General features: G+C 36.9%; 2 protein-coding genes, 1 long non-coding RNA gene and 1 pseudogene across 3 annotated transcripts; 3 read left to right on the top strand and 1 right to left on the bottom strand.

The window, feature by feature from the left end:
* The first annotated feature begins 7,945 nt into the window (after window positions 1-7,945).
* LOC114259423 (xanthohumol 4-O-methyltransferase pseudogene) lies at window positions 7,946-12,781 on the top strand (annotated as a pseudogene).
* Window positions 12,782-14,633: 1,852 nt separating this feature from the next.
* On the top strand, window positions 14,634-29,626 carry LOC114259422 (xanthohumol 4-O-methyltransferase). Its single transcript, XM_028199439.2, has 2 exons — window positions 14,634-15,460; window positions 29,164-29,626. The coding sequence occupies exons 1-2, from the start codon at window positions 14,693-14,695 to the stop codon at window positions 29,458-29,460; spliced, it is 1,065 nt and encodes a 354-aa protein (XP_028055240.2). The 5' UTR covers window positions 14,634-14,692; the 3' UTR covers window positions 29,461-29,626.
* Window positions 29,627-32,254: 2,628 nt separating this feature from the next.
* Window positions 32,255-36,152, top strand: LOC114259480 (uncharacterized). Its single transcript, XM_082879076.1, has 4 exons — window positions 32,255-35,409; window positions 35,491-35,571; window positions 35,663-35,731; window positions 35,830-36,152. The coding sequence occupies exons 1-4, from the start codon at window positions 35,077-35,079 to the stop codon at window positions 36,013-36,015; spliced, it is 669 nt and encodes a 222-aa protein (XP_082735202.1). The 5' UTR covers window positions 32,255-35,076; the 3' UTR covers window positions 36,016-36,152.
* A 569-nt stretch (window positions 36,153-36,721) lies between these two features.
* Window positions 36,722-40,632, bottom strand: LOC114259421 (uncharacterized). Its single transcript, XR_014335860.1, has 2 exons — window positions 39,954-40,632; window positions 36,722-37,085 (listed from the first exon to the last, which is right to left on the bottom strand). It is a non-coding gene; the product is annotated as an uncharacterized LOC114259421 (long non-coding RNA).
* Between the last annotated feature and the right edge of the window lie 31,457 nt (window positions 40,633-72,089).

The following is a 72,089-nucleotide window of genomic DNA, read 5'->3' as shown; positions in this document are numbered from 1 at the left end:
GGTCGAAGCCTCTGATGCCAAGCTGGGCCCAATTTGTGCTTCTTCGTTGAGCCAATCCATGCACTCGTCAGACAAAGTGCAACTGAAAGTAAGAGCGGGGGCCAGGAGTTCTCTCATCCTCCATGCGGTGGCCTGCCAAACAAGCTGTGCACCTCGGGCTGGGAATGCAGCAGGATACTCTATCCCCTCTGGCGGGCAGGTCTGATCATGGCCAAATTGCCGTCGAATCCGAAATGGGAAGTAGAATACACAGTGAGTGAGACCAACCAATTGAATCCCAGTCTGCCGGGGCATATTGTAACTCATTGCTGGAAGGCTCAACCAAGGGCACCGCCAAGCAATACGGTCTGCGGACAAGCAGCACATCCAAGCGAACCACCATCCCTTATCCAAGGCATTGACTAGACGGTGCCGGAAGAAGTAGCCGCGAGCCGAATATGCGGGACAAGAGTCCACAACCTGTAATTTATCCATCAACCATACCTGGGGAGGAATGAAAAACGAGAGATTAAAGAATAGAGAGATGTACGAGGAGAGAAAAGTGAGAATAGGGTTTTTGTGAGAAAAGACCGAGCTTGAGGGCCGAGTGATGTGAGCAATACATAAATGCGAGATTGGGTGGGAAACATTACCTGTAGTAGTAGTGGACTCCCTGCTAATCTGGTCGTCTCATGGCGATAAAAGGCGTCTAAGCCCATTAACGTCTCGGCCAGAGTCATCGCAATACAGCTCTTGCCCTCCCTCAAGCCTTGGGCAACCTCAATCAGCCGGACATTAGCCCCTCCAGAGCCTGAGACGAATAGAAAATAGGATAGCATGCACAAGCAGAGGGCATGTCGCCGGAAGCCTTGCCAGTGATGGTTATTGCGATCACCAACATCAGAAAATCGATTGGCCAAACTCGGAATGTCCAACATCCCGTCACAAATTAGGGACCGAGCGTCACGCGTGCTGAGTCCACACATGCGCCCTAAGGATTGGGCATGGCCAAAATTAAGTTGGGGCAGGAGCTCCTCGTCACGCTCGGACCCCATTAAGGCTCGGAAATCTTCAAAAGTAGGACATATCTCTTGCCCGGCGAAGCTAAAGACATGTGTCACCAGATTTCAAAACCTTGCCGCGGCATGAAGAAACGGGAGATGCAATGGGGTGCGACCCAGAGTGAATAGTGCATTTATGCCAAAACCCCGGAAATTCACTTTTTCCGAGCCATCCAAGCTAGCAATCCAAGCTGTGAGATTTTGAGCAAGAAACTCTTCCATTGGAGCAAATCAGTGTGAAAATGAGAAAAACTACGAAGCTGGGGTCTTTTGTAGGAGATAAGGTTGAGTGGGGGACAGGTGTCAACATTCTGGTGATCCCCTCATTAAGTGCCGGCCGGCCAAACTCTTTGCCGACCGACCATAATAGTTTGCCGACCAAGCAATTTCATGGCCGGTAGCCATTCCTTGCAGCCGGTGGTCTCTACCCCAAGCCGGTGGGCTTCCTTCTGGTTTCCTGAGCTGTTTATGCTAGGCATTGGGGAACTTCACCACCTCCAACCCCCTTCTCGGCGATCGATTCTTGCGGGGGCACGCCTGTCCGATTGACAAGTTATTGTACATTTGCTTATCGAGTTGTATTTCACTCTTTTTGAGCTCTTGATTTGTTTATCGAGTTGTACTCACGCTTGTTTGGTTATATCATGTCTTTGTTTTACCTATCAAGTTGTAAGTCGGTTCACTACCTGATTATTACGATGCAAATTTCCAAAGTAAAATTCGTTCACATTGTGGTGTGATACCTTGCGATGCGATGCACAGAAAGTCCACAAATGCAACATCTTTTGAACAAAATGGATTATTTCATTCCCATCACGTGTTTTGCAAAATGTGTATTTTTTTAGAAAAAAATAAAACCTGCCCGAGACAGTGCAATGTGCTTAAACTACCAGTAAAAAGGAAAGTAAAGCATAGAGTGACAAGGAAGCAAAGTATCAGAATTGATACCAGTGAAACTCCCCTTGCGGTCAACACACCTTCCATGCCTGTGTTCGGGTCAACGACGTGTTTTCGCACCTTCGTTACTTTAAACCATACGAGGACGCGCACTTTTGAAACGTGAACCTTCGAGTTAACCTCAAGCCACAATTTCTGCGAGCAATGCTCGATGCGTGTGAAGAATGTCCCACCCTGTATCCTTTTCATGCCTTGTGAAATTCCACAAATTGTTTCATATCATGCTGTGTAACAGTACATTCCATTACTTGCGTAGACCGCATATTAATTACATTACCTGCGTAGACCGCATGTTTGTAATCAATTTTATTACTTGCGTAGACCGCATATTAATTACATTACCTGCGTAGACCGCATGTTTTGATTGCATAGACCGCATATTAATTTCATTACCTGCGTAGACCGCATGTTTTGATTGCGTAGACCGCATATTAATTTCATTACCTGCGTAGACCGCATGTTTTGATTGCGTAGACCGCATATTAATTTCATTACCTGCATAGACCGCATATTAATTTCATCACCTGCGTAGACCGCATGTTTTGATTGCGTAGACCGCATATTAATTTCATCACCTACGTAGACCGCATGTTTTGATTGCGTAGACCGCATATTAATTTCATCACCTGCGTAGACCGCATGTTTTGATTGCGTAGACCGCATATTAATTTCATCACCTGCGTAGACCGCATGTTTTGATTGCGTAGACCGCATATTAATTTCATCACCTGCGTAGACCGTATGTTTTGATTGCGTAGACCGCATATTAATTTCATTACCTGCGTAGACCGCATGTTTTGATTGCGTAGACCGCATATTAATTTCATCATCTGCGTAGACCGCATGTTTTGATTGCGTAGACCGCATATTAATTTCATCACCTGCGTAGACCGCATGTTTTGATTGTGTAGACCGCATATTAATTTCATCACCTGCGTAGACCGCATGTTTTGATTGCGTAGACCGCACATTACTTTCATCACCTGCGTAGACCGCATGTTTTGATTGCGTAGACCGCACATTAATTTCATTACCTGCGTAGACCGCATGTTTTGATTGCGTAGACCGCATATTAATTTCATTACCTGCGTAGACCGCATGTTTTGATTGCGTAGACCGCATTATTGTTCAAATTCATTACCTGCGTAGACCGCATGTTTTGATTGCGTAGACCGCATGTTTTGATTGCGTAGACCGCATATTAATTTCATCACCTGCGTAGACCGCATGTTTTGATTGCGTAGACCGCATATTAATTTCATCACCTGCGTAGACCGCATGTTTTGATTGTGTAGACCGCATATTAATTTCATCACCTGCGTAGACCGCATGTTTTGATTGCGTAGACCGCACATTACTTTCATCACCTGCGTAGACCGCATGTTTTGATTGCGTAGACCGCACATTAATTTCATTACCTGCGTAGACCGCATGTTTTGATTGCGTAGACCGCATATTAATTTCATTACCTGCGTAGACCGCATGTTTTGATTGCGTAGACCGCATTATTGTTCAAATTCATTACCTGCGTAGACCGCATGTTTTGATTGCGTAGACCGCATGTTTTGATTGCGTAGACCGCATTATTGTTCAAATTCATTACCTGCGTAGACCGCATGCTTATGATCAATTTCGTTGCCTGCGTAGACCGCATGCTCCACTTACATGTCTGTATTTTCGCAGCATTGTTGTGCTCCCCACTTGCTTTGTGCTGTCACGCATTTTGAGTACACTACTATGCATCTTGCTAACGATATTGTACCTGTTAAGTTTGTTTTCTTTGCAGGCACGATATTGTATGTACGGTTCATTTGAGGCTGGTGCAACCAGACGAGCCGGACAGGTATGGTATCCTCCAAGTGAGACGTGTCGAGAATTACATAATTCTCTTACATCCTTTCCGCATTGTAGTATAGTTCGGTGTTTGTTAGCTTAAAGTTGTCGCATGTGCGCTTCATTACAGCTTTCTTTGCATGATCATAAGTTATGCTCGGCTTCGTGCATTGTCTTGCATTTTGCCCCTGCCTTCGGGCGCGTATCTTGTTTGTCTTGCATATTTGTCTAAGTCTTCGGCTTTGTCAAAAATGGGTCGTCTCTGGGCTTTGACATTCACTCCCGTCATTGTTATGACTTTCGAGTTCTGTCAAAGAGGGGCAACTGTAGACACCCCATTTTTGACCGTCCTCAAGACTTGGACGTCACTGCTCGGAACACTCGGTGATTATCCATGTTTGTGTTCGTTTGGAGTTCCCGGAGGTCTCGGCTTGCGCGTTTTGCCTCAGGATCTCCGAACTCGATTGTTTAGAGTCTGGTTTTGTACCAAACACTTGTGTTTTGCCTTGGAAGAGCAGGGAATGCCTTGTGAGGCATCCCCACGCACCACCGGTAGTAGCTAAAGGTCACCGGCTGGTTTTTGATGCCATCGGCACTGTTTGTTGCCGGTCGGCACTGTTTGTTGCCGGTCGGCACTAAATTTTGTCGAAATAACATTTTTTGGAAGCCGACCACTGTTCATCTACTTTATGGAGATATTTTGTGCCAGCTGTGATAGCTGGCACCAACTCTGCCTCCCTTCATACACGTGTGTGGAGGGATCTCCCTCTAAGCAAGCTTGTTGTATAAGCTTTGCAAGAGGGAGCCCTATAAGAGGAAGGCTCTCCTCTTTGATCTAGGTTAGAGACTTGGAAGCAAAAACCAGAGCTTAGAGATATAGATACACCCTATCTCTATACCTCCCTCTCTCTCCTCCTTTGTGTGTGTTTTTTGGCCTAAAAGTGTGTTTTTACCTTACTTTTGCACTATTACACACAATATTACACCTAGCTCCGAGATTGAGGGACTTGGGGGGTTGATTCTTGAGTTTTTGGACTGATTTTGATCAAAATAAGAGGGTTGAACCATTTGTTCTTCAAAGGTTCTTCAAGGGTGAGCATCTTGCTTTATATTCCCCAAACTTGCAATAGTTTTTTTACCTATCTTGCTTGCTGATTTAGCTTTTGTGTATAACATAAAAAAGGCTTATATTTTCATGCTTTAGAACTTTCATTAAGGTCGTTTTGTGGTTTGAGTGCAAACTCACCCTATTAGGCCTTGTTTGGCCCCTTTTGATGCCTCTTTGGTAAGGCTTTGTTTACTTCAGTGTTTTGATCTCCTCACCACTGAAAACCAGTGTATTTTCAGTGGTAAGGAAGGTGGTTTGAAGTCTTGCATAGGGGAGGGACACCCCTCTCCCTTCATTGTTTTGTTTCCTTGCTTTTTGGCTTAAAAGGGTAGCATGTGTGCTTGATCATTTTTGGCCTAATTTCAGAAATTTTTTTGGGTGTTTTAGGTCATGTGTGACCTCTGTTTTTGGCCGGATTTATGACTCTTTGCATGCTTAAAGTACTTGCTTTGCATTGCTCCATTTGGCCTAGAAATGCCCCTTGTGCTTAGGCCATGATTCTTGCATATATTGGCATGGTTCCTTGAAGGTTTTGGTATTATTTCATCATGTTTGAGGTCTGTTGGTCATCTATTTCAACCATGTTTGCCTTGTTTGATGTTATCTCTTTGTGTTTTGGCTTATAAGCTTTGAGTATGTTGACCTCTAGCATGCATAGTTTGGACCATCCTCATGTTTTGGCATCATGTAGGACCATATTTCAGTCCATAAATCATGCTCATATGTGTGCATTTGTGACCTCTTTTGTGCCTTGAAAGTGTGCCCTCTTGTGCCTACACATGAACTTTAGTGCATACGCCTCTTTGGAGCCATCTTAGCTGCCATATTAGGAAGGTTTGGAGCCCTATTTTGCCTGTAAAAATTCTGTTTCTTACTTGTCTAAATCATGCTATGATTGGTCATGTTATGGGAGTGAGGTACCTCCTTTCTTGTGCCTTAGTTTTGAGACCATTGGCTTGCATGTTGGCATGAGAATTTGTCCACCATTTTAGGCACTTTTGGCCACTGTTTTAAGATGGTTTGATGTCTACCCCTTTGTGGTTTATGGTCACCCTTGCATGCTTATCTCATGTTTGTTGCATAATTGCTTCATTAAGTGTTGTAACATGTCTATCCCATTGCCTAAATGGCCCATGTTTGCACTACATTTGCATCTCGCATGCCTAACATTGCATGCTTGCCATACTAGTTGCACCACACTTGGCATGCCTTGCATCTTGGTATCATGTCGCATTTTAAGCCATGTTTGCATAACATGCATTGCATTATTTGGTTTGAGGTGTCAAGCCAAATGTGGGGATCAAGGGACATTCATACTTCAAGTGATGCAATGTGCCTTGATTCTCGGTCACCGAGACCTTTGACTCCAATTTGATAAGGCTTTGGTTCTCATTTTGTTTGTTGCATGCATCTTTACATCAAGTGGCAAATTTGATCCCTTGGGCTATCATGCACCATTGATGGTTCGAGGATCGAGGGCCATACTTCCTTGAGTTTAAAGCATGATAGGAAGCATGACCATGCTTACATATGCCTGAAATCCCATACCATACTGTCTGTCCTCTGTTTGCTGTCAAAGCTGTCTTCTGCAGGAAGTTTCTGACTACCGGCAGAATTTAGTGCCGACCGGCAATCTGTTTACAGCCGATAGATCCAAAAGCGGCCGGTGGGAATTGTGCACTGCCGGTGGTAATTTCCCTTGGCCGGTGGTACTCTGCAGCATGCAAGGAACTTGTTCTGGGACTTTGGGAATTTTCAGAGAAGCAGGGCAGTATAAACAGAGGTGGCAGTAATGTGGTACGGGTTTTCCAGGCGAGCCGGGTTTCGAGCATGCATCATTCGCGCATCCCGAGGCAGAGGCTGCGGCCACCCCTTTCCTTTCTCTTTGCATTCTTTTTTATTAATTAATAAAAAATTCTGTAATAATTTTATTTGCTTATCATTCGGACTGTAATATTTATTCGGTCCCTCCGAGTGAGGGCAATGATGTAATAAGTATGCGTGAGTGTGTGTATGTCTTCCAACCTCACGTCTTTCTTCCCTTTTATTTACCTGCTTATGATGGTAGACTAGGACATTTTTTTTTTATTAGCATACCTTATGCTGTGCATGCGTGCATTCATGCATTTGTATTGCATGTATTAGGCTCGGTACACCACGCTAACTGCATTTGTACTTCAAATTCAAAACTGAATACGTGGTAGTTGATCGCATTTCACATGCCATGTTTAGGTTAGCCGAGCCTATCTAGATTGCATTATTGCATGTGTTGCATTAGCCATTTTTAACATGAACTAGGACACGCATTTTTGCTAACTAGTTTGTTGTTTTGGCATGGAGTACGATGTAAGTATTTATGCTTTAGCATACCACATGCGTGTGAATGCTGCCATGATAGTATGCTTACCATGTGGCTAAGTGCTTATGTGAGATAAACTGTTTGAATGCCTGTGGGTGAAGGTTGGATTGCCCGAGTTGGAAAAACTCGTTGAAATCCGTGTTTTAGCCTACTTACGAGTAGCAAATTTCAAAACATTTTTCGAAACAAAACGGATATGCAATGCTTGTTTCCAAATTAGGCAATCTAGTCTATACTTGTGTGCTGTGCGCATAACATAGTAATTCTAGACTAATAACTGGAATAAGAACACATAACATTTTCAAAATTGGATATCACGGTTAGTAGAGGCCGGTCTTCAGACCGGGCGAGAGGGGGTGCCCATAGCTGACCTTCCCCGATCGTACCCTAGCTCCCGAGCCGAGACAACTCCGGTGATGACGGACATGTGGCCTTCGACACCGAGTCAGGGTTTCCTAAATTTCCTCATTTTAAAATATTTAGGTGGCGACTCTGTATCTGGCAAAGTAGTCCATATTTGGCACTACTTTTTCAAAATCTGTTTCTCAAAACGATTTGCCAGATTTGGACTCTTTGGTTCAGATTTAGAACCGTGACAACTAATCGAGTCCGAACTGTAGTGAGGCGCACGGGCGCGTCTACATCCTACACTCTCACGGCTCCCCAATCACCTTGTCCCAAAATCGCTACTGGGTTCATCGACTCTCCTTCATCTTGCAGACTCTATTGTTCCATGAACCCAGAATTCAACAAGATCTTCAATGATGGAATGGGATATACGGCCAAGATCACGATGAAGGCGATCATGACAGGATACAAAGATGGGTTTTGTAGCATCGGATCGATGGTTGATGGGGGAGGTGGGACTGGGGTAGCCATGGGTGAGATCGTAAAGGTGTATCCTCATATTAAGGGGATCAACTTTGATCTGCCACATGTCATTGCTACGACGCTGGAGTACGGTGGAGTTTCTCATGTTGGGGGTGACATGTTTAAGGCAATTCCTAGTGCTGATGCTGCCTTCATGAAGGTAAGATTTATAATGGAAAATGTTTGAGGGTTACAATTTTTGTGGCCACAATGGCTCAAAACTATTAAAACGACGTCGTTTTGGTATGTTTTGCACTCAAAACGACGTCGTTTTGGCAGTTTTGAGCCATTGTGGCCACAAAAATTGTGGCCCTCTAGCATTGTTGATTTATAATGAAGATATGTGAAGGGACTTTCTATTAATCCACTATAATAATTAGGGTAAATTACACTCACCTCCCTTAGGTTTTTTATAATTACAAAAATCTATCTTGTAGTTTCAATAATTATGGAAACCTTCCTTACTTTTTTTGACATTATCAAGATTCTCCCCTTTAATTTAAACCAAACAGTGTTAATTTGGTTATACAAATACTCATAATATCATTTACACTTAGGAGTCGTTTGGGATGACCTAAATAAGTGTACTTTTTGTCTTTTTGCGAAAAGATGTGCAGAAAAATAGAGAGATGATGTGATGGAAAAAAGATAAAAAGATAAAAAGTGTGTACTTATTTAGGATAGCCAAACTTGGCCTTAATACCCTTTAATTGTAATTTACCTATTTATTATAGAGAGATTTGGTGATATACCCCGCACTGTCTAATTTGTCTTTCAAAAGGACAAGAATTATATAGATCCTTTTAAAACCCCCTAATATTTTAAAATTTGTTTCTTTTACTATACTACTCTCATATATATATATATATATATATATATATCAACTCTCTTGTAAAGTCATACTGACAGTATATTTCAGAGTAAAATTTTACTTTGAATCATAATAAATTTTACGCTGGTTCAGAGTCTAAATCAGAGTAAAATTTATTATGATTCAAAGTAAAATTTTATATCGTGAAGCACATATATTGCCTTAAAGGTAAAATTTTACTCTCATTTTATCAAATAAAAACAAAGCACATACCAGAGTAAAATTTTACTCTCATTCTGTCAAACAAAAACAGAGGACATGCCAAAGAAAAAAATAGAGAAATAGAGAGAGCACATATATTGCCTTATGTAACGCCCCAAAAAATGCACAATAAATATAATCCAAAAGCATATATAAATAATATCACGCATCGGAACATATTATCCTTTCATTACATAGAGTTAAGGATACAAAAGAGTACAGCAATAGTAGATGCCTTGTAGGCTTACATTTTTTCACGTCATGGCTTGGTTACACAAAAATGAACTTCGCTCAATACATTTTAAACCCTTGGCTTTACAAAAGAAATAATCAAAATAAAAAAGCTCTTACTTCCACAGTCCCTCCAAGCTATTGCCTCAGCGGAGGCAACTCACCAACACCTGAAAATGTTATTTCCAAATAGGGTGAGCTACAGCCCAGTAGGAATTATCTAACATAGTATATGAAATTTAGCAAAGGTATAAATACAATGTGCGTATAGAATGCCTATGATAAAACATCCACACTATATGTGCTCCTAAGACATAAATTCTCAATTCATAGTCCGGTTCCTCCAATTCATTTCCAATTCAATTATTTATCTCAATTCATAAGTTACTTTCATTATTTTTCAACAACCAAACTGAGACTACAACACCATGTTTATCCCAATCATACAAATCATACATAAATACTTCAACTGCCATTTTATGGATATTTCGTCCGCGGGATCGACACTAATGTATAAGTTTTGATTTGCCATTTTATGGATATTTCATTCGTGGGATCGGCACTCGTGTATAAATTTCAGGACTTTCACCTAGGACACTTCGGCCAACTTAATTATAATTGAGTCTATCCCCTTTCTCCTCCTAAACATTCATACATATGCAATGCATTTAAACACATAATCACACATGGAGTACACTCCTTTTCTCCTTCCAAATAATCATACATATACAATGTATTTACAACATGATCATATACAATGATAGCCAACCATGGATTAGTTTTAATTCACATAATCCTTATGCAATTTCTACAACAATCATAGTTATCCTCCCCCGATAGTCTAATATAGATATTTCTAAACAGATATTAAGTCTCAAGACAGATAATTTATTTAAGATTTCCAAAGAATGAGATAATACATAACCAATCCCACCGTTCATATCAATACCCTTTCAATCTCACATTTTCATTGTCAATTTCAATGATTTATACAAAATAATAATTTGATCCAATTAGGGCAAATTTCCCATTTTTTTCCAAAACATTGACTAAGTACCTAAATCATGAAATTAGACACAATACAACATCATTCTCAAACCCCACAATCATTTATTTCACCTTCACCCAAAATCGTTCTTTTCATCTCACATCTAAACCTTAGGTTTGCTTAAAACATCCCCAAATTACACCATTGTTACACAAATAACAATATCCAAGCTAAATAACATATGAAGGTGTAGAGAAATCCATACCTCAAAGAAAAAAGACGAGCCAAGCAAAGAGTGAAACTCCAAGAACACCGAAACCCACTTCTATTCAGATCAAAATGAAGATCTTGAGACACTCTAGCTTTTTCTCAAAATGTAGAGAGAGTGAGTATTTTAGAGGGAGAATGTGAAGATTTATGTTTTTGGAGAGCTCTAGTGAAAGAGAGAAATGAAAAAGTAAACAAAAATATCATCCTCACGGACTGTTATACACGTAGTCTGCTTGAGCATGGAAAGTGATGCTTGAGCGCCAGACACAAATGTCCACTTAAGCGTGAAAAGTTATGCTCGAGCATGAAATACACACTTCCAGAAGTTTTGCAGATGAAGGTCTCGTTCAAGTGCAAGAAGTGACGCTTGAGCGTCTACCCACTCGAGCGTAGGAAACGCCGCTTAAGTGTCAAATGCACTCTCCCAGTATTTTCAGGTCTGCAGAAAAAAATACTAAGAGTTGGTAAATCCCGCTCAAGCGCAAGAATGGCTCCTCGAGTTGAGGCGCAAAATTTGTGAATCTCACTCAAGCGCAAGAATGCCCGCTTGAGCGGAGAAGCCAAAATCTGGGCATGACAGGTTTGGAAAAACAAGCAACCAACCTGTTTCAAAGGCACAATTACAACCCGATAACCAAAATAGAAAGGAGACAAGTGAAATAAGATATAAATAACCATTCTAAACCATACCAACCCGAGTTCGAAATACAATAGGTGATGGGTCAAAATCTGAATCGCTATAACTTAGATTTGGTTCAAACCAGAGTAAAATTTTACTATTTGAAAAACAGAACATGATGAGGAGACAAAGAGAAAAAGAGGGAGAGAATATAGATCTGAGATGATAAATCTCAAATCTGAGGCCATCAATCTTAGATCTGAAGTCTTGGATGCTAAGGATGACGATGGTGGCATCGAATGGCACTGGTGGTTGAGATGCTAGTGGTGAAACGGTGGTGGCGGTGGTGATGACAAACAGCATTGATGGTTGAGACGGTGTTGGCGGAGACCACGGAGGTGGTAGAAATGATGGTAGTCATAGTAGTTGTGGTAGTAGAGATAGTGATGGTGGTGGTGGAGAGATCTCTTAGAAAGATATAGAGAAAGAAAGAGCTGGAAGAGAGATGGGAAACTGATGGAGAGAAAGAGGAAAAAGATAGAGAGTGTGTGCGAAGAGGTAAATTTGTCACACAAAACAAAATTGCGGACCCCACACCCATGTGAGACATTTGGTCATTTGTTTGGTAGAAAATTTGGTGTCCCTATGCTAGAGGTCCCAAATTTTCTACCAAATAAATGACCAAATGTCTCACATGGGTGTGGGGTCCACAAAATTGCGGACCCCACACCCATGTGAGACATTTGGTCATTTGTTTGGTAGAAAATTTGGTGTCCCTAGCATTACCCTTTCAGTTATGATTGAAAATATCTTTTACTATTCCTCAAGTAGTATTTGGTTATGACTCCTAGTTATGATTTAATTATAATTCATTGTGATGCTAGTTATAACTTATTTTAATTATTATTTTTTTATGACCAAAAATGTCATTGGTCATGTCTTATGACCTATTATTTTTTTTAGTTATAACTAAAAATGATTTAATTATAAGATTTGTAGTATCAATTTCACAAATGTCATAATATTTGAAAACAGAAAGAGAAAATAAGGAAGAAAAACGTTACTAAACAAAATCGGTGATGCCTAACAATTATTTGTGAATGCAGTGGATAATGCATGATTGGAACGACGAAGATTGTGTTAAAATCCTGAAAGATTGTCGGAAAGCAATACCTAAGAAAACTGGAAAGATGATTATCACTGATGTAGCTTCTAAATCTGGAAGGTGATGGCATGTTTGACGATACATGATTGTTGTTCGATCTGCTAATGATTGCTCACCGTTCGAGTGGAAAAGAGAGGATTGAGCTTGAATGGAAGAAAGTATTGGAGGAAGGAGGTTTTCCGCGCTACAATATTATCAAAATTGCAGCTTTTCCCTCTATAATTGAGGAAAAATGCTTCGGACCCCCATTGGAGGTCGACCCCCAGTGAGGTGGCGCGCCGTAATTGGACAAAAAAAAAACTGTTTTATTTTATTTTATTTTTTTTTGAGTTTCAGCCAGTGAGGGCTCGCTACCTCACTGGGGTGCGACCCCCACTGGGGGTCTGCAGCGTGATTGATAATTGAGGCTTTTCTGGAGTGAATTTTTCATCTTCACTTCAGCTAGCAAATGCCATGTGACAAAAACCAGTTGAACATGAGACGGATTATCCTTCTATTTGAAGTTATTTGTAAGTGTTGAATCGTGTCTCGAAATTTTATATTTTGACATTATTATGTTAGCTATTTCGTGTTTTTTCTTTCTTTTTTTTTATATTTTTTATATTTAGTGAATTTTTGAAAGATTTTTTTATGTAAATAATATATTTTTTTAAGTGTATTTATGTTTAGTGTATCTAAAAATTAAAAAACTTACTTCAAATATTAAAAAATTTAGTAAAAAAAAAGTACGAAAAACAAAAAGCTCAATTTTTTGAAAAGTGAATTTAGAAAATTAAAACTAAATAAAATCATTAAATTTTTAGAAATAATAGATAAGAAAATTTAAGAATAAAAAAAACTTTGACGGTTCGAAAACAGCCTAAATCCATTTTAAATAGGCTTAGCACCTTGAAGTCTGTTGAACTATGCTCAACTGTCCTTATAGCTTAGAAGGCAAAACAGATGGGGAAAAAATGTAAAATAAAGGCCAAACTTGTGTGCTGTCACATAAATCACATCCCATTATCTCACTTGGACTAGCCCAAAGTGCCTTATCATTAATAGTGTAATTGCACAATAATTGAAGGGTCTACAGTTTACATGTTACTATTTATTATTTATTTTTTATCAGTTAAAATTTTTTTTTATTGGTGACGAAACATGTACAAAACAAATGTTATAAACCAATAGAGGGAGTGAGTACAATGAGTATCTACACACTCTTTTTTTAGTATGTATCATATGCACCATTTATGATAACTATGGTGTTTGGTTATAATTTATTATATTATTGGTTATAATTTAATTATAACTCATTGTGGTGCTAGTTATAGAGAATGGCTTGTCTCAAGTTGAAATTTCAATTGGATTAGATAGCTGAAGTATCTGATCGGTAGTCATTAAACAAAAAACTTTTACTGGCCAGAATTTTTGAAAAAATTTAACCAAATCATATTTTCGTAAACTCTTACCGGTAAGAGTCTTTCATTTAATGACTCTTACAGATCAAAGACCTCAACTGTCTGGTCCAATTTAACTTTCAACTTGAGACAAACCAAATCGTAATTATAACTCATTGTGATATTTGTTATAATTTATTGTGATTATTATTTTGATTATAATCGAAAAGTCTTTGATTATATCTTATAAGGTATTCGGTTACGACTTATTTTTTTTAATTACTACTAAAAATGATTTACTTATGAAATGTCATAACTTACCTATTAATCACTTAACCCCTTTTTGGCCGGTAATTTTTGGCCAGTTTTGGAATATTTTTTAGTTAAAGTTCAAAAAAGAAAATAAAAATAAAAAAAAAAATATTAAAATAGTTAATAAAATATATTAAATCTATAATTATTTTACTTTTTCTCTCACAAATATCACATCAACTATAAAAAAAATAGAATCATCTTTTCAAATACAAAAATTTCAACCTACTAAAATAATTAAAAATTAATATAACCTATTAAAATAATAACTTCTCAACCACCCACAATATGTGGCTAGATCTCCCAATATGTATATTCCATTAATTTTTAATTTGTGATCAACCAATTAATTTCTTCCTGTTTGCAAATGCAATAATCTACCGACGAAATATGTTTCACTTCCTATATAACCACACACCTCTTATCCTCACACCGTCACTTCTTCTTTACATATACGTACATACAGAGAGAGAGAGAGAGAGAGAGAGAATGGCAGAGAAGGAAGCTTTTGATGGAGAGGGAATGCTACAAGCCCAAGCAGAGATATGGAAATACATGTACCAATTTGCAGACTCTATGGCACTTAAATCTGCTGTAGAGCTCCGCATAGCAGATATCATACACTCTCATGGCTCCCCAATCACCTTGTCCCAAATCGCCGCCGGGATCATCGACTCTCCTTCCCCAGATATCACCTGCCTGGCGCGTATCATGAGGTTGCTGGTCCGCAGAAAGATCTTCACCGTTACTCCTCAATCAGACGGCGGAGAGGCTCTCTACGGGCCAACCCACATGTCCAGATGGCTTTTACACGGCGCAGAACTCAGCCTAGCTCCAATGATTATGATGGAGAACGATCACAGGGCATTAGCCCCCTGGCATTACCTCAGCAACTGTGTGAGAGAAGGTGGTATTGGATTCCAAAAGGCTCATGGCCGTGAGATATGGGACTATTGTTCCATGAACCCAGAATTCAACAAGATCTTCAATGATGCGATGGGATGTACGGCCAGGATCACGATGAAGGCGATCATGACGGGATACAAAGATGCGTTTTGTGGCGTCGGATCGATGGTTGATGTGGGAGGTGGGACGGGGGCAGCCATGGGTGAGATCGTGAAGGTGCATCCTCATATTAAGGGGATCAACTTTGATCTGCCACATGTCATCGCTACGGCGCCGGAGTACGGTGGAGTTTCTCATGTTGGGGGTGACATGTTTAAGGCAATTCCTAGTGCTGATGCCGTCTTCATGAAGGTAAGATTTATAATCAAGATATTATAATAATGAGGGTAAATTACACTCACATCTGCTGAAGTTTCTCATGATTATATACAGGGATCTGTTCTCAAACTTCAATAATTATTGAAATTTTATTTTTTATTTTTTATTTTTTTGCGTATTGTCAAGATTCCCTTCCCGGTAATTAAGTCAAAAAGTGTTAACTTGATTGTACAAATAACTACAACACTTTTTACACTTAATACTTTTAATTGTAAATTAAATATATAACGTTTGACAACATCACATTTTAATATAAAAGTTAAAAAATTATTAAAAAAATAAAAAAGTCAATAATTTATACTAAAAAATTAAAAAAAAAAAAATTTTCTCTACTTTGTACATATATTTTTTGTAAAAAATAAAAAATTTATCCTAAATATACTAATTTTTTACATCATATTTTAGTCAAAAATTTAAAAAATAACTAAAAAAATCTATTACCAAAGGAGGCCTAAATTATCCTTTTATTTCTCTCTCTCTCTCTCTCTCCCAACCCCCCTCCCTCCCCCAACATATATATATATATATATATATTTGTATTTCCTTGACTTTGTATTTTTTTTTTCTCTACAAGTTTTGAACTTTTATAATTTTAATTTCTTTATCTTCCGTTTCCTATATCTAATTTTATTTTATTGTAACGTGATTAGGTATTTTTTTACTTTTATATTTATTTTTTAAAATTTTATTATTAGGGTGAGAAATATTAATTTATTTTTTTAATGATAATTAAAATTTGAGAATAATATTGGATTTTGGAAAGATAAAATTATAATTTTTTCCTTTTATATATTTATGAGGTGTCATTTGGTAATTTTTATAAGTCAATTTTTTTTATTTATTATAAATATGTTTATTTTTTTAATGTATAAATATGTTTATTTTTCTTAAAAAGAATTTAATACACAAATATGTGTACAAAACAAAAGAAAAATTCATATTTCGCAAGTTCTTATAGTATTGGGTGATGCTAGCTAACATTTATGAAAGAGAAAATTATGAAAAAATTTGAGGAAAAAACATAGATAATAATAATAATAATAATAATAATAATAATAAAATTATATGGTATTGTTATTTACTGCAGTGACACTACGAAAAAATAAATGAGAAAATAAATAGAAAAAAATGAAAGAAATTAAATAAAAAATGGAAAGAGATGGATAATTTCTCCAAATATAAATTTTTCATAGGGAAAAAAAAAATCAAATACATGTATGTATTTTTAAATTTTTATTCAAACTCTAATTTTCTCAGAATAATTATTTATAAAATTGACGGTCTTTTTAAAAAATAAAACATCTTTTATAAGGTTTAATGGTGATCAATTTATTAGCTTTTTTTTTGAGAAGGTAATGTTTTGTTATTTTACTATATATATATATATATATAGAGAGAGAGAGAGAGAGAGACCTACTCTGTGACTTCAATAATTACAGAAATCTCCCTTACTTTTTCTGACATTATCAAGATTCCCCCTCCCCTCCCCTCCCCTCCCCTCCCCTCCCAATTAATTTAAGCTAAACAGTGTTAACTTGATTGTGCAAATAACACATTATCAAGATTCCCCCCCCCCCCCCTCCGCCTCCCCTCCCATCCCAATTAATTTAAGCTAAACAGTGTTAACTTGATTGTGCAAATAACCATAATACTCTTTACACTTAATACCCTTTAATTATAATTTACCTATATATTAAATTATCTTTTTATTTCACACACACAGACATATTTATTTCCTTGACTTTGTATTTTTTTTTTTTTAACTATAAGTTTTGAACTGTTATAAGTTCAAAAAAATAAAAAATAAATCAACCATTAATGAAATTAAGAAAGGATATCCATATTTCTTATTTGAATTAATTTTGAGATTTAATTTAATAAAAATAATTTAAATGAAAGAAACAAAGATGGAGGTATAGATTTTAAATGAAATAAATAACAAATTATTTGAGTATTTTATTATTTTCAAATAAATTTTTTCTTCAAGTAAAATTCTATTTTAATTAGATGTAACAAATGATGAATTTAAATAGTTTATTATTCTCAAATAATTTCTTTATCTTTCATTTTCTACATCTAATTTTAATTTATTGTAACGTGTTCAGATATTTTTTCACTGTTATATTTATTTTTAAAAATTTTATTATTAAGGTGAGAAATATGGACTTATTTTTTTAATGATAATTAAAATTTGAGAATAATATTGGATTGTTGAAACATGAAATGATTTTTTTATTTTGTTTTATATATTTATGAGGTAACATGTGGTAATTTTTATAAGTCAATTTTTTTATTATAAATATGAAATGTTATTATATTTATTTTTCTTAATAAAATTTTAATACACAAATATTTGTACAAAACAAAAGGAAAATTCATATTTCGTAAGTTGCTATAGTATTGGGTGATGCTAGCTAACATTTATGAAAGAGAAAATGATGAAAAAAAATATTGAGTAAAAAACATAGAGAAGAAAACAAATAATAATAATAATAATAATAATAATAATAAATCATATGGTGTTGCTATTGACTGCAGTGACACTCTGAAAAAATAAATGAGAAAATAAATAAAAAAATGAAAGAAATAAAATAAAGAAAATGGAATGAGATGGAAAATTACTCCAAATATATATTTTTCATACAGAAAAAAAAATCAAATACCTATATGTATTTTTAAATTTTTATTCAAACTCTAATTTCTCAAAATAATTATTTATAAAATTGATGGTCTTTTTAAAAAATAAAACATCTTTTATAAAGTTTAATGGTGATTAATTTATTAGCTCTATTTTTTTTTTTAGATAAGGTAATGTTTTGTTATTCTACTATATATATATATATATGCTTGTCTTAACAATTTAGAATTTTTTTATCTCTTTATCAAATTTTTTCTAAAACTTCAGGAGAGATGAGGGAAATTTACTATTTTAATATAGGTATATCTTTGTCATTTTTTTTTCTAAAACTTCAGGAGAGATGAGTGAAATTTACTATTTTAATGTAGGGCAAACTTCACTTTACTTTCCTGTGTTATGGGCTGGGTGCAGATTACCCCTCCTGACATATGGAAATCAGCACATAACTTTCATGTGGTTTGCGGACTAAAATACATACTAACTTCTATTTACAAAACGTGTAAATTTACCTTTATACCCCCATCTTCTTCCTTTTATCTCTTTTAAATTAAATCTACAAATATCATACATATGTATATATACACACACACACCTATTTTCTTTCTTCTTCCTTCCATGCTACCAACTCTATATATAATCTATATATATGTATATATAATTTGTAGCTACATGTATGTATATATAATCTGTATATATATTTATATATATTTCTAAAATATGTAGCTAAGATTTCTACAATACTTCTTTCATGAAATCCCAAAATTTTAAGCCTAAATGACCCCAAATTTTCTTGTAACATTTTGAACTGCCTCTTATTTGCAACCCCCATGGTTTTAACTATGGTATTAGCAATCATCCATGTAGTATAAGGGAAGGAAAATAAAGAAAGAGGTAAAATGGTTAGCAATGAAGCAGAGTAAGGACATGGAAGCAAAGGAGACACTAGATGGATGAATGAATAAAAGTGATCAGATGTGCAGTAAGCCACGGTGTTTAAACATTTGTTAAACTAGAAAATTTTTGCAGGAATTCATGGGGCTGCTGGTATTTAGTAGCTTTCATATAAAATTTTTGTTTTAATTTGATCATGGGGGAAGCTAAAAGTAGTGGACGTTGATAAGCTAGAAAAAAGAAAAGAACAGAAAAGGAAAAGAAGAAAAAAAAATAGAAGGCTACTAATGGCTGGGATGATAGGAATAGAGAGAGAAATAATTGAATGACATTGTTTATAAATTTGAATGTCACGCCCCAAAATTAATCACAATAATTCAACAACATAGACTAGTATAAAAGACATATCGGAATATTAGGCATTTATTAATCAGAGTTAATTTACAAAAGGGCACATGCATTACATACACCGGATCATATACCTGTGATAAGACACTATCCACCCACGCGGATCATATACCGGTGATAAGACACTATCCACCCGGTCCCCCAACAAGTAAAAGCAATCACCGCTCAAGGTATATACAGTAACCCTCTGACGATAGCAATCTATAACAACCCGATATGACGATAATCAGTCCATACCCAACATGACATCAAAACAAGACATGTTAAGCAAAATAAATGCAAAAGGTAGTCGGCGACTGGCAACCTCTATGTCACAACCCCGACACCCCTGTTTCAAGATAACCTCACCCCCAATTGGTGACTCTACACAAATAAGAGATACTAACTGAGCTAACTCTGACCCTAAAATCGATGCAAATGCAGACGAGATAAGTGAATCGGATGCACCTGTATCAATCAACACATTAGCAACTGAATTCCAAAATAAGAAGGTTCATCTCACTATAGAAAGGGCAGGTACAAGATCTGGCATGGCAACCGCATACACACGCCTAGTAGGTCTCTACTCAACCTGCTCACCCCTCGGAGCATGTGCCTGATGCACTGGTTGAGCTGAAGAGGCTCCCTGATTGGCCCTCGAGGCTTATGCTGACTATACAGGTTGGTGGCTCTGTATCTGTCTCAAACTAGACACATCAGGTGTACCACCCAACTGAGGGCAAAATCTCTTCAGGTGCCCTGCCTGCCCAAACTGATAATAACTGAGTGGCTGCCCTCTCCCCTGACTCTGGCTTTGAGAATGAGCCGCAGAGATGTAGATCGTTGCCTTCCTCTCTGAGGGCAAGCTGGAGACTTGTGGCCCAGCTGGCCACACTTGTAACAAGTGAAATCTCCCTAACCACCTCTCCCAGAACCTGAACTCGGTACTAGGAAAGTGGACCTCGATTGAGCTCCTTGGGATTGTTGTGGGGTAGGACCCCTCTGCCTCTTACTGTTCCCTTGCACATCCTGACTCCTCCTGGAGCCCCCCATCCTCTCCTCCTCCATCTACATCACGGTCTCAAGATGAGCGGCCGCCTCTACATGGCATCCATACTCCCTAATCATCGACTCAGCTACCTTGAACATTAGCTCGGTCCTCAACTTCTTCTCAAATGCCAAACAACGGCTCTCCTCTATTGCCACTAACTCTAGTGCAAACCTAGAGAAGCTAGTGAAGACTTTCTTGAACTAGGCCATCGGTGTGTTCAACTGCTTGAGCTGAGAAAACTGATCCCTCAACTTCTCCCTGATTGTGGCAGGCAAAAACTTGTCTTGGAAGGTGTTGACGAAGGCCTCCCAAGTCACTCCAATGCGCCTGCACACATATTTTCACCACTAACCTACATCTTTTTTCAGCTGGAAGGACACCAAGGTCACTCTCAGTCTGTCATCCTCAATGCCAAGTATCTCAAACTTCTTCACTATCTGTTTTAGCCACTTATCTGCCTTCAGTGGCTCATTTGGATCACCCGCATACTCATCTGGATTTGACCGAAAAAGCTCTCACTTTAGAAAAGATGGCCCTGCTTCAGCTGCTTGGGCCTGGACTTGATTTTCAGCCTTGAGAATGTCCATGGATTCTCGCAACGCTCCGGCCATTTCGTGGACTAAGGCGTCCATGGCCTGTTGACCAACTGGCTCAGCCACATTGGCCTGACTAACCCCTTCTTCTTGTGCCGAAATTTTATCTGGTAAAGGCACCTCATGCCTCTTAGGCCAACGATGTCTACCACCACCACGTCCGCATCCTAAAGCGGTGGACAACTGTAATTCACTCCACGTAAGTACATTGTCACATAATCACATACGAATTTATTTCCGGATAATGACAGTCTTGAGCGTTGCCAGAGTTCCAATTAGAAACATCAGTGATCAAGTGCTCTTCTAATAGGACTTCTAGAAACCCGTAGACTCAATCAACATCCTAGAAACTAAATACCATACTCATATAACCACATAAGCATGTTATCAAGGAAACACATTAGTTATACCAAAGTCTCTATCAAGCGAGACAAACTTATTATGGTAATAACCACTTCCCATGTACCCAAGTGTTCAAACCTGATACGCTTTGATACCAAGTTGTCACACCTCCAAATTAATCACAATAATTCAACAACATAGACTAGTATAAAAGACAAATCAGAATATTAGGCTTTCATTAATCAGAATTAATTTACAAAAGGCCATATGCATTACACATTCATAAGCTCTACCCTGAATCTATAGCATGTGGTACCAACAAGATGATCAACAAAATAAATGCCCTACGGGCTAACAACTTTCCAAGACGATGCTTGGTTACAAGGAAATGAGTTAGAAGCTCAATACAAGTAAAGCCCAAGTCTTGTACAAAAGATAAACACAAGAATAAATGAACTGAGCCTTTAGCTCCACAGGTCCTACCAAGCTAAGTCCTTGGGGAGGCATGTCACCAGCACCTGAAAATGTTTTCCCAAGTAGGGTGGGTCAAAGCCTAGTAGAAACAATCTAACACAATATATAAACCTTAACAAAGATAAAAACATGGTGTATAAGATCAACGCCCAATGATAAAATCTTACACAACTCTATTCCAAAACCATACTATGTCAAACTTACATCTCAATTAATGTTATCTAAACTTATTAGTCATATCCATTTCATTTAATCAACCCAACTACGGATACAACTCAGTGGTCCTCTAATCAATATAACCATCACACAAACACTTCCATCTTGCCATTTTATGAAAATTTCGTTCGCGGGATCGACACCCATGTATACATACGATTTTGGGACTTTCATCCCAGATGCACATGCCAACTTAGTTTAATGGAGTCCATCCTCTTTCTCCGCCCGAACATCATACATATGCAATGTATTAAAAGCACAGTCATGTTCAATGACAAACGATAAGGGATTAGTTTCAATTCATCTAATGCTCATATAATTTCTACAACAATCATAGCTATCCTCCACCAATAGCCTAAATAGATATTTCTAAACAGATATACAATCTTCACAATAGATAAATTATCCTGATTCCCATAGGTGAGAGGTAATACATATCTAACTCCACCATTTATATAAACATTCTTCCAATTTCATTATTCCAACGCCGATTTCATTATTTATACAAAATAATTATTCGAAACATTCAAGAGCAAAATCTCATTTTTTCCCCAAAATCATCCTAAACACCGCAATAAACCATTTTAACACAACACAAGCTCATATTTACTCTCACATTCATTTCAATACATTCATTCGAAAATCCCTCTTTTGATTTTAAACCAAAACCCTAGGTTTGTCAAAAATCACAACAAATCCCAATATTTCTCACAAATCGACGATTAACAAAGTTAAAACCCATAGAAGAGCGTAGAAAGTCCCTATCTCAAAGGGAGAAGACAAGCTAAGCAAAAGAAGAACTCCAAAGACGCCGAAACTCACATCTATTCGGATCAAGTCGAAGCCTTTGAGGTGCTCTACTTCTTTAACAAAGGCAAATGGGCAGAGAGATCACTAGATCTAGATGAAAAAGTAAAGAGAATGTAGGTTTTAGAGAGAGAGAGAGAGAGAGAGAGTAATTTGGTGTTTTTGAAAAATAGAGAGAGTGAGATGTGAAAAAGTGATGTAAAAAGTCACTTTCACGATTTGATATACGCGCAGTTCACTCTAGCGCAAGAAATGACGCAAGAGCGTCAGACACAATAAGTTGTTCCGTTCAAGCGCAAGAAGTGTCGCTCGATCGTAGAAAACACACATCCAACAATTTTGTAGACAACAGACCACTCGCTCGAGCGCAAGAAGTGGTCGCTCGAGCTGAGCCCATTCGTGCGCAGAAAGCACCGCTCGAGTGTAGAAAACACTTACCCAGTAGTTTTGCAGACCTGCAAAAGTACTGAGAGTTTGCAAATCTAACTCGAGTGCAAGAAGTGCCGCTCGAGCGGAGGAACAAAAATCTGGGCAACAAGATTTCGGAAACCAAGCAACCAACCTATCCCAAACACAACCACGACAACCCAAAAGGCAATTTAAGGGGGAAAACAAGGAAAAAGAGATGAATAACAACATTAAACCAAGTAACCCGAGCCCAGAATACAACAAAGGTCGGGTCGAAAATTGGAATCACTATATTGAAGATGTGGTAAGGGTAATCTTTGAATTTTTTATACACAGTAGATGATGTTAGTATGACGTCATCATATTATGTTAAATAAATTAACAGAACATCAATGATGGGGAATCTTAATAATAGTTTCAAAAGTAAGGATGATTTATGTAATTATTGAAATTATGTAAGAGGTCTCTATAATTGTTAAAAACCATAGAGGATATGAGTGTAATTTATCCTAATAATTATATTAAATTAACACAGTTAGTTTTAATTAAAAGAATCCATGGGATCCTCCATCTCCATACAGTGGCACACTTTTCATTTTCCACCACAATATTACAAACAAAATGTACAAAACCGGATGATTGACCGTATTTCCACAATATGCAATTTAATATCAAAATATGTACATAGAGGGAAATATTATGATGCATATTTTTCAAATGGTGTACGCCATATGCATCTTATAATTAAAATGAAAAATGACATAATTTTAATTTTATGAGTCATAACTAAAGAAAATGTCATAACACTACAGGAAATATGGTTTTTGGTGGTGTTTACAAAACGCCGCTAAATATCTAAAAAACACCACTAAAACCTTTGGTGACGTTTTTATTATACGCTGCAGATACGACCATCGCTAAATGTTTGCGACGTTTTAGAAACGTCACGCTGCAGTCACCGGTGGTGATTCCTTTCGATTAGATGACGTCATACAGACCTCTATAGCAATGTTTTTTTTTCCAAAAATGCCACTAAAAGCACCTTTTTTTATTTTTTATTTTTTTCCAGCAATGCAACTTAATGAAATTTTCATTATTTAGCAATAATATTTTATTTGATACTAGTTAGAATTCTCAAAAATATATTCAAACCTTGTTTCAAAAAAAATTTATATTCAACCAAGCACATCAAAATTGAAATTACAAAAATCACAACCAAATTCATATACTCCATCATCATCTCAAAATTTAAAATACTAAGAAAAGAATAAATGTAACCAAAAAAAAGGTACAAATATGGTTGATACACAGCACTTCGAAGCATCAATTTCGAACTTCTTCAACTTTGAAGAAAAGTTTCCCAATTTTTTTTTGAGTTCATATAAGTTGCATTCCTACCAAAAAATAAAAAAATAAAAAGAAAATAACAAAACAAAACAAAAAAACAAAAAACAAAAAACAAAAAGAAGACGACATTTCACACAACTGAAATGTAGAAAATATTAGAGATGAGTCACAATCAAATCACCTTGTCCAGACAAAGTGCAACATATGATTTAATCCATAAGTTACTTGCAGATGTTTTCCTGCAGAACTTTTCCAAAAGTACAAAACAAAGTATAAGAATTCATTACATTTAATTATAGAAAATATTAGAAAACAAACCTCATTCCAAACTAGAGCATTAAAATGGGTTAAAATATTCTTTAGGAGAAATTATGCAAATAAATTAAAAACTACTCTCTATTTTTTAGTCATGAATTCTATACATTTTTCTGCACGTTTTACCCTATGTAATTAAACCCTATGTAAATTTCAGAAGTTGATTATATTTATAGATCCCAACATACAGATTTCAACTAATCAAGTTCTTAGAAGCCATTTAAAGCGATCTAAAGCCATTAGCCAATGTAGAACAAAACCCTCCATGGAAAAAGATCAAAGGAGATTGACAAATCTCGAAGAAAAATTACAAATCAAGTGCACAAAATAAGATTACCAAAATCAAAATCAAATGAGAAGTGCTCGAGATTAAAGGAGACATATCAAAGAGCTAAAATCTAGTCTTCATTTGACCAAACTGAATGTGAACAGATACAGTGCTATCTCTTTGTTGTTTAGGCAGGGCTTTAGATCAACATATAAATAAATAAAAAATAAATGAAGAAGGCAGTTATATTACACAAATATATATATATATATATATATGTGTGTGTGTGTGTGTGTGTGTGATATTTTATTAATTTCTAGCAAGATAATAGCACCAACAATCTCATTAGTTTATGATGCAAATAGCAAAATATTCATGGATTCCTCTCTAATTGGTCTCAAGTATCTCTTCAAAAAGAAAAGACAAGTACAGACAGATAACCAACCATTGCCTTAACATTTCATGGGCCTATTGAGCACATTTAAACAAAAAACATGAAGATGGAAAACAACCTAAAATAACCTGAAATTTAAAGCCACATTTTAATGCTTTAACAACATTTGAAAATATATTGACAGGTTTTCCACAATCTAGCTGGAAAACAACCTAAAATAACCTGAAATTTAAAGCCTATAAGTTCAAATGCACATAAATATGCAAAACAATCTAGGAGTGCGCTCATATAATCTTATCCTTAGCAAGACCAAGTTGCACCAAAAACAGAAGAAAGAAAAAAAAGAAAAAAGAAGAAGAAGCATAACTAGATCTTTATAACCTCAAAAAGTTTACTCTATGAACAAATAAATAAATAAAAACATACTAGCATGAATGGGTTGGGAATTCCAAGTTTGTGCAATAATTCATAGCCAATTAAAAAATTATGCATTGTTAAACCATAACAAACAAAACTGCAAACTTCCTGCAGCATGGTGATCAAATAGAGACATAAAGTAAAAGACTACTGCTTCATTCAAACGTGTCAAGTGAAATTTGTAAATAGGGTAATAGACTATTGTTTACAAAAATAAAAATGAATGGCCATCCTATAACTGCTTTGCATTTATATATGTGTGCGTGTTTTCTAAAAATTTTCCCCCAAGAATTCTCTAGCAGTTGTCCAAATCCAGAATAGACCGTTGGTGAGTTTTCAGCCATGAATAGAAAGCCTAAACAACTCAAAACATATGCAAGCTATTAAAGAAAATTAAATTTCATAGGGTATCAATCCTGATAAACTAAAAATAGATAATAATGAGTAAACTGATCAGGAAGATCAAATCCATAAAGTGTTCATTTACCTATTGATAAAGCACATCAGCATAGAGAATCATAGCACCACGCTTCAAGCCCCTGAACTAGTGTTCTGTGATACCAAGGCTGTTGGATGCAACTCTCGATCAGCAACAATTGTTTGGTTCCAGTTTTCAAAAGACAGTTTTCAGAAAATTCTACTTTTTTATTTTTCATATTTTAATGTTTTCAATGAATTTTTTAATATTTTAAGCAATTTGTTTTAATTTTTCGACACACTTAAAAAGTATAATATTTGTGAAAAAAATCTTAAAAAAATACACTAAATACCAAAAAATACAAAAAAATAAAAAAAAAAAATTTAGTACATTTTCATATTTTTGTGTATTAATTAGTTTTTAAAAATATTTTACTATTTAGATACATCTAACTAAAGTACATCTAAAAAAGTAAAAAAAATTACTTAAAATTTAAAAAATATTCACTAAAAACAAAAAAACACGAAAAACAAAAAATTCAATATTTAAAAAATTGAATTCAGAAAACGGACACCAAACACACTGATTTCTGGATTTCTTTCCATTTGCTGGTGATCAATAACTCCATCCCAATGCGTAGACCATAAAGAGAAAGAGAATGAGAATTAAAAGAAAGACAAAACACAACAAGCAAAAGCAAAAAATGCTAAACATCAACCAAATCGAGTGAAGAAGGAACTGAATTTACAAACATCAACGTAAATACATTCCAGATTGTTAGTTTTTAGCCATGAAACTACACAGATCTTCTGTGAATTCAACAAATCCCTTACCTTGAGCCATGCCACACCCAAACACGAAGAAGAACGAGCCCCAGATCGATTTAGATTACTGGGATTCGAACAATAACTAAGATAAACACTCAAATCAAATACATAAGCAGCCTTGCAAGATCAATACGACGAAGAATCGATCCATATTGAAGCACCAAGTGTCGATCCCTCTCTCTCTCTCTCTCTTTCTTTGTGATTAGCTTGGATTCCCCACGACTCTTAAAAGAAAAAAAAAGAAATTTATAACCCAACATTTCAAAAATGTTGCCCTACCATTTTCCGATGATTGGCGTGTAACAAACGAAATTGTGTTCTAGACTTCCCACACATTTTGCAACATTTTAAAAAACGCTACAAAATAAACGTTGTTGTATCCCTTTTTCCTTGTAGTGTAATAAACACAATATGAGATATAACTAAAAATTTCACGAGTCCTAACTAAATTAATGTCATAATTTAATTTTTTTTTATTTTTTATCAAATTAAAGAAGAAAATGACGTAATTAGAAGTGCATATAATACAGTCCTTTCAAATAGACATATAGTAAAATTTCATGTGCATAAATAATGCACTAATAATTAGAAATTTCAACTTTTGTACATTATATGTTATGAGTACAATTTAAAATTTTGAACTTCCTGCAGTTATAAAGTTTTCTAATCAATATATATATATATATATATATTATGAGTACTATGTGCGACAAAAATTGATCACTATTTTTGCCATGAGAATCATGCTGGACGGTCTGTGTGAGGCGACTTCAATCTTTAAATTTTTAAAAAAAATAATAATAATAATAATAAAATAATTTTTCCAAATGGAAAACTGTCAAAAGCCAAAACATACATAGAAATTGAACCTGCATCAACCTGACAAGCTTAGATATGAACGCCAGAACCTCTTCCATTCGAAATTGTAAGCCTGCGAAAGAGACAGTCATACAAGCCAAATAGTGAGCAACTTTATTCCTCTCCCAACAAACATGTGATACCTTGAAGATGCCTTGCAAAATAATACACAACTTGTATAATTTCTATGACCAAATGCCCAAAGATTGCTAAATCAAATGCATATATATCCCCGGCTGGAGCACACCAATACCTTGTCAACTGGGTACAAGTGACACTGCACACGAGCAGTCTGAAAATCCTAAGAGTTATTAGAAAAAAAAAAAAAAAAAGAAGCTAAAAACCAAAACTCTAGATATAAATAAAATTATATCAAAATATATATATCAGATTTATTTCAAATATGTCGCGTGGGTTAAAATTTATCTGTGGCCAGAGTTGACCAAACTCATTTGATATAAATTTGAGAGTTTGTACCATAGAATATAATTAACAATCAACATAAAATCTCTTTCTATATATCTAACACAAACCTTGCCCTAAGATAGCTTGGCAAGGACACAATTTTCTTTTATACTATTAAATGTGGGAAATTTCTATAATACACACCCTTTATGTCTAGTTATAACTTTTGTGGTCCGTAAATATGTTCAATTGATATTGGTTATAACTCATTGTAGTATTAATTATGATTTGTTGTGCTTTTATTTTAGTTATGATTGAAAATGTCTTTTATTATTCCTCAAGTAGTATTTGGTTATGACTCCTAGTTATGATTTAATTATAATTCATTGTGATATTAGTTATAACCTATTTTGATTATTATTTTTGTTATGACCAAAAATGTCTTTGGTTATGTCTTATAACCCATTATTTTTTTAGTTATAACTAAAAATGATTTAATTATAAGATTTGTAGTATCAATTTCACAAATGTCATAATATTTGAAAACAAAAAGAGAAAATAAGGAATTAAAACGTTGCTAAACAAAATTGGTGATGCCGAACAATTATTTGTGAATGCAGCGAATAATGCATGATTGGAACGACGAAGATTGTGTTAACATCTTGAAAAATTGTCGGAAAGCAATACCTGAGAAAACCGGAAAGGTGATTATCATTGATGTAGTTTTAAATCCGGAAGGTGATGGCATGTTTGACGATACAGGATTGGTGTTGGATCTGCTAATGATTGCTCACACTGGTGGAAAAGAGAGGACTGAGCTTGAATGGAAGAAAGTATTGGAGGAAGGAGGTTTTCCGCGCTACAATATTATCAAAATTGCAGCTTTTCCCTCGATAATTGAGGCTTTTCCGGAATGAATTTTTCATCTCCACTTTAGCTAGAAAATGCTATGTAACCTAAACCAGTTGAACATGAGACGGGTTTCAAATCTTTTTATCCTTCTGTTTTAAATTATTTGTAAGTGTTGAATCATGTCTCGAATTTTTATATTTTGACGTTATTATGTGATTCATCTATTATTCACCTTGTTTGGTTTTAATTTTCTGAAAATTGAGTTTTTTATTTTTTGTATTTTTATTTTTAGTGAATATTTTTTAAAATTTTAAGCAATTTTTTTTACTGTTTTTTTTTTTATCAGCAAAAAAAAGAACTTTATTGATGATAATCAATATGCATACATATGACCAAACATCAATAAAGGTAGAGCCAAGAGCAAAAACAAATTGAGCACCTACCTAATCCCAACTAGGTTGACACCAAGTAAGATACACAAACAAAAGCTAGCTTAGGCATGTTGGTGGCATACCAACACAGAAGAGAGACAAAAGAAATAGCAGAACATCATCAAGCTGAAGATGCATCCTGACCTCAAGAAACAACAGTAACTAGCTGAAGATGCATCCTGACCTCAAGAAACAAACCAGAAGCCCTGCTGCCATGTACTCCATCCAGAAAACACCTCCAATCAACATGCCTCTCTATCTACATCATCCAATCAGCCGAAAACAGAACATCATCAAGATTACAGAATACACCAGCACCAACCATACACCAACAGTTGCCCCAATAGATTAAACTTAGTAACAAATCCGCCATAAGTTGGAAATAATATCATGCACAGAGATATGAAAATTCTTCAGATTAGACTTTGCCCATAAGGCCACTCTGACTTCCACTAATTCTTCCCGGTCCACAAAATCGGGTTGAGTATTATTAAACAAGCATTCATTTCTTAGTTTCCAAATTGACCATAACAAAGCCAAATGAACAATTTTCCAAATCTCCATCACATTCTTTTTTACCTTAAAACCAGCCCACCAACTCAACAAGGACTGTACAGACCCAGGGATAACCCAACACAAACCCCACCGACCCACAATCCCAGACCACACTTTCCAAATTCAACTACAATGCAGTAATAAATGATTTTGTGACTCCACCTCAGACTTGCAAAATACACAGAGGATGTTTGCATTAGGCTTCAACACCTCAATCCTTTGCATAAAGACAGCAGATTTCATCCTACCTCTCCAAGCTAACCATGTTATGAATTGAATCTTTGGGGGAGCAATATTATTCCAAATGGTCTTGATAATTCTGAGATTAGACCCTTTACTTGAATCCATCCAATTCCATACTGAAGCTACAGAAAAAGCTCCAAATGTATGAGCCAACCATGTGCAAGTGTCCTCTACTTGAATTCTTAAATTGGGTGCCACCTGAAGATACACAGTCAAGTTATGGAGCTCCTCCTCTTCCCAAGAAAAAAACGGTCTTCTAAAAATGAAATTCCAAGAATCACCTCTATTTTTCCTTTGATATAAATCAAACAATGAACCATCCTTCCCAATTGATAATGAAAAAAGTTTAGGAAAGGCAAGGAATAAACTCTGATCATTAATCCACATATCCACCCAAAATTTTGTTCTAATTTCATTCCCAATCACAATCTTGAAATTAGACAAGATAAACTCCCTTAAGGGTGGAATACTTGTAGCTAAGGACATAATATCCTTCCACATGATAGGTAGCACCCCTGACTCCACTGTCAATGGACTCCATTTACCACCACTTTGACCATACTTGCTGCACACCACTTGTTTCCATAATGCTTTATTTTCCAAGCCATACTTCTACCACAATTTAAATTAACAGACACTCATTGACCTCACTGAGCTTCCTCACACCAAGCCCACATTTGCTTTTATTTTTGCACACCTCCTCCCACTTTACAAGATGCACTTTCCTCCTCACCTCATCACCACCCCAAAGAAAGGTAGATTGAATTCTATCTAGCAACTTAACAATACTTGCTGGCATCTTAAACATGGATAAAATGTACACTGGCAGTCTTGATAGTACAGACTTAATCAAAGTTAGCCTACTTGCAAATGATAAACATTTTCTCTTCCATAGAGCTAATTTCTTTTTAAACTTATCAACAACTAGCTACCATTTTCTCTTACTCCTTGGATTTGATCATAGAGGCATGCATAGATAATTCAAGGGTGGTTTCTGAGTTAAACAATTCAACTTTTTGGCAAACACGTTAACCAGATCATCCTCTACACCAATCTCACAAACTTTACTTTTATGAAAATTGATCTTTTACCCAAACATTAGTTCAAAACATCTCAAAATTCTCTTTATTGCAATGATTTCCTCCCAATTTGCTTCGCAAAAAATAATAGTGTCATCAGCAAATTGAAGGTGAGACAACTTCAGTTCACTATGACCCACCACAGCTCCTTTGATCAACCCCAAATCTTTTGCTTTTTCCTTCTAATTTTTTTTATTTTCTAAATGCACCTTACCTAGATGTATTTAAAAAGTAAAATATTTGTAAAAAAAATATTTTTTAAAAAATCAATAAATACACAAGAATAAGAATATGTACTAAATTTTTATTTTTTTATTATATTTTTAGTATTTAGTATTTTTTTTATAAAAAAAATTCATAAATATTATACTTTTTAAGTATATTTATATTAGGTGTATCTAAAAATTAAAACAAAGCTAATGGGTAGCAAGAATGGGTGGTGGCCCGAATGGCTCAAAATTGTTTTCCCTCCCAAAATATGATGCACGTGGGTTCCACGTGTTCTGGTTTGGAGATATAATAATTCAAAAATAAAACAAAAAATAATGGAGAAAACAGAGAGAGAGAGAGAGGGAAACCAAACGAGCACAACTTCACTGACGAGCACGACGACCCCCGACCTAGGTGTTCATTGACGATCACGACGACTATTGACATGGTGTTCCTTGATGACCGCCACTAACCACTGTCCACCTATGTTCGAAATCTCCATGTCGAATGTATTCATATGAGATTAGGTAAGTCATAGTCCTATTTTTTTTATTTTTTATTTTTTATTTTTTTGTATCTGAGATGCATTTGTGATGTCTGCAATTTTTTTGTATCTGCTGAATTTTGTGATGTATGTGTGATGTCTGTATTTTTTTTTTATTTTTTTTTATGTTTGGTTGTTCTAGAATCAGACCCTCTATTAAACATGTGTCATTGTGTTGATGCATTCCAATTGTTCGATGAAAGTCTGCGTAGAAAAATTATAATTTTGTTCATGAAAAATACCCAAGTTGCAAGTGATAATAGTAAGTTCTGATTCTTTTTAGAATTGGAGAACCTTGTCTTTATGCTTGATTTTATGTTCTGTTAGAGAACCTTTATGATCTGGGTAAAATATTAGGAAAATTTTATTATGTTTGATGCATGTTCTGTTAGAAAAATTGAAATGTTGTTCATGAAAAATCACCAAAGTTGCATGTGATAATAGTAAGTTAAGTTTTGATTATCTTCAAAACTTACAGCCATCTCTATATGAAATCTTGTCTTTATGCTTGATTTTATGTTTTTGTTAGAGAAAAATATGATTGTTTTCTTTGAGTATTGAGGCTTTTTAGTCCAGAAAATGTGAGGGTATTTGGAAGTACTTGTCATAGAGGGTTAGGATTTGCATTATATTATCATCTAGGCTAGTTTGAAAAGTGAAGGAAAATATGAAATCTTGTCACTACATTCACTTACACTTTATTTTCTGTCTGGTTACTGGTTATGTAGTCTGAATTTTGGTTTCAAGCTACACACTTCAATGGACATTGATTCAAACAATCCTTCATTGAATGGGACTGAGGAAGTTGAAGAACCGGAGAACAATCATCATTAAATGAGATTGGTGAAGTTAAAGAACCTAAGAAAGGGCTGTGTTTTAGCTAAAAGCAAGAAGTATATGCGTTTTATGCAAAATATACAAAACACCTTTGATTTGTTGTAGCTTATATACAACACAAAATATTGGACAAGATGGGAAAGTAAAATACTTTAGAATTGAATGTACTCGGGCATGCAAGAGAACAAAACGATCAGAAGTATACCCTCTCGAACCATCTTTGTCATCAAAAATTGAATGTAAAGCAAAGGTTAGAGCGACTCTACAAAAGGATGGAAGATTTAAGTTAACCACAGTTATGCTTGAACATACGCATGACTTGATTCCTAGTGACTCATGGCATTTTGCAATGAATAAGAGGATTCTTACTCTTATGAAGAGAAGACTAGAAATAAATGATAAAGGAGGGATAGGGGTGGCTAGGAATTTTCATTCTATAGTTGTTGAAGAAGGGAGGTACGAGGCATTAACATTTGATAAACGAGATGCAAGGAATCACATTGACAATGTTAGAAGATTGAGGCTTGGGATACGAGATACTGAATCAGTTGCACTTTATTTTCATAAGATGCAACAACAAAATTCAAACTTCTATTCTGTAATTGACCTCGATGTAGATGGTCGCATGTGAAACTTGTTTTGGGTGGATGCAAGGAGTAGGGCAGCTTATAAAGCATTTGGGGATGTTGTTTCATTTGACACAACCTATCTCACAAACAAATATGATATGTCATTTTCTCCGTTTGTAGGAGTTAATCACCATGAGCAGCCAATTTTGCTTGGCTGTGGGCTGTTATGTAATGAGAACACTGAAACATTTGTGTGCCTATTCAGAGAATGGTTAAGTTGCATATCAGACGCTCCTCCAAAAGCTATAATAACTGACTAGTGCAGAGCTATGCAAAATGCCATTGAAGTTTTCTTTCCACAAGCTCGACATCGTTGGTGCTTATGGCATATAATGAAGAAAATTCCAGAGAAATTGAGAGGATATTTCCAATATGAATCCATAAAGGTTGCTTTGCAAAATGTAGTTTATGATTCCTTTACAAAAGATTGAATTTGATGAAGAACAAGCGATGATTGCAAAGTTCAATCTGAATAATAATGAGTGGCTGGGGGTATTATACGGTGAGCGACATAGGTGGATTCCTGCCTATGTTAAGGACATTTTTTGGGTTGGCATGTCAACTACACAATGAAATGAGAGTATGAATGCATTTTTTGATGGATATGTGAACTCAAAGACAACTTTAAAGCAATTTGTTGAACATTATGATAATGCCTTGAGAAGTAAGGTGAAGAAAGAGACCAAAGCAGACTTTAATTCTCAAAACAAATTGTATGATTGCTTAACAATATATGAGTTTGGGAAGTAATTTCATGCAACCTATACGAATGCAAAATTTCAAGAAGTGCAAGTAGAATTGAAGTGACTATTATATTGTCGTGCGAATCTTGTCAAAGAGGAGGGAGTAATTTGTACATATTATGTCAAGGAGGCTGTTCTAGTCGGTGAGAAAATGAAGACATTGGAATTTGTTGTGTGCTTTAATGCAAGTGAATGTGAAATGCAATGTATGTGTCGGTGGTTTGAGTTTCGAGGCATTATGTGTGCCCATTCAATTAGTGTGCTCCTTGAGAGGTGCATATCAAGTTCCAGATAAATACATTGTATCGAGATGAAGAAAAGATATCGAAAGAGGGTACACATGCATTCCAACTATATATACTAAATCTGGGGATGTTCTCAATGCAAAGGTGCGTGATAAATACCACAAGATGCTGGATGAAATCCTAGAAATTGCTGCCAATGATGATGGTAAACACAAAGTGCATGATCTTGGGTTTATAGAAATCAAGGATAGAGTGAGAAAAGATCAACCAGGTAGTTCGAGTCATGTGTCACCTTCTACTAGTAATGTACCACTTTCTCACACTTCCTCTAAAAGTCCGTCTGCTCATAGTACTACAAAAGCAAACATGTTTTGCAAGATGCTTAGTCCTATGGTTGCTCGCCGAAGAGGCCATCTATGTACTAAACGGAAGGTTAGCAAAGTGGAAAAAACAGTGAATCGGTTGAAGGGAAAGAGTAAAAAGCCTCCGAATGCACAAGTAAGTTTTTCTTATTGTGTTTCATATGCAAATTGCTAAATGTTTTTAAGATAAATTATTCACCAATGTGTCTTACTATAGGGAAGTACGGTGCCTCAAGGTCAGTCTTGGAAGTTAAATTTTCATTCTACGGATGATATGCAATACAGTATGTATGAGTTGGTATGTGTTTGACAAAGGACCTTATATTTTGTTCGTTGTTTTTTTATTTTAATGTGTGAAATGAATAATGAAATTCTGTTACTATGATCAGGAGGAGCCACAAACTGCACCTTTCTATTTTCCTTGCGTGGATGGCACGCAACAGAGTATGTATGTACCGGTATGTGTTTAATGTATGAAGTAAAATATTTTTTCTTGTTTTAATTTATATATATGTTTGTGGACAATATTTGTAAAGTTTACTTGTATATTGAATAGGCACAGTTTAGCCCAATACAAATGGTGGACAATATTGGAAGCACATCTTATACTCAATCAGGAATGGTGACCAACATCGGCAATCAAACTTTGACAGTCACTTCAAAATTTGTTCACTTCAATGTAGAAGCAGATCCAAATGTCCCCTCTTTTTTTTTCTTCTTTTTTTTCGCAGTAGTACTTTGAATTTTTTTTGGTTTGTAAACAATGGATGGTATGGTTTGTAACTGTTGGTTTGAGTTAGTAAACAATGGATGGTTTGGCTTGTAAATGTTGGTTTGAATTAAATTGGACTCAATTTAATTGAATTTTGTTTTTGGAAATATGGGAATTCAATTTATTCCATGATATTTTGATCCTTGCTTATATACTAATCATGCCCTTCTTGAGTACAAAACGAGGCTAAAACAAGTACCAAACCAGTGCATCAGAGCAATAGAAGCACACCCGGCCATGGATTGTTAAGCTCGGTTGTGGGTTTTGTAACTTGGCCATGGGTTTTTTGACCCGGCCGTGGGTAACAAGTTTGAGAACCTTCACATAAGTTTCACATACATCTTCAAAAAAATCTTTTAGTCAAGTAGTTTGTTGGTTTAATGCATTCAAAAGTGCTCCCCTGCTTGCAACATTTAGATGGTAAACATATTTACCAATCTTTTAGTCAACTCAGTTACCTTGTAATTGACTGTAAACATATTTGTTTAACACAATTGATTCCTATAAGCCTCATTCCCATATTTGTTCAACACAATTGATTCCACCTACAACACAGAGCATGTAATTAGCCTTCTCTCTGAGCTAACTGAGATTAAGGATAATATATGAAAAGAACAAAACAAAAAACACCTCATTCTGAAAGTGAAGCTTTTATAGTATTGAAAATGACAACATATATCCACAATCCATAACAACATTGCATTCAATTAAATTCCTAACATCCAATATGTCTATTACATCCATAATTACATTCATCAAATTTTCCAAAAACTAACAGTCAAGTGTCTTATATAAATAAAGTACAAAATGATACAGAATATAATCACATATATCATAGCCTTGAAATTCTTGTCCATCCTTTGAAGCCTTTTACCATGATCATGAATCTCATTTTTCGTCTCAGAAAGCCTTGTCCTTACATCATTGAATTCTTCTGTTCGTATAGCTTTACGAGGTCCAGTATTGGAATGGTTTGTGAAGGTAACATCCTCATCATCATCGTCCGCGAACTTGAAGTAATTGTAGTGTTCCTTGTTACTCTATAATGCATGACAATCAGTTATTCAAATTACACAAACAATTTCCAAAAGACTAAAAGTTTAATTTCATAACACATACTTACATATTTTGATGGGCAAACAAAAAATAAACGTCCTTGATTTCCATTCTTATTGATTCGTACAATATACATTGCAGTTGTTCTCCCACAATCACACATTCTTGGTTTTATCTACTGTTGCTATTGTTAGTAGAAGAATAAACCATTTTAAATTTGCATAAACAATACGAAACCCATTTCAATTCCCTTCCAGTCTTCTTGATTTCAAATACAAAACAAAAATTTCAAGACCGCCTATAAATTTGTATTCACTATTAGGTTGCTCCTCAATGGTTTTTGATTTCCATCATGCAACTCCACTACTATGCCCCTGGACATTCTTTATATTTGACCTATTCAACATTACTCATAGGTAAGGTCATTTATCATGTATTAGACACCATAGACAGAGACACATGCAAGGTCATTTATCATGTATTAGACACCATAGATAGAGACTTCTTTGCCTAAATAGTAAATGTACACCCACATACACCAATTCACCATTATCATGTTGTGTAACGCCCCCGAAATAAACAACACAATTCATCCACAAATGACTATTACAAGAAGACATAAACAAAATAATAGACTTTCATTAATCAAAGTTAACTTATAAAAAGGTGACACGTCCGATATACATTCATAAGCTCTACCCTGAATCCATAGCATGTGATACCAACTTAATTTTCAACAAAATAATTGCCCTACGGGCTTACAGCTTTCCAAGGCTAAGCTTGATTACAACAAAAGAGGAAGTCTTAAGCTCTATACATATAAAGCCCTAGGGTTGTACAAGTATTAAATACAAAACAACAAAATAGAGCCTTTAGCTCCCAGGTCCTCCCAAACTAAGTCCTTGGAGAAGGCATGTCACCAGCACCTGAAAATGATTTCCCAAGTAGGGTGAGCCAAAGCCCAGTAGAAACAATCTAATACAATATATGAATATTAACAAAGATATAAGTATGATGCACATGTTCAATTCCCAAATGAAAGATCTTTTACAACTTTTCCCAAAACCATGTTATATCAAACTCATGTCTCAATCCATTAGTTATGCCCACTTTATTTAGTCCACAAAACAGAGGATACACCCTATAGGCCTCCAACTAACATAATTATCATACACAATACATTCATTTTCCATTTTACGAAAATTTCATCTACGGGAATTGGCACCCATGTATACGCGCGGTTTTAGGACTTTCACCCTGGACACACAGGCCAACTTAGTTTAATGGATTACATCTCCTTTCTTCTCCCAAACATGGAGTACATTCACTTTCTCCTCACAAACATCATACATATACAGTGCATATAAATTTTAATCATATTCAATGATAATGGCAAGAGATTAGTTTCAATTCGCCTAACCCACATGCAATTTCTACAACAATCATGGCCATCCTCCGCCGATAACCCAAAACAATTATTTCTAAACAGATATACACTCTCAAAGACAGATACATTATCCAAATTTCCAAAGGTAGAAGTTAATGTACATCCACTCCACCATTGATACAAACATTCATCCGATTTCATATTTCCCACACCTATTTCATTGTTTATATAAAATAATCATCTCAAATGTTTTAGGGCTAAACCCCATTCTCTCCCAATTTCAATCCACATGTCAAAATCAACAAATCTGACACAATATATTCACATACCAATGCCCATAACCATTACCAATACGTTCATTTTAAAACCCCTCTATTTTAAACCAAAATCCTAGGTTTGTCTAAAATCCTTCAAATCCCAATATTTCTTAAATATCAACCAATAACTAAGTGCAATCAAAGTTAGGAGACGGACAAAGTAAGGTGGAAACTTCAACGACGCCAAAACCAAGTTTCAATCAGATCAAAACGGAGCTCTCAGAATGATCTACCTTTTTTCTCATGGACACTAGGGTAGAGAACCCAATGGATCTAGGTGAAAGAGTAGAGAGAAGATGAGATTTAGAGAGAGAGAGAGAGAGAAATGAAAAAGTGAAGTAAAAGTCACCTTCACAAACTGATATACGCATAGTCCTCTCAAGCGCAAGAAGTGACGCTCGAGCGCAAAATACATACATTCAGTAGTTTTGCAGACAAAAGCCTATCACTCGAGCTCGAGAAGGAACAGCTCAAGCACAAGACCGCTCGAGCGTAGGGTGTGCTCTCACAGTATTTTTGTAGACCTACAAAATACTCATAATCTACAAAGCCCGCTCGAGCGGAGGAGCCAAATTTTGGGCAACAAAAGGTTTGAAAATTAAGCAACCAACCTATTCCAAACGTACTCGAAACAACCCAATAGACAAAATTTAAGGAAAAACATAGGGAAAAGAGATAAACAACAATACCAACCCATGAAACTCAAGTCCGGAATACAACAAAGGTTGGGTCAAAATCGGAATCGCTATATGTTGGGCCAAAAGATTTCACTGCAAAAGTTCACCATTCACAAATTCACAAGACTTAGCAGACAAATTCACCATTCACAAATTCACAAGATTTAACAGGAAAAGTTCTTGGGGCAACATTCAAAAGCAACAAATGGTTGGGGAAAAACTCAGCAGCAAAACAAGATTTAGCAACAAAAATTCACTACCAAACCAACATTTAGCAGCAAAAATTATTGGGGAAAATTCACCGGAAAAGTAGAATGGTCTGCCAATTAACAACAAATAATGAAGAACATATATACATGGAATACACCAGACAGTCATGCAAAAAGGAAAAACACAAAACCCTAAACTCTTTTAATCTTTCTGAACCATTAACTCAATCATCAAACCCTAGTTTTATGATCCAGAATTTACCTGAGATTCAAATATATTCTGGTAAGTAATCCAGCATATTCACGCTTTCCAGCAGTGAGACGATCGGCTGTGAGAGTACTATCTCGCTGACCACCGAGTCGAATGAGAGTAGCTCGAATGAGATGAGTTACCCGCTAACCATCGAGTAAGATTGTAGTCCTTTCTATAGCACAACAACTTTTTGGTGTCCTTTGGGGGAGAGAGGAGGTGATGGACTTGAATCATTTGGAGAGGGAGTCGGATGAGGGGGGGGGGGGGGGGGGGGGGGGGGGGTTGAAAATGATGAGAATGATGATAAATAGAGAGATAGAGAGAGAGTTTGGGTCTAACACTAAGAAAACAGAGAGATAGAAAGAGAGGTGTTATGGGTGTGTGAGCCCACACTTTCGGGTCATTTGAGCCTTCACTTTATAAATCATTTTCAACTTGTTTATAATATTAAAAAAAATTAGTGAAAACAAAAAACTCAAATTTCTTGAAAAGTGAATCCAAAAAATTGAAACTAAATAAAGTCATTAATTTTGTAGAAATAATAGACAAGAAAATTTAAGAATAAAAAAAACTTTGACGGTTCGAAAGCAACCTAAATCTATTTTAAATAGGCTTAGCACCTTGAAGTATTTTGGATTATGCTCAACTATCCTTGTAGAAAGCAAAACAATGGAGGAAAAAATGTAAAGTAAAGGCCAAGCTTGTGCGCTGTCACATAAATCGCATCCCATGATCTCACCTGGACTCGCCCAAAGTGCCTTTCCATTAATAGTGTAATTGCACAATAATTAAAGGGTCTACACTTTAATTATTACTATTTATTTTTATCGGTAAAAAAGAAACTTTATTGATGACGAAACATGTCCAAGACAAATGTTATAAATCAATAAAGAGGGTGAGTACAAAGAGTATCTACACTCTTTTTTGAGTGTGTATCATATGCACCAGTTATGGTAACTATGATATTTGATTATGTTTATTATCTTAATGGTTATGACTTAATTATAATTTATTGTGGTTTTAGTTATATGGGAATGACTTGCCTCAAGTTGAAATTTCAAATGGATTAGATAGCCGAGGTCTCTAACCAGTAGTCATTAAACAAAAAATTCTTACCAGTTAGAGTTTTTGAAAAAATTTATCTGGACTATATTTTCGTAAACTCTTACCGGTAAAAGTCTTTCGTTTAATGACTCTTACCAATCAGAGACATCAATTGTCTGGTCCAATTTAAGTTTCAACTTGAGTCAAACCACATCATAGTTATAACTCATTGTGATATTGATTATGATTTATTGTGATTATTTCTTTGATTATAATCGAAAAGTCTTTGATTATATCTTATATGGTATTTGGTTAAGATTTTTTTTTTTAATTACTACTGAAAATGATTTAGTTATGAAATGTCATAACTTGCATGTTAATCAGTTCATAAATAGTTAATTTTTAGGCAATTACAAACAATTAATTTTTTATATGAATAATATCTTGAATTTTTGTATTATAATAATTTTCTTGACACATTACTAGACCTAGAAAGTGGATCTAATTTTGAGACCTGAAACAAATGATGAATTTATTTAAAATAATAATATTATCATATTATTTTTATCAAGTTTTTTTGTTTGAATTTTATATATGAATAAAAAGTTCCAATTACAAATCCACTTATTAAAGTTTTCTTAAAATATAGATTGTCCTATATAGTTTTGAAATTACATCAGGTCCCTTAAAGTTTTTAGTCACATAACAAATGATTCCTTTTATTAATAAATTACTAAGTCAATTAATAATTAAGGTAATTTTATTGTTGTATAATGGAATAGTTAGGAATATCATTTTTATATTAATTTTGTTAAATGAGCAATTCTGACAAGAGATATTTGAAATTTCAAATGGTTTAATTATGTGTGCAAAATGGATTGAAGATAATCACGTCTATCAATGGCTTACTAGGACAACTACCATGGAGCAATTTAATGTAACAATGACTACAACTCCATAAGTGACTTGGGTGATGTCCCACTTGCCTTTAATCAATTTAGTCCCTAATTGACACAAATCCAGGAATATCATTTTATATATAATTATTGTAATTAATATAGATTAGTTCATGTATGATTTAATGTATTGATTATGCAGATGCTAATTTATCTAAAATATTTTGATAAAAATCTATTGCACGTCTATAATGTGCAAATGTATACAAAATATAATTGGGTTGATATCATTTGGGAGGGTATTCGGATTCTAGTTTTTTAAACTTTTTTGATATTTACGCAATTGGGTTAGTACATAAAATCTATCAAGGACAATATCATATTCATAATTCATAGAACACGATTAGAGATAGTTACAAAACTGCAAATCTTTAAGAAGCTCCAAACCGCCATATTTTTTTTTAAATTTTTTTTTAACAAGTGCATGAGAGAAAGGAAACAAAGTAGTTAAAATTTTGATTACTTAGAAAATTCATAAAACTTAAGTGTGCCCTCAACAAAGGATGAAAGCTCCCAATTTATAGACGTAAAAAGTAAAATAACTGGTGACTTAAAGAATCGATAAAAGAGAAAATAATGTTGGGTGCACTATGAGCCCCATCGTTAATCGCATTATTGATTCTCCTTTTGATGATTTGTTTAGTAACAAAAAAAACATCCCCTCAGATTTTCTTTGTTTTTGGCAAAGTAGTGATTAAAAAGGGACCAAAAAAAAAAACTTTACAAAAAGTAGGATCCTACTTTTGACTTTAGATGCAAGCCTGAGCTAGCCTTTGTTCTGTTGCATCGGCTAGGTGGATAGCTGGCGAGGTGCAGAAATGTCATGGCATGTACCATGAGATACTGAATTATTGTGCTAATGCAAAAGGGTTCAAAAGTTCAAAATGTTCAAACCTTATCCTTACCCTTCTTGTTCTGGTCAATTCTTTTGGAAATCATCTGGGACGACCCCAACATGCATATAATTTTTGCGTTTACATTATTATGTGAATTTGCATGTTTATGTGCTTAATCTTGTTTATATCTATTTGATTATGAAATATCTATCATAATGCTTGTTTTGAATCAGAAATTGAAGGTGCAAATAGTTTAGAAACCAAAATTGATAAGTTTAATATACTAATTTGAATATTTAGAATTATTTGGGAAGTTTAATTAAAATTTGATTTAGATTAGAATTGATTAGATAAAATCAATTAGAATTAGACTAGATTAATTAATCTTAAGCTTGCTTAATTAGGCTAATCTAATTTCATGTATATATATGAGTTAAGTGTGAGAATTGGGCTCATTTTTACATATCTTGGCTGAGATTTAGAGAGAGATAAAAAAAAAGCTTCAATTTTGAGAGAGAGAGAGAGAGAGAGAGAGAGAGATCAACAATTGTGTAGGATGAAGAACAAAGAGAATTCAACTAGCAAATCATCAATTCAAGTTATAGGTCAGTACTTGACCCTTAATTCTTGTAGAAATCCACCTAAGAGCTAAATTTATGAAGTATTTATGGTCATTTTTATGGAAATTGGAGGGAACTATCAAAAAGATAATGAAATTGGCTTAAAATAGACATGCTTGCATAATTTCATCATATTTCCTTATCTTGAGCATGAATTCTATCATCTTTGTTGGTTTTGAGGTTAAATTACATTTATATCTTTGGTTTTAAGAAGTTTGAAGGTTTAAGTTTGTGAATTAAAATAACTAAGTTCATAAATTATGAATTTCGAAGAAAAGAGTTTGGAACTTCACATGCATGGAAGTTTGGATTTTAATTTTGCAAAATTCATGATGTTTTGAGCTCATGGCTCTAAATTGGTTTTATATTCATGGTTTTCTAAGTGTTTTCAAGAATTTTTACCAACTATGGAAGTTCATGACTTAGAAACCAATGTTTTGAATCTCAAAACTCTGTTTTGAAAACCCAAAACTTGACCTCATAGCTCGAGCGATGAAGTCTTCGCTTGAGCTCACTTAGAGGTCATCTAGTATTTTTGCAGAACATTGCATGATCGCTCAAGCGAACTCAGTTTTCATTACACTTGGCTCAAGCGACTATCCAGCCTAGATTTGAAGCATCTAACACGTTTGATGGCCATGAAGATCACTCGAGTGACCAAAGAATCGCTCGAGCAAAATGCCTTGTTTTAGCAACTTCTGAAAAACACTTTCAAAAGCTTACTTTCATCCTCATCAACTTCCCACTCTTCCCAAACCTCATCAAACCCCTCCTACGTGTTATCTTCAATAAGACATGATCTCCTACCTCAAAAGACAAAGGTCTTCTCCTAGGGTCGACATAACTTTTCTAGCGACTCTGGGCAGTAGCCAACCTCTTACGTATGAGGGCGACTTTCTTAGTCGTCTCCTAGACTAACTCTAGACCCAACATAGGTGCATTACCCACCTCGGCCCAACACACATGAGATCTATACAGTTGGCCATACAAGGCCTCAAACGATGCCATGCCAATACTCAATTGGAAGCTATTATTGTAGGAAAACTCCACTAAGGTAAGTGCCTCTCCCACGACCCCTTAAAGTAAAGAACACAATCCCGAAGCATATCCTCAAGAATCTAAATGGTGCGCTCTGACTGCCAGTTAGTCTAAGGGTGATACGCGGTGCTAAAAGTTAACCTCATACCCAAGGCACTCTGTAGGCTCTGCCACAATCGAGCCATAAAACGGGGATCTCTATCTGAAACAATCGTTACTGGGACCCCATGCAACCTCACTATGTCCCTAATATAAAGGTCGGCAAGATAATCCACCGAGTCACTCACGTGCATAGTTATAAAGTGTGCCGACTTGGTTAACCGGTCAACTACCACCCAAATCGTATCACTATCCCATTGAGTCCTAGGAAGACCTACAATGAAATCCATCGTGACATGCTTCCACTTCCACTCGGCTATAGACAAGGGTTGCAACAAGCCCGCTGGCCTCTGATGTTCGACCTTCACTTGTTGACAAGTAAGGCCCCTCGATACAAACACGACCACATCCTTTTTCATTCCCCTCCACCAAAACTGGCGACTAAGGTCGTGACACATCTTTGTGCCTCCCGGATGCACCACAAGGTGTGAATGGTGACACTCTCTGAGTACTTCCTCTTGACAAGACTCTGACATGAAAAGACGGTCACGGTATCTAACACTCGAGTCGGGATACACATTCAAGCCTTTCTCTACATTTTCACTAGAGATCTTTTCCCGAAGGGTTTCTACCTCTAGATCACCCTTCTGCGCTTTTATCACTCAGTTCACAAGTGTAGGTTGTGCCACTATCAAAAACAAGGCTGCAGACTCCACGGACTCGCCAAGATGCAAGTCAAACTTACCAATAGCACCCAACATCTCCTATTTCCGAATGGCAATACTAGCTACACTACCAATGGATTTCCTAGTCAAGGCATCGACTACAACATTGGCCTTCCCTGGATGATATAATGTAACTCAAAATCATAATCTTCTATAAACTCTATCCACCTTTTTTGTCTCAGATTCAGGTCATTCTGTGTAAACAGATATTTCAGACTCTTATGATTAGAAAACACCTCAAGCTTCTCACCATACAAGTAATGCCTCCAAATCTTTAAGGCGAAGATCACCGCCACTAACTCTAGGTCATGAGTAGGGTTGTTCCTCTCATGTGTTTTCAACTACTGCGAGCCATAAGCTACTACCTTCCTATCTTGCAAGAATACGCAACCCAAACCTTCCCGTGAAGCATCACAGTACATCGAATAACCCAAACCCCTCTCCGGAATAATCAATACTGGAGCAGTGGTAAGTCTAACCTTAACCTCTTGAAAAGACTTCTCACAAGTCTCGCTCCACACTTAATTCCTTTCCTCGTTAGTCTAGTTAACGGCGAAGCTAATCTAGAGAAATCTTTCACAAACCGACGGTAATACCAAGCCAACCCCAATCTTGGATGAATCTACAGTCAACCCTTCCCCGAATACCACATGGCCTAAGAACTTAATCTCTCTCAACCAGAATTCACATTTTCCAAACTTAGCATACAGTTTGTGGGCTCTAACCAATTCAAGCACCACTCACAAGTGTTCCTCGTGCTCCTCCTCAGAGGATAAGTAAATCTGGATGTCATCAACAAAGACAACCACAAAACAATCTAGGAACTCACAGAAAATCCGATTCATCAAATCCATAAACACAGCTAGTGCATTAGTCAGCCCAAAGGGCATCACTAGAAACTCGTAATGGCCATACCGCGTACGAATTGCCGTCTTTTGGATATCCTCCTCCCTTACTCTCAACCGGTGATAACCCCGATCTTAAGTCTATCTTAGAAAAGCAACAAGGTCCCTTCAACTGATCAAACAAATCATCTATACGAGGAATTAGGTACTTGTTCTTAACAGTTACCCTGTTCAACTTTCGGTAATCTATACAAAGTTGTAATGCGCCATCTTTCTTTTTAGCAAAGAGAGTCGGTGCTCCCCAAGGTGAAGTACTAGGGCGGATAAATCCCTTATCTAACAGTTCTTGGAGTTGACTCTTCAACTCACTCAACTTGGCAAGTGCAAATCTATATGGTGCCATAGAAATCGGTGCCATGCCAGGCACTAAATCAATAGAGAATTCAATCTCTTGGTGAGGTAGTAAACTAGAGAGATCCTCAGGGAAAGCATCTGCGTATTCACAAACTACCCTTGGCAATTCAACACGGACTTCATCACACTCATTACTCAAAAAGTTAGCAAAGAGACAACTAAGTTCACTCCGTCCATGCGAATCATAGACCAGTGATAAGACTCTATCAGCTCAGTCTCCCAAGAAATAAAAGCAATCACTGCTCAAGGTAGATACAGTAATCCTTTGACGGTAACAATTTATGATAGCCTAATATGATGACAACCAGTCCATACCCAAAATAGCATCAAAACTAAACATGTCAATCAACACAAATGCAAAAAAGAAGTCGGCGACTGGCAACCTTTATGTCACAATCCCGACACCCCTGCTCCAAGACAATCTCACCACTAATAGGTGACATTACACTGAGTGGAGATGCTAACTGAGCCAACTCTAACCCCAATCCCGATGTAAATGTAGACAAGATAAATGAATGGGATGCACCCGTATCAATTAACACATTGGCAATAGGATTGCATAACAGGAAAGTACCGTTTGCAAGTGAAGGTGCTGGCACTAAGTCTGGCATGTTAACAGCATACACACGCCCTAAAGGCCTCTACTGCACCTGTTCACCCGTTAGAGCATACGTCTAATGTATTTATTAAGCCAAAGAGGCTCCTTGATTGGCCCTTGAGGCCTGTGCTGACTGTGTAAGCTAGTGGCTCTGTGTCTGCCTCAAACTAGACGCACTAGGTATGCCACCCAATTGAGGGCAAAACTTCTTCAAGTGCCCTGCCTACCCACACTGATAACAAGTGAGTGGTTGTCCTCTCTTCTGACTCTAGCTTTGAAAACGAACCGCAGATAAACCAAACTGTTACCCTCCTTCCGTTTGTGGGCAAGCTGGAGACTTGTGGCCTAACGGGCCACACTTAAAACAAGTGAGACCTTTCTGACCACCTCTCCCAGAACCCGAACTCGGCCCTAGAAAAGTGGACATCGACTGTGCTCCCTGGGACTCCTATGGGGTAGAACCCTTCTACCTCTTACTATCCCCTTGAACATCTTGACTCCTGTTGAAGCCCCCCATCCGTTCGTCCTCCATCTACATTACGGTCTCAAGATGAGCAGCCGACTCTACAAGTCGCCCGTATTCCCTAATCATTGACACGACCACCTTGAAAAGGAGCCGGTCTTCAACCTCTTCTCAAACTCTACATAACAACATTCCTCCATTGCCACAAGCTTAGGTGCAAATCTAGAGAGGCTGGTGAAAGCTACTTCAAATTCAGCTACTGACAAACTAAGTAGCTTGAGCTTCAGGAACTGGCCTCTCAATTTCTCCTAGCAGTGAGAGGTAAGAACTTGTCCTGGAAGGCGTTGCCAAAAGCCTCCCAAGTCACTCCAATGCACCCACATGCATACTTCTACCATTGACCCGCATCTCCCTTCAACTGGAAGGATGCTAAGGTCACTCTCAATCCGTCATCCTCGATGCCAAGCATCTCGAATGTCTTCACTGTTTGCTCTAGCCACTCATCCGCCTTCAGTGGTTCCTTAGGATCACCTACAAACTCGTCTGGATTAGGCCGAAAGAACTCCCTCTTCAAAAAAGACGACCCTGTCTCAGCAACATGGGCCTGGACTTGATTCTCAACTCTGAGAATGTCCATGGATTCCTGCAGTGCTCCGGCCATCTCGTGGGCTAAGGCACCCATGGCCTGCTGACCAATTGGTTTAGCCACATTGGCCTGACTCACCCCTTCTTCTTGCGCCAGAATCTTATCCGGTAAAGGCACCTCATGCCTTCTAGGCCTACCACGCCTACCACCACCACGTCTAGGTCCTGACATCCTAATGAAGGCAACAAAAGAGATTAGCACATTTACAAATGTGCCAAAGCTAACTCACTTGTGTCCTAAAGCAGTGGACAACAATAATTTACTCCACATAAGCACATAGTCACATAAACACATACGAATTTCCTTCCTGGATCATGACCGTCCTGTGGAGTTGCCAGAGTTCCAATTAGAACTAGCAGTGATCAGGTGCTCTTCTAATAGGGCTTCTAGAAACCCATAGACTCAATCAATATCTTAGAAATTAAATCTCATACCCATACAATCACGTAAACGTGTTATCACATAGCATACCATACATACAAATGTCTCTATCAAGCGAGACAAACCCATTGTGGTAATAACCACTTCCCACGTATCCAAAGTATTTAAAACTGGTACGCTCTGATACCAAGTTGTAACGCCCCGAAATAAATTACAATAAATCATCCATGACAATAAGTACATAACAATCTAAATCAGAGTAGAAAGTACTTCCAATATATAAGATTCAGTTGCACAAAAGAGTGACACATGCGAGTATACATTCATAAGACCTAACCATGAATCTAAAGCATGTGCCAGAGTAAAAAAGTGAAATAGAAGTTATACAAATAACTGAAATGCCCTGAAGGCTACAACTATCCAAGACTGTGCTTGGTTACATCAAAATGGATCTATATCCAATACAGATAAAGCCCTGGGCTTACACAAACTAATTACAGCACAGTAACAAAAAATGAAGGTCTTGCTCCAATCCTTCCAAGCTACTGCCTTGGCAGAGGCATCTCACCAACACCTGAAAATGATTTTCTCATAAAGGGTGAGCCAAAGCCTAATAGAAATAATCCAACACAATATATGAATCTTAACAAAGATATAAGGGTGAAATACATATGCAATGCTCATGTCAAAATGTTTTATATTTCTTTCTCAAAACCATGTCATGCTCAGTTTATACCACAATTCTCAATTCATATTCTTTACAATAGAAAACAAGGGGAGTTCTCAACCGGTATAACTTTTCACGGATATTTCGTTTGTGGGAAACCATCAACCGGCACCTATGTAAACGTAGCCTATACAAGCAGTACTATTTCCATTTTATGGATATTTCATCAGTGGGAACCGACACTTATGTATACGCTCATTTTTCGGAACTTTTACCCTAGACACACAGGCCAACTTGATTTGGTGATACACACATCTTTCCAACGTTCACCCATTTTTCTCAAAATCATATACATTTTCAATGTATTAAATGAGCAACAATGTTCAATGCACATGGATGAGAAATTAGTTTTAGTTCACCTAATTCTCATGCAATTTCTACAATACTCATAGTTATCCTCCACCGATAGCCCAAAACATATATCTCTAATAAATAGAAAATTTCAATAATAATACACATTATCATTATTTCCAAGATGTGAGCGATATAACATATCTAACTCCACCATCATCATCAATATCCTCCATCACCATCACCAAGACGTGAGCGATATTACGAAACCATTATCATCCTTTAATATTTTTCCAACACAAGTCAAACCCATGGTTTTAGAGCAAACCTTGTTTTCTTTCAAAATCATTTTTGAGTAGAGAAAGACATCATTCCAATTACATAAAACCCAACATCATTTCCATTATCTTTACAAGATCAACATTTTAGATTTCTAGGGCAAAGTCCCATTTTTCTTTACAAATCATTTCCAAAGGTAAAAACCCATCACTTTATCATAAGTCAACAATGAACACTTTTCTAAAAGCATTTCCAACAAACCATTTGAAAACTCCTCTTTTTGATTTCCAACTAAACCCTAGATTTGTCCAAAATCTCCAAAAATCACAACATTGTTTTAGAAATATCAAATAACTAAGTTAGAACTCATAAGAGGGTGTGGAGAATCCCAACCTCAAACTTAGAAAAGGAAGAATGAGGAAAAGCCCAAAAGTTGAAGGTGACGAAACAACAATTTGCTCCGATCAAAATGAAGCCCACGGCAAGCTCAGCACTTAATCTCAAAGGAGCAAGGTGAAGAGATGCTCCTAGGTGAGTAAATCTGAAGATCTTTAAGTGAAAAGTGAGTTTAGAGAGAGAGAAGAGTGACTCACGGTTTAAAGAGGGGAACTAGAAGATAAAGTGAAGAAAAGAGTAAGTGAGTACCCTATTTATAGTGCTAGGTTAAATTGAAATAAAGTCTCAAAGTCAACCCAAAAGAACAAGTCAAAATCCCCAAGATGTAGGGCCTAAAACAGAAATAAAATCTGGAAAAAGACTTATAGGGGTCGACCCTTCTCAGACTGGTGTCGACCCTTCAGGAAGAATTGAAGAAAAACAATGCTGGCAGCAAACAAGGTGTCGACCTTTCCCAGATTGGCGTCGACACAAAATTTCAGCAAGTAAACCTAAATTCTGCAATGGACAAGGGTCGACCTTCCCAGACTAGTGTCGACCCTTGAGGCCAACAACAAAAGATGAGTGTCGACATCACCAAGGCTGGTGTCGACCTTCAATTTCAGTAACCATTTCAAGAAGGTGTCGACACCTCCAAAGCCGGTGTCGACCCTAGGAGCAAAACAAGACAAGGAAAATGAGGTAGTGTGGACACCAACAAAGATAGTGACGACCCTTGAAGCCAAAACCAAACATAAAGAGAAAGGAACGACCATCACGAATATGGTTTCCCGAATTCAAAAGAAATAAATGGAACAGATCTAAGTGCGGATCACTATATATGTTCCACCTTCCTCTTCTTTTCCTTTTATTTTTTTATTTTCACCCAGTTTCATTTTTCTCTCTATTTGTTTAATTTTTTTTTTCTCCTTTTTGTTCACTTATTTTGATTCATATTATATGGAAAAGTCTGCGATCCCAGAATTAGAAACTAGATTTTACTGTGTGGTGGAAATTAAATTAATGAATTTTAAAGTCTACATATTAAATGAATTTGAATTATTAATTATTATTTTTAAATATTTTGAATACTTGATAGACTTCATAAATTTAGAGCCCATATGAATCTTCAACATCTATATAATAAAGCAGGACGGCTTTTGAATCTTCAATATATTTTTGTCTTACTAGGACATTTGGATAGCTCAAATCTGTTCGAATTATAAAATAATGGCTGAGATATATTTTTCAAAAAATGTCCTGCATGCACATTTTTTACTTTCCCGCTTCTCTCTCTTACTTTTTCCTTTTCTTACTCATCCTTCCATGATCCGATGATTCCGCCTTCCTCTCTCTTTTCTTTTTATTTTTTTTATTTTCTCCCATTTTTATTCTTCTCTCTATTTGTTTTTTTTTTTTTTATTTTCTCCTTTTTGTTCACTTATTTTATACATATTTCCATACAATGTATGTATGCCCTTAATACAGTACGACATTATGAGCATACATACAATTTCCATATAATTATATAAGCAAAATCAATATTGTATATATGCCCATGGAAATTGTATGTATGCCAGACACATCTATCTATCTAGTTATATATTATATAAGCAAAAGCGAGTTTTTATGAGTTTTGTGAGAATTCCAAAATTTTATAATAAATTTGTGATTTTATGAAATTAAAAAAATAAATTTAAATAGTATTAGGAATACAATTGTTTTCCAATCCTAACATTATTTATACCGTGCTTTCAGGCACAGGCATACGCTAGTATTTTAATAAAGCATGACGGTTTTTAAATCTTCAACATATTTTTGTTCTACTAGGACATTTGGATGACTCAAATCTGTTCAAATTATAAAACAATGGCTGAGATATATTTTTCAAAAAATGTGCTACATGAACATTTTCTACTTTCCCGCTTCTGTCTCTTACTTTTTCCTTTTCTCACCCATGCTTCCATGATCCCATGATTCCACATTCCTCTCTCCTTTCTTTTTATTTTTAATTTTATCCTATTTTTATTTTTCTCTCTGTTTGTTTATTTTTTTCATTTTCTTCTTTTTGTTCACTTATTTTTATTCATATTATATGGAAAAGTCTACAATCCCAGAATTAGGAGCCAGATTTTACTGTGTGTGATGGAGATTAAATTAATGAATTTTATAGTCCACAAATTAAATGAATTTGAATAATTAATTATTTCTTTTAAGTATATGGAATACCTAATAGACTACGTAAATTTTGGCCTGATATGAATCTTCAACATCTATATAATAAAGCAGGATAATTTTTGAATCTTCAACATATTTTTGTCCTACTATGACATTTGGATGACTCAAATTTTTTCAAATTATTAAACAATGCCTGAGATATATTTTCCAAAAAAATGTCCTACGTGTACATTTTTTACTTTCCTGCTTCTCTCTCTTACTTTTTCCTTTTCTTATCCATCCTTCCATGATTCCATGATTCCACCTCTCATTTTTATTTTTCTCTCTATTTGTTTTTTTAAAAAAATTTCTCCTTTTTGTTCACTTATTTTTATTCATATTATATGGAAAAAGTCTGCGATTCCAGAATTAGGAGCCAGATTTTACTGTGTGCGGTGGAGATTAAATTAATGAATTTTATAGTTCACAAATTAAATGAATTTGAATAATAATTATTTTTAAATATATTGAATACCTGATAGACTTCATAAATTTAGACCTCATATGAATTTTCAACATCTATATAAAAAAGCATGATGGTTTTTTAATCTTCAACATATTTTTGTCGTACTAGGGCATTTGTATGGCTCAGATCTGTTCAAATTATAAAATAATGACTGAGATATAGTTTTCAAAAAATGTCCTTTATGTACATTTTCTACTTTCCTGCTTCTTCCTCTTACTTTTTCCTTTTCTCACCTATCCTTCCATGATCCCATGATTCCACCTTGCTCTTTTCTTTTTTTTTTTCTTCTTTTTTTTTTATTTTCTACCATTTTTCTTTTTCTCTCTATTTGTTTTTTTTTCTCCTTTTTGTTTACTTATTTTTAGTCATATTATGTGGAAAAGTCTGCGATCCGAGAATTAGGAGCCAGCTTTTACTGTGTGTAATGGAGATTAAATTAATGAATTTTATAATCCACAAATTAAATGAATTTGAATAATTAATTATTATTTTTAAATATATTTAATACCTGATAGACTTCATAAATTTAGACTTCGTATGAATTTTCAATGTATTTTAATAAGCATGACGGTTTTTAAACTTCAACATATTTTTGTCTTACTTTGACATTTGGATGACTCAGATCTATTCAAATTATAAAACCATTCCTGAGATATATTTTCCAAAAAATATCCTACATGTACATTTTCTACTTTTTCGCTTCTGTCTCTTACTTTTTCCCTTACTCACCCATCCTTCCATGACCTCATGATTCCACCTTCCTCTCTTTTTTCTTTTTATTTTCTCCCATTTTTATTTTTCTCTCTATTTGTTTAATTTTTTTATTTTCTCCTTTTTGTTCACTTATTTTTTATTTATATCATATGGAAAAGTCTGCAATCCCAGAATTAGGAGTCAGATTTTACTGTGTGTGGTGGAGATTAAATTAATGAATTTTATTGTCCACAAATTAAATGAATATGAATAATTAATTATTATTTCTAAATATATTGAATACCTGATAGACTTCTTAAATTTAGACCCCATATGAGTCTTCAACATCAATATAATAAAGTAGGACGGTTTATGAATCTTCAACATCTTTTTGTCCGACTAGGACATTTGAACGGCTCAAATCTGTTCAAATTATCAAACAATGGATGAGATATATTTTCCAAAAAATGTCAACATATACATTTTCTACTTTCTCACTTCTCTTTCTCTTACTTTTTCCTTTTCTCACCCACCATTCCATGATCTCACGATCTCACCTTCCTCCATTTTTTCTTGTTATTGTAACGCCTTCAAAATAAGACATACTTCATTCATTCATAAGATCCATAAAACATAAAAGAAGTATTACATTCCAGACATCAGAGTATTCTTTACAAAAAGTATTACATGTTGACAACAAAAGTAAATGCCCTACGGGCTTACAACTTTCCAAGTCAACACGTGGTTACAACAAGAGAGAGTTTCAACTCTTAACAGATTAAGCCCTTGGCTTGAATTACATGTAATACAAAAGATAGCTACAAAAATAAGCCTTCAGCTTCTAAACCTCCCAAGCTGCATCCTTGGAGGCAGCATTTCACCTGTACCTGAAAAATGATGTCTCATAAAGGATGAGCCAAAGCCCAGTAGAGATACGCTAAACCTAATATGAGAATTGACTAAAACATTAGCATTCGATAAATGTTTAACTCATATAAATCAACGTACATCTCTTCCATAACCAATCCATAGTCACAACCATGTTTCAACCCCTTTCCGTTTCACTATCCAATCTAATTCATAGATATGGTTCATTATTTATCCGAACAGTTCCAAATGAGATTACAACTCATACTATCACCACTTCAATCATAATCAATTTATAATGAGACTACAACTCATATAATTACTTCTTCAATACTTCAATTCAAAATGAGACTACAACTCATATTATTAACGCATCAATATTTCAATCCATCTACGTTATGCAAACGTAATTAAGATTTCGGGACTTTCACCCTAGACACTTCGGCCAACTTAATTATCAATGGAGTCCATCCCCCATTTCCTCCCAAACAGGTTTGGAAATACATCCCCTATCTCCTCCCAAACAAGATACATATGCAATGTATTTAAACGCTTACCATATACAATGATCAATTTAAAGCACATATATCATGTGTTAATCCAACCATCATATTCAATGACATATTCCAATTGATTAGTTTTAATTTACCAAATCATCATGCAATTCTACAACAATCATGGCTATCCACCACGGATAGCCCAAAACAGTTATTTCTAAACAGATAATTAAATTTATCAAACAGATAAATTAATACACTTTCGTAGGTGAGTGATTAATCATTCCAACTATACCATTCAATCTCATAATTTCCCAATTTCATGATTTCCAACTCAATTTCATATTTCCACAAATTATCAAATTAATTATTTAAATTCAATTAGGGTATTTTCCCCACTTTTCTCAACTTCAACCCTAAGGCTCGATTTCATCAATTAAACACAAATAAACCCCATTTCAAGGTCTTACATTCACAAAGGAACCCCAACACAGAAACCCCTTTTCTAGATATTTCAAATCTCAAACCCTAACTTCCCAAATTACCAAATCTCAACATTCATACAAAATGACAAACGTTTATGTTAAAACTCATAAGAAGGAGTAGATTATCACTACCTCAAAGTTCGGAGCCCAAAGGAGACGAAGGAAGAAACTCAAAGTGCTCCAAATCCAACCTTTTTCGGATCAAAGTGTAGCCCAAGCAAAGCTCTACCCTTTTTACAAAGAAAGTAGGGTAGAAGACCACTAGAACTAGGTGTATTTGTAGAAAGAAGGTGTATGTAAAGAGAGAGTGCGCCACATCTAGGGTTTTGAGGAAAAAGGAGATGAAAAAGTGAAGTAGAAACATGCTGCTGCAACTGATTGTAGACACCCCATTTTTGACCGACCTTAAGACTCAGACGTCAGCAATTGAGCGCTCGGTGATGATGCATATTGTGCTCGTTCTAAGGTTTCAGAGTCTCGGCTGCGAGCCTTGCCTCTGGACATCGGGGCTCTTTTGTGCTTTGCCTCGGTTTGCGAACCAAGTCTTGTTTTCTTTGTTTTCTTTTCCCGAATGGAGGGAGAGGTCTCGTAGACCATCTCTCAGTGGCCGTAGGCTACGTTTCGTGGTTGTAGGCCATTTTTCCCGTTTGGAGCCTAGTTTCCGGTTTTCGGAGCCGTCGGCCGTATGCCTCAATTCGGGACACTTAACTACCTCCGTTTGCTCCGATTTTTGGCACACACCTTATTTCCTCCCTATAGAGGGACACTGTGGCCCAGGAGACCACCTTCGTGGTCATACGCCACTTTCGGTGCCTAATAGCCTGTTTTCGGGGCCCCGAACTGCGCGTTTTGGCCCCCGAACCTTCGTTTTACATCCGTTTTGGTCCATTTTTAGTAGGGACCCCATTTTCATTGCTAGGGAGGTGGTATGATGGTGGGAGGCCACCTTTTCTCCTGAAAAACCAGTTTTCTATTTTTCTCTCTCCTAAAGCCGATTTTTCTGACAAAAAGCTGATTTTTCTTACTTTTGAGCCACAATTTTTGGCTTTTCATACCACCATTGTGTTGTGCTCATCTGGGAGGCCACCAATATGGGTAGGCCAACCAGTAATTCTTCTTGACCCTTTTGAACCTTGCTAAAAAGCTGGTTTTCCTCTCTCTTGGGTCACATTTTCTGGTTTTCCACCATACAGCTGTGTTGAACTCATCTGGGAGGCCACCTTTTTGGGGTGGCCGGCCAGCATTTCTCCTTGAACCTTTTGACCCCTGGTCGGCCGACCAGGGGGAGTGGACGGTCGACCACCTTAACTGGTCGGCCTGCTTCTTGCTTTTTGGTCTCTTTGAGTGTAAGCCAGTTGTGCTAGCTGGAAGCCTCAGAAGTGATCCTCCATACACGTGTATGGAGGATCTTTGAGCTTGGTTTTTAGCTTCCTTAAGAAGCTTTAGAGCCTCTCCTTTATAAAGGAGGGGCTAAGCTTCCATTACAAGGGTTGAACAACTTTGAAGGCTTACAACTCTCTCTCTCTCTCTATTTCTCTACACTTGAGCCTCCAAACCCTAGTTTTCTTGGACCATTTGCACTACAACCCTTAGCACCACACCTCTTCCATCCATTCCAGCACTTTGGGACTGATTTGAAAGGGTTGAAGGTTCACCAACTTGGTCCAGAAGCTCCATCTTTACTACTCTTCAAGGGTAAGCACCTATTTTCCTTAAACTTGTATTTTTTTGCTTAATTGATTAGCCTTACTTGCAAGTATTTTTGGACTTTTTCATAAACTAAAAAGTGTCATATTTTGAGCTCCTCTTGAATATTGATTAAGGACACTTTTCTGTTTGAGGCCTCCTACGTCCTTGTATGCTTTATCCCTCTTTGTAGGCCTATTTTACATCATATCTTAGTCCTACTTGTGAGCATTTTCGAGATTTGTCATAAACTAGAAAAAGTTTCATTTTGAGCTTATAAACATGTCTACTTAAGGTCACTTCTCTGTTTGGGGTCATGTCCCCTCCTTTCATGCTTTATTTCTTCATGTTTTGAGCTATGTATGTGAGTATTTGCATTGGCCTTGGTTTGGCCTTTTAGCCACCGAAATCCAGTGGATTTTCAGTGGCTTGGATGTGTTTTTGAGAGCTAAAATCAGAGGGGGGTGACCCCCTCTCTCCTTGTTTTGTTTGTTGGCCCTTTTGGCCTTCCAAAGGGCCCCTCACTTGCATGTTGTGAAGTCACTTTTTGGGCCCAATTCGGTGAGTTTCAAGGTCTGCCCTAGCTCTTTCTGGGGCCTCTTTGACCATATTTTGTGTCCATAATGCATGTGTAAAACAATTCCATTCAAGGCCTTTTGAAGGGGCCTTTCATTGTACGCTTCATTGACCCATTTCAGGGCCAATTTGGTGAGTTTTAGGCTTGTCATAATTGATTTCCAGAGTTGGTTTTGCCATGTTAAGTGTTCTTGTTATATGTGTTGAGTAACCCCTTGCATGGCCCTCCAAAGGAGCTCATCATTTTTGCATGCGTTGGATGCATTTCAGTAGTTATTTGGGGCTTATTTGACATATCATGTTCCTATTTTTGGTTGGTTCGAGGACCTCTCTTATGCTTCATGTACATGCCATGTAAACCATGCTTACTAGCCTAGGTTGCGTGTTGTTTTGGCCCTTTATGTTGGCACTTTTTGGCCATGCTTTGAACTAACATTGTGCTTATTTTGGACTACCCTAGCTCTGTTTTTGGGCCTTGTGGTCGAATGATGTCTGTTTTGCATACTTGTAGTTCAATGCATTTGCCTAGCTTCGAGTTTTGAGTTTCATTGCATGCATATACTGAGGTGTGTTCATGTTTTGACCCTATTATTCACCATATTTCAGAGCTGTAAATTGCATGTTTGTATGCCATCTTTCATCCCTTGCCATGCTTTGGTAGAGTGGTATTTCACGCCTTAGGTTCGGTCCTTGGCATTCGTGCATGTGTGCATGCATTTCGATTCTCTCATTTTCATCACATGGCCACTGATGTGAGTGTGGCTGAGGTCCACTCACATTGGTATAAGTCCATCTTGCATCGAGCATGCCATGTAGTTCATGTTGTTGCATGTTTAGCCTTTGCATTGCGTATGCTAGGTTGTTAGGAACATTGTGCATGCCATGATATGTCATTCCTCGCATTGTGTATGCTAGGTTGATAGTCGCATTGAGTATGCCTTAGTTCACGAGCATTGCGCATGCCATGTAGTGTTAGCATTGTATATGCTAGGTGTATGTTTGCATTTTATCCCTTGCATGCTTGCATCACTTGGTTGCATTACACTTAGGATTGCATGCTAGTCACATTTGCACGTGCCATGCATTGCTCGTTGCATTGTGCTTGGAGTAGGGTTTAGTCCAAGCACGGGAAACGAGGGATGTTTCGTACTCCAAGTGACGAAACGTGCCTCGATTCTTGGTCGCCAACATTCCGGATTTCCCATGATGGAGTTTAGGCCTTAAGTGTGTATTTGTGCATTCATGTCACATTAAAACGTGCAATTCAACTCCTCGGCCATCATGCATTAAGATGCGTGGTTGATGGCCCGAGGACCGAGGGCCACACTCCCTAGAGCTTGTGCAAGGATGGAGAGGAGTGGTCGCGCACACATATGTTGAAAATACCTTGCTTTCTCTCCTTCTTGCCTTTGTTGCAGAAAAACCAGAGTCCAGGGGCAGAAAGTGGTCGGCCGACCAGGTTTCCTGGTAGGCCGACCACTTTTTTTGGTTTCCACCATAAGGGGTGGTCGGCAAGGGTTTTCCAAGCCAATACCTGGTCGGTGGCCTTTCCAAGGTGGAGTTTCAGCCTTCTGGAGCTTTGTGTAAGTTTCTAAAGTCAGCTGCAAACAAAGGCGAGACGAGGCATCGCGATGGAATTTACCGACAAAGCGCATCGAGCATGCATGCATCCATTATCATCCAAAACAGAGCCGAGGCAATCACATTCATTTAATTTATTTGCTTACTTAGCTAATTTGTTAATTAGTTATTGGTTGTGTAATAATTAATTGTAATTCGTTATTCATTTGGACTGTATTACTTTCGGACTGTATATTATTTATTCGGACCCTCCGAGCGAGGGCACAATTGTAATAAGTGTGCGTGCGTGTGATGTATGTCTTCCAACCACACGTCTTTTCCCCTTTTATTTATCAGCTTATGATGGTTAGATTAGGGCATGTTTCAATTAGCATACTTATGCTCGCATGTTTGCATCCATTTATCTGTCTTGCATGCACCGGGTTCGGCGCATCATACTAACTGCATTGTATTTCAATTCCGAGTTGAATACGTGTTAATTGTAACATTTCACATGCCATTATAGAATAGCCGAGCCTATTTAGTAGCATTTTGCATGTGTTGCATTAGGCATTCCAGCATAGTTAGGATCATGCATGGATTTCTAATCAGCTTCTGTTTTGGCTTGGAGTACTTGGTAAGTTTTATGCTTTAGCATCCTTGCATGTGTGTGAGTGACTGCCATGATAGCATGCTTACCATGAGGCTATTTGCTTATGTGATATACCTGCCTGAATGCCTATGGGTGAAGGTTGGATTATCTGAATTGGAATAATGCATTGACTGTGAGTTTTAAGCCCACTAGATAGTGGCAAAACCATGTTTTCTAAGACCACCCGAGGGTGGCAAAATCTGCATTTTAAGCCTACTTGCGAGTAGCAAACCGCTTTCAAAAATAAACATGAAATGTTTTATTCCAATTCAGGCGATCCGGTCTATACTTGTATGCTGTGCGCATCACATAGTAAATCTAGGCTAATAACCAGTTTAAGAACGCATAATGTTTTCAAAACTAGATATCATGGTTAGTAGAGGCCGATCTTTGATCGGGCGAGCGGGGGTGCTCACGAAGTGACCTTCCCCAATCGTACCCAAGTTCCCGAGCCAAGGCAACTTTGGTGATGATGGACACGTGGCCTCGGGCAACGAGTCAGGGTTTCCTAAATTTCCCAAAAATAAAATATTTAGGTGGCGACTCTGTATCTGGCAAAGCAGTTCATGTTTGGCACTTCTTTCAAAAAAATCTGTTTTCAAAAACGATTTGTCAGATTTGGACTCTTTGATGATTCATCGGTCTTGCATTGCACTCCACGAGATTAGATACAGGACTGTGACACAAATTGAGTCCGAATTGTAGTGAGGCCCAAGGGCGCGTCTACACTGATATACTCGAGGCTCGCTCAAGCGAAGAAGTGGTCGCTCGAGCGACCAGACACAACAAACACCTCGCTCGAGCGAACAATGCGAAGCTTTAAGTTTGCAACCCAGAAGCACGCTCAAGCGCAAGAGTGCTCGCTCGAGCGAAGAAACTCAAAACATAGTCCTCGCTCACTCAAGCGAAGGAAAGCTCGCTCGAGCGAAGAAACATAAGATTCAGGTCAAAAAGAGACGCAGACACACGCTTGAGCGCAAGAGTGCTCGCTCCAGCCAATAGACACACCATTCAAAGCTCGCTCGAGCGAAGAAACCAAAATCTGGGCAGCAACTATTTATTTCAAAACACAACCAACCTGTTACAAACCTGCCCAATACATCCCAAAACTCAAATAGAAAGAATTAAAGGACGGAAATGTGATAGAGACAACAACAAACATCCACGGAACCGAGTCTGGAATACAATAAACAATGGAGGGAAAATCGAGATCGCTATAACCTCCCCCCCTTAAAGAATTTCGTCCTCGAAACTAGATATAAGTTTCAAAATTGTGATTTTTCAATTCTCAACAACATTATAATTCAACATTCACCACCATGACCCATTCACCGGTCATTCCATCTCTTTTCAAGAGAACAACATTACAAAATATAGCTCATTATGGATTATTAATATGCATTCCTTTGAAATTCATTAACTTCAACATATATATCCCATAATTCCATAACATATTCAATGTTAATAACATATTTGCATTTCTAAAACACATTCAACATATACAATGTTAAATAAACTTGCATCATTCTCATAACTCTCATGATCCCAAAACATATACAATGTTTTCCAAACCAAACACATACCATGTTCTTATATTACAAACTAGAATTTTCAACATATGCTCAAACATTAACAAACAAGTCTAGATATTTCTCTCGGACCTCCAACTCACGTTCCCAAGTGGCTTCCTCCATCCTGTGATGTTTTCACAAAACTTTTACCAAGGGTATCGTCTTGCCTCGCAATACTTGGTCCCGTCTATCCAAGACCCTCACCGGTCTCTCCTCATACGAGGCATCCTCATCTGCCTCTAAGTCGGTCCAATCCAATACATGTGACGGATTCGGCTTGTATTTCTGAAGCATACTAACATGAAACACATCATGCACTCCGGACAACTGCAGTGGTAATGCTAATCGATATGCAACCTCCTCAATTCTCTCAAGGATCTCAAAAGGGCCAATAAATCGAGGGGACAACTTCCCACTCTTCCCAAACCTCATCTAACCCCACCTAAGTGATATTTTCAGAAAGATATGATCACCCACCTCAAATGACAAGGGCCTCCTCATACGGTCGGCATAACTCTTTTGGCGACTCTGGGCTGTAACTAGCCTCTTACGGATAAGTTCAACTTTCTTCGTCGTTTCTCGCACCAACTCCGGGCCCAACAAAGGTGCATCACCCATTTTGACCCAACAAACTGGGGATCTACACGGTCGGCCATACAAGGCCTCAAATGGTGTCATACCAATACTCGATTGGAAACTGTTATTGTAAGCAAACTCCACTAGGGGTAGGTGTCTCTCCCATGACCCCTTAAAGTCAAGGACACAGCCTCGAAGCATATCCTCAAGGATCTGAATAGTACGCTCGGACTGCCCATCGGTCTGAGTATGATAAGCTGTGCTAAAAGTCAATCTAGTGCCCAAGGTACTCTGCAAACTCTGCCACAACCTCGCAGTGAAACGCGGATCTCTATCTGAGACAATCGACACTAGGACCCCGTGCAACCTCACTATGTCCCGAATATATAAGTCGACAAGATGATCTACCGAATCTCTCACGCGTATAGGAATAAAGTATAACGACTTAGTCAACCGGTCCACTACCACCCAAATGGCATCACTATCCCGTTGAGTCCTCGGAAGACCCACAACGAAGTCCATCGTGACATGCACCCATTTCCACTCGGCAATAGGCAAGGGCTGTAACAAACCCACTGGCCTTTGATGCTCGGCTTTCACATGCTGACAAGTGAGGCACTTTGACACAAACACTGCCACATCCTTCTTTATCCCTCTCCACCAAAACTGGTGACTCAAATCATGATACATCTTCGTGCTTCCCGGATGCACCGCAAGGCGTGAATGGTGAAACTCTCGGAGTACTTCCTCTCGGCAAGGCTCCAGTACAAACAAGCGGTCTCAGTACCTCATGCTTAGGTCAGGATACATAGTCAGGCCCTTTTCTACTTTCCCACTAGAGATCTTGTCCCGAAGGGATTCTACCTCAAGGTCACCTCTCTGTGCCCCTAACACTCGATTCATAAGTGTAGGCTGTGCAACCACAGAAAACAAGGCTGCAGACTCCACAGACTCGCCCAGATGCAAGTCAAACTCACCAAGTGCACCTAACATCTCTCATTCCCGAATGGCTATACAAGCTACGTCACTAATGGATTTTCTACTTAAGGCATCGGCCACAACATTGGCCTTCCCGGGATGATAATGTAACTCGAAGTCATAATCTTCTATGAACTCCATCCACCTTCTCTACCTCAAATTTAAGTCTTTTTGTGTAAACAGATACTTCAGACTCTTGTGATCCGAGAACACCTCGAATCTCTCACCATAAAGGTAGTGCCTCCAAATCTTCAAGGCAAAAATTACAACTGCTAACTCTAGGTCATGTGTAGGATAGTTTTTTTCATGTGTTTTCAATTGACGTGAGCCATAGGCCACTACCTTCCCCTCTTGCATTAATACACAACCCAAACCCTCTCGTGAGGCATCACAATATACTGCATAACCCAAACTCCTCTCTAGAATAATCAAGACTGGAGCGGTGATAAGTCTAGCCTTAAGCTCTTGGAACGACATTTCACAAGTCTCACTCCATACAAATTTGACCCCTTTCCGCGTCAATCTAGTCAAAGGTGAAGCTAGCTTGGAGAAATCTCTCACAAACCGATGGTAATAATTGGCCAATCCCAAAAAACTACGGATATCAAAGACGCTCTTAGGCTGTGCCCAATCTTGCACTGCCTCTATCTTGGATGAATCTACGGTCACCCCTTCCCCTGATACTACATGGCCTAAGAACTTAACCTCTTTCAGCCAAAACTCACACTTCCCAAACTTAGCATACAACTTATGGGCTCTAAGTAACTCAAGCACCACTCGCAAGTGTTCCTCGTGCTCCTCCTCAGAAGGTGAATAAATCAGAATGTCGTCCACGAAAACGACCACAAAGCGATCTAACAACTCTCGAAAAATCCGGTTCATCAAGTCCATAAACACAACCGGTGCATTGGTGAGCCCAAAAGGCATCACCAAAAACTCGTTGTGGCCATATCGCATACGGAATGTCGTCTTTGGGATATCCTCCTCCCTGACCCTCAATTGATGGTAACCCAATCTCAAGACTATCTTAGAGAAACAACGTGATCCTTTCAACTAGTCAAACAGGTCATCTATACGAGGCATAGAGTACTTGTTCTTAACTGTAGCCTGATTCAATTTTTGGTAATCAATGCAAAGTCTCAAAGCCCCATCTTTCTTTTTAGCAAAGAGGGCCAGTGCTCCCCACGACGAAGTACTAGGGCGAATAAAGCCCTTATCTAGTAACTCCTGGAGTTGAATCTTTAACTCACTCAACTTGGCTGGGGCAAAACGATACGGTGCCATAGAAATCGGTGTCGTGCCAGGCACTAAGTCAATAGAGAACTCGACCTCTTGATGGGGTGATAAACTGACAAGATCCTTGGGAAAGACATCCGAGTACCCACAAACCACTCTCGGTAACTCAGTCCAGGTCTCATCACATTCACTACTCATACAGCTAGCAAGAAGACAACTAAGCTCACTTCGCCCTCGCGGATCATACATCGGTGGTAACACCCTACCAACTCGATCTCCCAAGAAATGAAAACAATCCCCGCTCAAGGTACATACAGTAACCCTCTGGCGGTAACAATCAATAACAGCTCGGTATGACGATAACCAGTCCATACCCAAAATCACATCAAAACCCGACATATCCATCAATACAAAAGAAAATGGAAGCTGACGATCAGCTACCTCTATATCACATCCCCGACACCCCTGTTTCAAAACCATCTCACCCCTAATGGGTGATACAACACAAATAGGAGAAGCTAACTGTGCCAACTCCAATCCTAAAACAGAAGCAAAAGCAGAAGATATAAAAGAATGGGATGCACCCATATCAATCAACACATTAGCAACCGAGTTGCAAAAGAAAAAGGTACCTCTCACAACAGACGAAGCCGGTACAAGATCCGGCGCTGTAACAACATACACGCGCCCTATAGATCTCTAATCACCTGCTCACCTCTCGGAGCATAAGACTGCTGTACAGACTGAGCCGAAGAGGCTCCTTAATTGGCCCTCGAGGCCTAAATTGACTGAGCTGGCTGATGACTCTATGTCTGCCTCGAACCAGACGCACCAGATGTGCCCCTCAACTGGGGGCAAAACCTCTTCAGGTGCCCTGCCTAACCACATTGATAATAAGAAAGTGGCTGGCCTCTGCCCTGACTCTAGCTCTGAGGATGAGCTGAAGATGAAGCTGCTCTCTGCCCTCCTCCCCTCTGCGGGCAGCTGAAGACTTGTGGCCCAGCTGGCCACATTTGAAACAAGTAACGTCTTCCTAACTGCCTCTCCCAGAACCTGAACTCAGTACTGGAAAGGTAGATCTAGATTATGCTCCCTGGAACTGTTGAGGGTTAGAGCCCCTCTGCCTCTTACCGTCCCCCTGACCTTCCTGACTCCTCCTAGAGCCCATCATCCTCTCCTCCTCCGCCTGCATAATAGTCTCAAGATGGGCTGCAGCCTGCACAAGGTGCCCATACTCCCTAGTCATGGACCCGACCACTCGAAACATGAGTCCGGTCCTCAACTTCTTCTCAAACTCTAGACAGCGGTGTTCTTCAGTCATCACTAACTCAGGTGCAAACCTCGACAAACTGGTGAATGTAGCCTCAAACTCGGCCACTGGTGTATTCAGTTGCTTGAGCCGACAGAACTGATCTCTCAACTTCTCCCTAATAGTGGGAGGCAAAAACTTCTCCTGAAAGGCATCAACGAAAGCCTCCCAAGTCCCTCTAATATGCCCTCGAACAAACTTCCACCACTGACCCGCGTCTCCTTTCAACTGGAAGGACGCCAAGGTCACCCTCAACCCTCCGTCTTCGATGCCAAGCATCTCAAACGTCTTCGTCATCTGTTCAAGCCACTCATTAGCCTTCAGTGGCTCTTTTGGATCACCCAAAAAATCGTCCGAATTCGACCGGAAGAACTCCCTCTTCAGAAAGGACGGCCCTGCCTCAGCTACATGGGCCTGGACTTGATTCTCAACCCTGAGAATATCCATGGATTCTCTTAATGCTCCTGTCATCTCACGGGCTAAGGCGCCCATGGCCTGCTGACCTACTAGCTCGGTCACATTGGCCTGACCAACACCCTCCTTCTGTGCCGAAATTTCATCCGGTATAGGCATCTCCTACCTCCTAGGCCTACCACGCCAACCACCACGTCCTCGTCCTGACATGCTAATAAAGGTAAACAAGACATTAGCACATTTACAAATGTGTTGAAGCTATTTCACTCGCGTCCTAATACATTGGACAACTATAAGTCACTCCACGTAAACATATATTCACATAAGCATTTACGAATTTCATTTCCGGATAATGACAGTCCTGTGGCGTTGCTAGAGTTCCAGTTAGAACAGCAGTGATCAAATGCCTTTCCAACAGGACTCCCAAAAACCCAAGGATCCAATCAACATCCTAGAAACTAAATTCCATACCCATTTAGTCACATAAGCATGTTATCAAATAGACACACAACATTACACTTAAGTCTCTAACAAGCGAGACAAACCAATTGTGGTACAAACCACTTCCCACGTATCCAAAGTATTCAAACCTGGTACGCTCTGATACCAAGTTGTAACGCCCTCAAAATAAGACATACTTCATTCATTCATAAGATCCATAAAACACAAAAGAAGTATTACATTCCAGACATCAGAGTATTCTTTACAAAAAGTATTACATGTTGACAACAAAAGTAAATGCCCTACGGGCTTACAACTTTCCAAGTCAATACTTGGTTTCAAAAAAAGAGAGTTCCAACTCTTACCAAATTAAGCCTTTGGCTTGAATTACATGTAATACAAAAGATAGCTACAAAAATAAGCCTTCAGCTTCTAAACCTCCCAAGCTACATCCTTAGAGGCAGCATTTCACCTGTACCTGAAAAATGATGTCCCATAAGGGGTGAGCCAAAGCCCAGTAGAGATACGCTAAACATAATATGAGAATTAACTAAAACATTAGCATTCGATAAATGTTTAACTCATATAAATCAACGTACATCTCTTCCGTAACCAATCCATAGTCACAACCATGTTTCAACCCCTTTTCGTTTCACTATCCAATCCAATTCATAGATATGGTGCATTATTTATCCGAACAGTTCAAAATGAGATTACAACTCATACTATCACCACTTCAATCATAATCATTTTATAATCATTTTATAATGAGACTACAACTCATATCATTACTACTCCAATACTTCAATTCAAAATGAGACTACAACTCATATTATTAACACATCAATATTTCAATTCATCTACGTTATGCAAACGTAATTAAGATTTCGGGACTTTCACCCTAGACACTCTGGCCAACTTAATTATCAATGGAGTCCATCCCCTATCTTCTCCCAAACAGGTTTAGAAGTACATCCCCTATCTCCTCCCAAACAAGATACATATGAAATGTATTTAAACGCTTATCATATACAATGATCAATTTAAAGCACATATACCATGTGTTAATCCAACCGTCATATTCAATGACACATTCCAATTGATTAGTTTTAATTTACCTAATCATCATGCAATTCTACAACAATCATGGCTATCCACCACGGATAGCCCAAAACAGTTATTTCTAAACAGATAATTAAATTTATCAAATAGATAAATTAATACATTTTCATAGATGAGTGATTAATCATTCCAACTACACCATTCAATCTCACAATTTTCCAATTTCATGATTTCCAACTCAATTTCATATTTCCACAAATTATCAAATTAATTATTCAAATTCAATTAGGGCATTTTCCCCATTTTTCTCAACTTCAACCCTAAGGCTCGATTTCATCAATTAAACACAAATAAGCCCCATTTCAAGGTCTTACATTCACAAAGGAACCCCAACATAGAAACCCTTCTTTTAGATATTTCAAATCTCAAACCCTAACTTCCCAAATTACCAAATCTCAACATTCATACAAAATGACAAACGTTTATGTTAAAACTCATAAGAAGGAGTAGATTATCCCTACCTCAAAGTTCTGAGCCCAAAGGAGACGAAGGAAGAAACTCAAAGTGCTCCAAATCCAACCTTTTTCGGATCAAAGTGTAGCCCAAGCAAAGCTCTACCATTTTTACAAAGGAAGTAGGGTAGAAGACCACTAGAACTAGGTGTATTTGTAGAGAGAAGGTGTATGTAGAGAGAGAGTATGCCGGATCTAGGGTTTTGAGGAAAAAGGGGATGAAAAAGTGAAGTAGAAACACGCTACTGCAACTGATATACTCGACACTCACTCGAGCAAAGAAGTGGTCGCTCGAGCGACCAGACACAACAACACCTCGCTCGAGCACAAGAAGTGTAGCTTGAGCGAACAATGTGAAGCTTCAAGTCTGCAACCCAGAAGCACGCTTGAGCGCAAGAGTGCTCGCTCGAGCGAAGAAACTCAAAACATAGTCCTCGCTCCCTCGAGCGAAGAAAAATAAGATTCAGGTCAAAAAGAGACGCAGATGCACGCTCGAACGCAAGAGTGCTCGCTCGAGCCAATAGACACACCATTCAAAGCTCGCTCGAGCGAAGGAACCCTGGCTTGAGCGAAGAAACCAAAATCTGGGCAGCAACTATTTATTTCAAAACACAACCAACCTGTTACAAACCTGCCCAATACATCCCAAAACTCAAATACAAAGAATTAAAGGACGAAAATGTGATAGAGACAACAACAAACATCCACGGAACTGAGTCTGGAATACAATAAACAATGGAGGGAAAATCGGGATCGTTATAGTTATTTTTTTTATTTTCTCCCGTTTTTATTTTTCTCTCGATTTGTTTGTTTTTGTTTTTTTATTTTCTCCTTTTTGTTCAATATATTTTATACATATTTCCATACAATGTATGTGTGCTCGTAATACACTAAGACATTACGGGCATACATACATTTTCCATATAATTATATAAGCAAAAGCAATATTGTATGTATGCCTGTGGAAATTGTATATATGTCAGATACATCTATCTATCTAACTACATATTATATAAGCAAAAGCGAGTTTTCGTGAGGAGTTTTGAATTTTATAATAAATTTGTGATTTTATGAAATTTAAAAATAAATTTCAATAATGTTAGGATTACAATTATATTCTAATCCTAACATTTTTTACACCGTGCCTTCAAGCATGAGCATACGCTAGTATTTTAATAAAGCAGTACGGTTTTTGAATCTCCAACATATTTTTGTCCTACTAAGACATTTGGATAGCTCAGATCTGTTCAAATTATAAAACAGTGGCTGAGATATATGAGCAATGATTGAGACCCCCACCCTCACATGACCCCCACAAATCTGGACCACTCATGATGTGGACCCAACACATACATGTGTAGGCCTTACACATACATGGAGGGCTACGATCACTTTGTGGGTGTAGGCGCCATCCCCAAAGGGGGATTCAAACATTTTCTGAGATATATTTTCTAAAAAATATCCTCGACGTACATTTTCTACTTTCCCATTTCTCTCTCTTACTTTTTCCTTTTCTCACCTAACTTTCCATGATCCCATGATCCCACCTTATAACGCGGCAAAATAATTACAATAAACTAACTCCACACACTAGTAAAATGTGATAGAAATAAAATAAGTGGCTTTCATTAATCAGAGTTCATATACAAAAGGTGACACATACGATATACGTTCATAAATCATTCATCCTGAATCTACGGCGTGTGTTACAAGAGGTAATATGAAATGAAAGCTAAACAGATATTCACATACCCTAATGGCTTACATCTTTCCAAGACCGTGCTTGGTTACAGCAAAATGAGTCATACGCTCAATACAAATAAAGCCCTACGCTTGTGAAGAGTAAATACAAAAAAAGAGCTTTTGCGACGGCACAGTGTAATGTTTTGCGATGGCATTTTTGCCTTTTCCGATGGCACTTTGCAATCGCTAATAATGTTTGAAATTTCTTGACTTTTTGCGACGGTACTATTTTACTGTCGCTAAAAATATTATTTGAGACGACAAAAAATGCCGTCACGAATAGTCTTTTTTTTTTTTTTTTTGCAACGGCAAGAACACTGTTTTTGCGACGGTGTGGTGCCATCGCAAAAAGTATTAAAAAGATGAAATTTTCTATTTTTGCGACAGTGTACTGCCGTCGCAAAAAGTATTAAAAAATAATAAAATTTCTATTTTAAATAATAAAATTTTCATTTTTTGCGACAGTTTAGTGCCGTCACAAAAAGTAAAACCTGTAACAAAATTAATAAAAATATTAAAATTTTCTATTTTTTGCGACGGTGTAGTGCCGTCACAAAAAAGAAAAAAACATCCTGCGATAAAATTATTAAAAATATTAAAATTTCTCCATAATAATTGCATAATAATATAAAAATTCCTGTATAAAAATAATAATTTCTCCACAATAAAATATTCTTTCATTCATAATTACACATCAACAAAATGATCCGACTACATAATGTTCCATAATACATATATAATGTTTAAATACATGATTTTGTTCATAATTCAAAATAATATAAACCAAAATTAAATGTTTTTCTCATCATTCTTCGTAGATAACAAAAACAAAAGTTAGCCACATTCTCCACAGGCATGCATTCCATAAGAAGCACACTCCTATATGGGAAATATCTAAAAATAAAAATAAAAATAAGTAATGACAATATAATTATGTGTTGATGTTAATTACAAAAAAAAAACATAAAAATTTAACTACTATAGCATCAAATACAACATGTTTTTTGTTAGTCATCAAATCCCACATGGATAATTAAACATCTCAATCAAATACAAAAATAAAAATTTAACTACTATAGCATCAAATACAAAAAAACATAAAAATTATATCTGAAATCTGGCTCTAACTCCCATCAACATCAAATACAACATTTTTTTTGTTAGTCATCAAATCTCACATGGATAATTAAGCATCTCAATCAACAATGAGAACAGATGCATTTCTGAGAAAATTAAGCAATGGAAATAAGTTATGACACCTTCAAAGAAATGTCAGCCTTCTAGTATCTATACAAAAGTTCATCATCCTTCAATTGGGTTCTACTTCCTATATACCCTTTGATAGCATAGTTTTTTTTTTAATTTTTTTTTTATTATATGTTGGATCATAACTCTGAATAAACATTTGAGTATCGAGCTTAAAAACTTCGGTATATGTTGTCCTTGTGCCATAAATTACAAATTAATCCACTTCACTAAAAAAACAAGAACAATAAAGTTATCTTTTTGTCACCTGGGAGATAAAATCTTTGATAGCATCTGGAAGCCAAGACAGTTGCACATTGGAAAATTTTGAACCTTGTAACCCTTTGAGATCGACACTAATCAATTTGATGGTCTAAAAATGACTTCATATGAGCTACAAGATTGGTAGAGGTATCATCGATTTCTACTAAAGTTATATGTACAATTTATTCAAAAACTATTGAAGTAAATAAATAACATCAATTCTCCTTTGCAACTATTAACTGGAAAATAGGACAGAAACATGAAAGACAGCAATTGTGCATTGATGGAATTTCTCATTTCATTGTCAGCCATAAAGCAAAGTGATATCATATACTTCAGTTAAATGGTTTTGATAAGTTAGTATAATGATGTGATATAAAAAAGAGAGTTACGTCCTTTTAACACTAGTTTAAAAATTATACCGTGCTATCCTTGTAAATATACGATCAACTACCCTTAGTTGCAAAGCGGGCAGGAATATAACAACCGACTTGAGCAAGGATGACTATCAGGCACACCTGTTGAAGATAAGTACTTTTTCCACACCTGAAGGAAAAATAAATAGTTTTGCTTAAGTTAAGAAAGACAACAATACAAAACAGAAAGAGGGAGGGAAAAAAAAAGAAAAAAAAAAGAAGAGGTCTTAAGTATCCTATTAGCATATTAACTAGAAGAAATTTGTGCTATCTGTTGACTCCCTTTACCATTTTTTGTGAACATCATACATTCCAAGACAAACTTCTCTAAAAATATTGGGA

Source organism: Camellia sinensis, chromosome 7 (genome assembly GCF_055761805.1).
Source record: "Camellia sinensis isolate YWXY chromosome 7, ASM5576180v1, whole genome shotgun sequence".
In the NCBI taxonomy this organism is placed as follows: Eukaryota; Viridiplantae; Streptophyta; class Magnoliopsida; order Ericales; family Theaceae; genus Camellia; species Camellia sinensis.
This window is presented reverse-complemented; position numbering and strand designations above follow the sequence as displayed.

Bases quoted from the DNA above. Each gene is read 5' to 3' on its own strand.
- LOC114259422 (XM_028199439.2), top strand. From the start codon at position 14,693: ATGGCAGAGAAGGAAGCTTTTGATGGAGAGGGAATGCTACAAGCCCAA. The intron at 15,461-29,163 runs GTAAGATTTATA...TTGTGAATGCAG, and splicing joins CTGATGCCGTCTTCATGAAG to CGAATAATGCATGATTGGAA.
- LOC114259480 (XM_082879076.1), top strand. From the start codon at position 35,077: ATGCTGGATGAAATCCTAGAAATTGCTGCCAATGATGATGGTAAACAC. The intron at 35,410-35,490 runs GTAAGTTTTTCT...GTCTTACTATAG, and splicing joins AAAAGCCTCCGAATGCACAA to GGAAGTACGGTGCCTCAAGG. The intron at 35,572-35,662 runs GTATGTGTTTGA...TACTATGATCAG, and splicing joins AATACAGTATGTATGAGTTG to GAGGAGCCACAAACTGCACC.